Genomic DNA, 72089 nt, shown 5'->3' with positions numbered 1-72089 from the left:
TTCTTGTAACAATGAAACTGCACACTCCAAACTCTGTTCTGGTGTGCAATGGAGCTGCTGCAAGACTCTTTTAGTCCTTTCTAACTAATACTCAGCCGCTGCAGAATCGTCTTCCTTTCTACCATTGAAATCTACAGCTCCATACTTCCTAATTTTTCCTAGAGGTGATTTCTGCTGAGACAGTGGTGGAATAACCCCAGTCATCTGTCGAAAGAATCCAGTCATCTGCTCAAACAAGGCCTGTTGGGGTTGTACAGGCACCTCTTGCACTGGTGGAGCAGGATCTCCCCGATTTCCAATATCACTCCCAGTCGGGATACGACTTACTACTTCTTCTTCTACTTCCCTCTGCGATTCTGAGTCCATACCTTAACCTAAAATAACCAAGAAAATAGATCTGCACTAGTGTCACCTCAACTCATATGAATGCAATGCATGTTATGCACACAATCTTATTCTATCTATCTATGCCTAGGAACGCCTAAACCGTGCTCTGATACCAATAAATGTAACACCCCTCACCCGACTACAGTGTAGCCGAGCAAGGCGTGCTACAATCGATGCCAAAGCACCCTAACTTATATTACTTTATTTTTTTTTTAATAATTTTGAACTCGTTTAATTTAACATTAATTATTTTTTGACGGAGAAACCAGTGGAGTTTCCCCTATTTTATTATCGTTTGGCATATTTCAATATTCACCTGTTTGAAATTCAACAATATTTTAAAATAAAAAAAAATCTCATCCATGCTAATCATAATTATCGCATCAATCATTCTCATAGTTTTCTCATATTTCAAATCTCATCCATACATTTTAATTTCATAATCATTTCCATACTCATATCATCATTTGAAAAAAAAAAATCATTATGTAATTCAAATCTATACTCTTTTGTACAAATTCATTCATGCTCCATTCTTATAGCAAAATTCTCAAATTTGCATTAATTTACATCATTTGCAATAATTAAATAAATCTTTAATTTACATGATATATAAATTAATTACAATTTGCTAATTTATATTACAATATAAGAAATAAATAACATACACAAAATACATGATATGCTTAATGTGAGCCCTATCTACATGCATTGCTGAGGAGGTGACAACCTTGAACGCTCTGCAGATCAGAACTCCAAAATCTCTGTTTAGTATTCGCTGGGCTTTAACTTCAGTACCTGCGCGAGGAAACAATTCCATCGCGCTAAGCATTGCTTCTTAGTGGTGCAATAATATAACAAGGAAATAATACACAAATAAAGATAGAAATAAAACATAATTTAAATAATTAAGATTTATTTATACTTCACATGCGATTCTAAAATTTAATATGTTTTATCGTAATTTAGTCTTCTTTGGAAGTGTTTATTTCACCAATGTACAGTAATAATGTACAAAGAAAAATGATCTAAAAATAATAAATATATGCTTATATTATCATGTAAGTCACATTTGCAATATTTATGTGTGTTATAATTTTCTTTACTAATCTTTTAGCATTTCCTCAATACTTTCTAGGTTGTCTCAGATTATTTCATAATAAGTAAATTTTGATATCGGTCCAGTTCATTTCGATTCTTTCTAATAAATAACTATTCTAATTTATTTTAGGGTATCTTACTCATTTATTTAATTTCTAATATTTTTTTATTTTATTTTTTATTACTAATATTCTTAACTTATTTCAATAAATTTCACTGCACAAGTAACCTATGACAGGCTGACTAAACTGGATAACGCGTCGTTGGCATTGGACACTGAGGTGCCTCGGGCCGCCATATCATGGGACGCAGAACGTCAATCATGTATGCAGTCAGTATGGCTAAAAAGCCATGATATCACATAATCGGGCATAAAAGCCATGAATACGGGCATAAAAGCCATGAATACAGGCATAAAGCCTTTTGCAGTACTGCTAAAACAATACCCTATTGGCATGCCAAACTATCCAATCTAATACACATGTCTAGGCAATACAAGGGCACATAATATCATTAAATATTAATATATTGTGTTTTATGACTTTGTTATTTCATGATAAATTTCATAATTTTTACATTCATCATAATATTCATACATTCCTTACATCATTCATATTGATCACAATTCATAACAATGGTGTTCATATACTATTGTACTCAAAACGTTCTTCCTTTCTCTTATAAAGAAAACTAATGTTCCATTCATATTTTTATGTGATTCATTTATTCATTACAATATTTATATGGATTCATAACTTGTACAAGGTGTTATTATATTATTTGTAATGGAAACATAAATCCTAATGTAAACCTCATCCCATTTATACTCAACAACCCATCTAGGTTAATTTCATTTCATATTCAAGTGGTATCACTCATGTTTTATTAGACCTACTAGTAATGGAAATACAATTCTTAACTATATACTCACATAACTTAAATGTTCATTGAGTCATTTAGGTGAATTACTATTTCTATTCCAAGTAATCCATGAATGTTTTATGGATTCCAAATTTCATACCTTAATTTCCTCCACCAATTTAGTTATTATACTTTGTGTCTTTGTACTACTATTTACATTACTATTCACTCAAATCGTTGAATTTTTAATACATAATAAATTTATTGAACCTAAGTTCTCCAAGATACCAAATTTTGCATTCAAAATTTGTTGGTATTGGTTGCCAATACCATTTCCAAGCTTAATGTTAATTGGGTAGAATTTTCAGTTTCATGCTTTGTTTTTAATGTTCCATTTGTTACTTTTGCAGTGGAAATTTGGAAAAATGTTCAACATGAAAGTTGTTCCTTATTTTGTCTAGTTAAATTTCCTTTTTTGAATCACTCCATTTGGAGTTTTGTATCTCAAGTTATGGCCTAAAAACCATGACTGGCCGGATTGGGCAGAACCCAAAATTCTGGGTAAAATTGTTTCTGCCAGATTTGGTAACTCAAGTTTGGTTGGCAATTTGACTAGGTTATGGTCATACTTTGTGTCAGGTTTCTTCATGAAAGTTGTTGGTCTATATCTCAACTTGTTGCTGGTAAAATTGCAGGTCAATTGGACCTTGCTACATTGAGTTATGGCCAAATGACCAAATACTGTTCATTTGGTCATTTTGCCCAGGCAGATTGCAGGTCACTCGAATTAGGGCAAACTTTTGGTCAAGTTGGTTTGGTTTTCTGGGCATGGTTTCTTCACCAAAGTTGTGTCATTATGTGTCTAGTTTCACCTCCAATTATCCTCATACCAATTGGAGTCACACAACCTCAGTTATAGGTCAAACAATACCCTGGACTCATAGGTCCAAATTTCCTGCATAAGAGAAGCACTCCCAATTTTCAATTTCACCCAACTTCCAAACTTCAATTCATATTTATAACACTTCTAATAGTCAATAATCAACCTCAACATCATCAAATTCAAGTCAAAACACAAAATTCCATATTTGAGCAAACCCTAAATCAACTTGCAATAATTTTAAATTCCAAGAGAATTTCTAGCACTAACCTTATTCCTTAGCTTCACTCAACTTCAATTCAACCTTCTAATCAATCAAAAACTTGAAGCTCCTTTTTGGTCCACCTTGGCTGAAATTCCTCTTGCTCCAAACTCATTTTTTTTTTTTTGGTTTTCTTGAGTGTTTTCTACTAATTAGGCTTTAGTTTGGGGTGGGCTATAATTTTTCCAAGAAAAAATTTAGTTGAGACTTAGGGTTTTAAGCTTTGGATTTTGGGTTTTTAATGGAGAATTTTAGAGAAGAGGAGAAGAAGGCAAGTAACGGGAAGAAGAAGGGAAAAATGCAGATTTTTTTTCAATAATTAACCTATATAATAATTAAATATTTAATGACAATATGGTAAATAAGTAGAATGGCAAATTTGAAATTATTTTGAAGTTTATAATCATTATAATTTGACTTTTCAATAATTATTTTTAATTTTTATAATTTCAATTAATTAAATTAATTTAGCTTCATTAAATTAATAATCATCATTTTTGGTCAATATTGGACCCTCAAATTTAATTGACCAAATTTTGCTTTTACCGAGTTGTCGGTTTATTTTTCTTTCTTCTTTCTTTTACTCATTTTTAATTTAATTTTCATCAATATTTATTCCTATTTTATGTCATAATAATTATTTACTTAATTGGACAAGTTGGTCAAAAATCATCTCCGATGACGAATGACCAAAATGCCCTCCGTTTGGCTTAACAGACTAAAATTGTCTGTACCGATTGAAAAATTTTTCTAAGTATTTTTTTAGAATTCTAATACCATAGGAACCTCAATGACCCTTCTTTGGAATCCCAAAAATTATTTTATGAATTTTCTCCCGGGTCTAGGGCTCCTAGTTGCGAGAATTGCAACTTCCCACTAGGTTACCCATCGCTAGAGCACCGGCTCATTTAACTTGGTTGTATTTTATTTCTAAAATTTTTCCTAAATTTTTCTTATTACTATTTGAGTTATTTATGACTCCTCACTCTGGTCTAATTATTTGTCCAGACACTCTAGCTATCCGGACCGACACCGGTCATCAGAACAGTAGAATGTACGTAATTGCTACAGTGAGGGTGTTACATTCTCATTAATTAAATTCATATTTAAACACTTTAAATATAAATTTAATTTATAATACACATCCAATAATCTAGATTTGGTTTCAAGTCATGCTAGGGACTTTGCAATTTAATTGCAAACCAAACCTATTTAATTAATCAATTAAAATCTTTAATTAATTAATTAAATTATTTTTAAATAGGTGATAACTTGTGTATGTATGTGACTTACTAGGCTCATCACTAATTGGCAATGAGGCATGATATCAACTCTTAATATCATCAGAACTCTTTCTTACCATAAATGATTTCTCTAAATCATTTTATGAACCTCATAGACCATGGTTAACACCTAGCATAGCATGCCATGGCCACCCAATTAGTAAAAAGTTTTACCTTAAGTGAACCTATAATCATATGTTACCATGCACTAGAATCTCTCTGTTACAAAATCCCAACTCAAGCTGGAGTCATGGTTTATGTCAAACTCTATTTGCTATGAATATTATGTTCTCTTTTAATTTCAGTTCTTGATTAAAAAGATTTTCTCATCAGAAACTCTTTTCTGAATAAATCTATTTGTCCTGGCCAAGAACTTGAAACATCAAGAACAATTAAATGAACATAGGATTTTATCTCTATTTACTTAGAGGAACAGATTCCATCTTGATCAACACCTATCTCCATATATAACTAGTAGGAGCCAACACATGCCCATATACCATACACAGTACAAGTATGAAAGTAGTATCAAACTCAAACTACCTATATACAAGATAACTGTATTATCTCAGGTCTAAAGATTATATGCACTTATATGATTTATGACAAAATATTGATAAGAGTAAACTCCATGTGCTTGTCATAAGTGTCACTGGTTCGGCCTACATATCATTTATAAGTGCCTATCATGTTTGTTATATGGCATGAGACTCACCATTCCATCTTATTTATATCTCATATAAATAACTTGGGAACAAACATGAATACAATCTTTCTGGATAAGTCATGTCCGTATTATGAAGTATCCTCGATTGTGAACCTATTTATGATACTTTGTGCTAAAAATATTGTCACTCATATTCTTAACAACTTAAGAATAATATTTCTAACAAAATATCAATGGACCTTTTCTATTACACATAAATATATTATGTAAACGGAAAAGTGGAAAATGCCTTTTATTAATAAAAATATGTACAAGATACATACTAAATGATATGCTCTAGGGCATACTACTAACACAAAACACACAATTAAATCATATAATCAACAATCTAAATGGAAAATATAGTGGCTCTGATACCAATTGAAGGAGTGGAAGGATGAAAACACAAGTTTATATCATTGAATTGAAAAATTTTGACCTAGGGCCACATGCATCATGCATGATTTATTTTTATCTATTTGATTTCAATGATAAACAACATATTAAAACCCTTTTAATATGTTTTTGGATATGTATTTTCTATTTAAGATTTTAAAATTAATCAGATTAATTTTAGAATCCTAGATTAGATCAAAAACAAATACACTAACCTCTTGATGCACTACAACGTATTTGTACCTTTGGGATGTGTCTTCAGGACACCAGACGTTGTCTCTCTAGCATGTCCACACCAAGTTCACCTATGGCAGGCCTTGAACAGCTTCTAAAGCTTTTTCTATTAATTAGAAAATCAAGTTTTGCCTTTTAAGAGATTAAAGATGTAAACAAGATACTAGAACAATTTTTAGTATTTTAAATTCAAGAGATTATTTGCTAATCTCTTGGAATTGATGAGAGATGAAGAAGATGAGAATGAGAGCTTCAAGGGTGGCGGCACAAAGAGGAGGGAGCAGCTTGTGTTATTTTTCTTTTCATAACAACACTTATATAGCTAGGTCACAGCTTAAAACCCTTGCCACATGTCACATTCTGATTGGTTCTAGGTTTAATTGACCCAATCATATTGTGCCAAGTGTCAAACCTATATTTAATGTTAATTTTAATCATCTTACATGATTACAAGACATTTTGCAAGCTTATGTATAATGCCATGTGTCACCATCTCATGGTGCCACATGTCATCCTGTGAAATGACTAAAATGCCCTGTGTCTTAATTTTGAGTTCTCAACCTAAAATAATTATTTCTCTTCTTCTAATCAATTTATATCAAATATAAATCAATTAATTAATCTTTATTAATTAATTTCTCATTAATTAAATTTATATTTAAATACTTTAAATATAAATTAAACTTATATTATACATCCAATAATCAAGATTTGGTTTCAAGTCATGCTAGGGACTTTGCAATCAAATTGTAAACCAAACCTATTTAATTAATCAATTAAACTCTTTAACTAATTAATTAAATCATATTTGATTTGGTGATTACTTGTGTATGTGTGTGACTTACTAGGCTCATCACTAATTGGCAATGAGACATGATATCAACTCTTAATATCATCAGAACTCTTTCTTACCATAAATGATTTCTCTAGATCATTTTACGCACCTTATAGACTATGGTTAACACATAGCATAGCATGCCATGGCTACCCAATCAATAATAAGGTTTACCTTAAATGAACCTGTAATCATATGTTACCATGCACTAGAATCTCTCTGTTACAAAATCCAAATTCAAGTTAGAGTCATGGTTTATGTCAAACCCCATTTACTATGAATATTATATTCTGTTTTAGTTCCAGTTCTTGATTAAAAAGATTTTCTCACCAGAAACTCTTTTCTGATTAAATTTATCTGTCCTAGCCAGGAACTTGAAACATTAAGAATAATTAAATGAACATACGATTTTATCCCTATTTACTTAGAGGAACAAATTCCATCTTGATCAACACCTACCTCCATATAAAACTAGTAGGAGCCAACACATGCCCATATACCCATACATAGTACAAGTATGAAAGCAGTATCAAACTCAAACCACCTATATATATGATAACTGTGCTATCTCAAGTCTAAAGATTATATGCACTGATATGATTTATGACAATACATTGACAAGAGTAAACTCCATGTGCTTGTCATAAGTGTCACTGGCTCGATCTACTTATCATGCATAAGTGCCTATCATGTTTGTTATATGGCATAAGACTCACCATTCCATCTTATTTATATCTCATATAAATAACTTGGGAACAAACATGAATACAATCTTTCTTGATAAGTCATGTCCTTATTATGAAGTATCCTCGATTGTGAACCTATTTATGATACTTTGTGCTTGAGATACTGTCACTCATATTCTTAACAACTTAAGAATAATATTTCTAACAAAATATCAGTGGACATTTTCTATTACACATAAATATATTATGTAAACGGAAAAGTGAAAATGCCTTTTATTAATAAAAGATGTATAAGATACATACTAAATGATATGTTATAGGGCATACTACTAATAAAACCACCTATATACAAGAAACTGTGTTATCTCTGGTCAAAAGATTATATGCGTTGATATGATATATGACAATGCATTGACAAGAGTAAACTCCATGTGCTTGTTATAAGCATAACTGGTTCGGCCTACTTAACATATATAAGTGCCTATCATGTTTGTCATGTGGCATGAGACTCACCACTCCAACTTATTAATATCTCATATTAATACTTTGGAAACAAACATGATTACAATCTTTCTGGATAAGTCATGTCTTTTGTGAAGTATTCTCGATTATGAAGCAATTTATGATACTTTGTGCTAGAAATACTGTCACTCATATTCTTAACAACTTAATAATAGAATTTTTAATAAAATATCAATGGACCTTTTCAATTACATATAAATAGATTATGTAAATAGAAAAGTGTAATTGCTTTTTATTAATAAAATAAGTACAAGATACATACAAAATGATATGCTCTAGGGCATACTACTAACAAAGGACTGAGAGAGTACTATAGTAGTTGCACTGTACACCTAAGCAGCAGCTAGAGTATGCTCTCTTGCTACTACAGGAGGACGCCTACCAGTGGGAGGTTACAGTGTCTCGGTTTGTGCAGCCGGCAGTGATCATATGGGATTTCTTCCTGGCTGAGTTCAAGAAGAAGTATGCTAGCCATGTTTATTTAGAGGCAAGACAAAGAGTGTTCCTAGCCTTGAGGCAGAGACAGCTAACAGTATCAGAATATGAGAGGGAGTTTGTATGACCAAGCAGATATGCCTGGGAGATGATGCCTACAGAGGCTGATAGCTGCTGACGGTTTAAGGATGAGCTGAATAATAACATCAGACTCCTAATTATAGCACACCAGATTACTGATTTCTCTTGGCTTATGGCAGCAGCGCTAAATGTGGAAAGAGTCAGGGTGAGTGAACAGACTAGGAGAAATAGGCAGCATAAGAGAGGATCTGTGCAGGGATAGTTTAGTATGTCAGCTTCTAGTAGCAAGAAGCCCAAGGGTTCACAGGACCAGAAACAGGTGAAAGAATGGAAGCGTGAAAAACACAAGTTTATACCATTTAATTCAAAAATTTTCACCTAGGGTTACATGCATCATGCAAGATTTATTTTTATCTATTTGATTTCAATGATAAACAACATATTAAAACTCTTTTAATATGTTTTTAGATCTGTATTTTCCATTTAAGATTTTAAAATTAATCAGATTAATTTTAGAACCCTAGATTAAATGAAGAACGATTACACAAACCTCTTGATGCACTGCAGCATGTCTGCGCCTTTGAGATTCGTCTTCAGGACCCCAGATGTTGTCCCTCTAGCTTGTCTACACCAAGAACACCTATGGCAGCCCTTAAACAGCTTCTAAAGCTTTTTCTATTATTTAGAAATTCAAGTTCTGCCTTTTAAGAGATTAGAGATGTAAACAGGACACTAGAAACAATTTCTAGCGTTCTTAATTCAAGATATTGATGGCTAATCTCTTTGAATTGATGTGAGATGAAGAAGAATAGATGAAAAGCCTCAAAGTGGCATGACAAAGGAGAGGAGTGGCTGCTGGTTGCTTTTCTTTTTCATAACAACACTTAAATAGCTAGGTTAACACATTAAACCCTTGCCACATGTCACCCTTTGATTAGCTCTAGGTTTAAGTGACCCAATCACATTGTGCCAAGTGTCAAACCTATATGTAATCTTGATTTTAATAATCTTACATGATTAAAAAAAACATTTGGCAAGCTTATGTGTAATCCCATGTGTCACCATCTCATGGTGCCACGTGTCACACTGTGAAATGATAAAAATGCCCCTGTGTCTTAATTTTGAGTTCTTAACCCAAAATAATTATTTTTCTTCTTCTAATTAATTTATATAAAATATAAATTAATTAATTAATCTCTATTAATTAATTTCTCATTAATTAAATTCATATTTAAATACTTTAAATATAAATTTAACTTATATTATACATCCAATAATCTAGATTTGGTTTCAAGTCATGCTAGGGACTTTGCAATTTAATTGCAAACCAAACCTATTTAATTAATCAATTAAACTCTTTAATTAATTAATTAAATCATATTTAAATAGGTGATAACTTGTGTATGTGTGTGACTTACTAGGCTCATCACTAATTGGCAATGAGACATGATTTCAACTCTTAATATCATCAGAACTCTTTCTTACTATAAATGATTACTCTAAATCATTTTATGCACCTCATAGACCATGGTTAACACCTAGCATAGCATGCCATGGCCACCCAATTAGTATGAAGGTTTACCTTAAATGAACCTATAATCATATGCTACCATGCACTAGAATCTCTCTGTTACAAAATCCCAACTCAAGCTGGAGTCATGGTTTATGTCAAACTCCATTTGCTATGAATATTATGTTCTCTTTTAATTCCAGTTCTTGATTAAAAGATTTTCTCATCAGAAACTCTTTTCTGAATAAATCTATCTGTCCTAGCCAGGAACTTGAAACATCAAGAACAATTAAATGAACATAGGATTTTATCTCTATTTACTTAGAGGAACATATTCCATATTGATCAACACCTACCTCCATATATAACTAGTAGGAGCCAACACATGCCCATATACCCATACATAGTACAAGTACGAAAGTAGTATCAAACTCAAACTACCTATATACAAGATAACTGTGCTATCTCAGGTCTAAAGATTATATGCACTGATATGATTTACGACAAAACATTGACAAGAGTAAACTCTATGTGCTTGTCATAAGTGTCACTGGTTCGGCCTACTTATCATTTATAAGTGCCTATCATGTTTGTTATATGGCATGAGACTCACCATTCTATCTTATTTATATCTCATATAAATAACTTGGGAACAAACATGAATACAATCTTTCTGGATAAGTCATGTCCTTATTATGAAGTATCATCGATTGTGAACTTATTTATGATACTTTATGCTAGAAATATTGTCACTCATATTCTTAACAACTTAAGAATAATATTTCTAACAAAATATCAGTGGACCTTTTCTGTTACAGATAAATATATTATGTAAACGGAAAAGTGGAAATGCCTTTTATTAATAAAAATATGTACAAGATACATACTAAATGATATGCTCTAGGGCATACTACTAACAATCTCCCACTAGCACTAGAGCCATTCATTACAATATCTTAGACCTATATTCTCAAGATGTCGGTCTAACTGAGTCAGTGACATAGGCTTAGTGAATGGATCAGCTGGATTTTCAGCTGATGCTATTTTCTGCATGGCTATATCGCCTTGCCCAACTATATCTCTGATAATGTGGTAGTGCCTTTCTATGTGTTTAGATTTTGGGTGAGACCTTAGTTCCTTAGCCTGTATGACTGCTCCATTGTTGTCACAAAGGTAGTGGAACCGCGACTCAATGGAAGGAACTACTGTAAGTTCTCACACGAACTTCTTTATCCAAACGACTTCCTTTGCAAAGATCTCGATGCAAAGAATATACTCAGCCTCTATATTGGAATCTGTAGTCATGCTCTGTTTGGAACTCTTCCAACTGACTGCACCTCCATTACAAATGAACACATATCCAGAGGTAGACTTTCTATCATCGATATCTGATTGGAAATCAGAATCAGTATAACCATCCAATTGCAAGTCTCCACCTCCATAAATCAAGAATAAATCCTTAGTTCTTTTCAAGTACTTAAGGATATTCTTGTGACTATCGATGTTCCAAACCTGGATTGGATTGATACCTGCTAGTCAAACTAACAGCATATGTGATATCCGGCCTAGTACACAACATTGCATACATTAAACTTCCAATAGCCGAAACATATGGAATCCTGGCCATCTTATCTCATTCTTCAGGTGTCTTTAGAGACATCTCTTTAGAAAGGTGGATACCATGTCTCACTGGTAACAATCCTCTCTTGGAATCAAGCATGTTAAACCTCTTTAACACCTTTTCCAAGTATAGACTTTGGGATAAACTAATTATTCTTTTCGCTCTATCTCTATAGATGCGAATCCCAAGAATATAGGTTGCCTCCCCTAAGTCTTTCATGGAGAATGTATTTGACAACCATACCTTTATAGTCGTCAACATACCTGTGTCATTACCCATCAACAGTATGTCATCAATATATAAGACAAGGAAAGTGATAGCATTGTCACTAACCTTCTTATATACACATGGCTCATCCTCATTTTTGATAAAACCAAAGGATTTAATGGCTTCATCAAAACTGATGTTCCAACTCCTCGAAGCTTATTTCAACCCATAAATGGATCGCTTTAGCTTGCATACCTTGGAACCATCTTGGGATTAAAAACCCCTAGGTTGTTCCATGAAAATGTTTTCTTCAATGTATCCGTTGAGAAATGTTGTTTTGACATCCATATGCCAAATCTCATAATCATAGTATGCAGCTATTGCTAATAAAATCCTAATTGATTTAAGCATGGCAACAGGCGAGAAAATCTCCTCATAGTCGATTCCTTGCCTTTGGCGAAACCATTTCGCTATAGCCTTGTGTTATAGGTCTCTACCTTTCCATCAAAACCAATTCTCTTCTTGAAAACCCATTTGTTCCCTATAGGTACAATACCTTCAGGTGGGTCAACAAGATCCCAAACTTGATTCTTATACATGGAATCAATCTCAGATTTCATAGCATCAATCCATTTTGAAGAGTCTATATCTGATATAGCTTCTTCATAAGTAAGTGGATCATCTCCATGATCTACTTCTTCATGAGTAGATAACTCTTGTTCTTCTTCATGAAGAAAACCATATCTCACTGGTGGGTGAGATACCCTGGTTGTTCTATTAGGAACAACTGTAGATGTTTCATCAATGGGTATAGGTTGACTAGATGGATCTATATCCATCTGATCTGTTGGTTGGTCAGAATTCTCCAATTCTAACTCTATTTGCCTTCCTTTGCCTCCTTCTTGAACAAACTATTGTTCAAGAAATGTGGCATCTCTACTTATCACAACATTTTATGAAGTAGGCAAATAAAAATAATATCCAAAACTATCTTTTGGATATCCAACAAATCGACCTTTTTCTGATCTGGTCTCCAATTTATCAGTGTTCAGCTTTTTGATATAAGCTGGACAACCCAAAATCTTAACATGCTTAAGACTTGGTTTTCTTCCATGCCATATCTCATAAGGTGTGGAAGAAACTGATTTTGATGGAATCCTATTTAGAATATACAATGTTGGCATATCAGTATAGCTCATCATACTATATACCATATCCAATAGGGTACGATTTCTCCTTTCAGATACACCATTCAGTTGTGGTGTTCCTGGAGGAGTCAGCTGAGAAACAATGCCATGCTCTCTCAAGTATTCATCAAATTCAGTACTCAAATATTCACCTCCACGATCTGATCGAAGAGCTTTAATACTCTTTCCTGTTTGATTTTCTACTTCAGATTTAAATTCTTTGAACTTTTCAAAAGATTCATGTTTGTATTTCATCAAATACAAATACCCAAACCTTGATTTGTCATCAGTAAAGGTAATAAAATAATGAAAGCCCCCTCTAGCCATTTCTTTAAATGGACCACATACATCACTATGTATTAGCTCCAAAATATTTTCAGCTCTTAGCCCTTGTCCAACAAAGGGTGATCTAGTCATTTTGCCCTGAAGGCAAGATTCACAAGCTGGAGTAGGCTCAGAGCCCAATGAGGATAAAATCCCCATTTTCTCCAATTTTGCAATCCTATCTTCTGCAACATGACATAACCTTAAGTGCCAAATATATTTTGAACTTGAGTTGGTTTTCACCATGGCATTGCATTATTTTAGATCACTTGCATTCAATTTGTGTTTGTCATTATTATCCAAATAATAAAGACCATCATTCATATAACCCGAACCAACATATTTATTTCCAAAATAAATATTGCAAACATCATCTGTGAACTGAAATTCAAGTCATTTCTAGTCAAACTAGAAATAGAAATGATGTTCTTAAAAGCATCAGGTACATATAAAATATTATCCAAACACAAAACATGTCCAAACATGTAAAAAGATTTAGATCATATGGCTAAAGCTTCAACGGTTGAGCCATTGCCAATCCGGACTCTAATATCTTGAGAACGCAAGCTGCTACTGTTTGCTAGTTCCTGCATATCATTAGAAATATGAGAATTGGCACCAATATCTAAAACCCAAGTTGTAGATGAACTATGAGTATCATCAGAATCTAAATAACAAGATATGGACATACCTTCCGAAGGTGTATCTTTCTTGTCTTTCAGAGAAGCAAGATACTCTGGGCAATTCCTTTTCCAGTGCCCATCCTTTTGGCAGTGGAAACACTTTCCTTTGCCTCCATCAGCTTTAGTTTTCCTTTTCTGTTTAGCTATTTTCTTGGAAGGACCAGGAATCTGAGGTTTCTTTTTCTTATTGCCCTTCTTTTTGTTGGACTTTTCAGCAGAAGAAGATGCAACCAAAGCTACCTCTTTTCCTTTATTGCCTGGCATATTCTTTTGGGCAATAACCAGCATGTTGAGTAAACCAGCTAAGGTGCATTCCTGTTTAGTCATATGGAAATTTGTCACAAATTCCCAAAAGACTCAGGAAGGGACTGAAGGATCAAATCCGTTTGTAGTTGGAAATCCATGTTGAAGTCAAGATGTTCCAACTGCTCAATCAGCCGAATCATCTTGTGGACATAATCCCCAACATTCTGTCCCTCAGACATCCTCATATGGAATAGCTGTCTAGATATCTCATACCTAGCATTCCTGCTGTGCTCACCATACAACTCTTGTAGGTGAAGAAGGATCTCACTCGCACTCTGCATGTTCTCATGTTGCTTCTGTAACTCATTACTCATGGAAGCAAGCATGTAACACTTAGCTCTCATATCATGCTCCTTCCACTTGTCCAAAGTTTCATGTTCCTCTTGTGTGGTCTCTGGAGGTAAGGGACCAGGAACATTTGAATCTAGAACATATCCTATATGTTCAAGGTTCAGGACAAGTTTCAAATTTCTTAGCCAATCAGACAGATTAGGTCCTGTCAACCTATTGTGATCAACTATGCTTGCAAGGATATTGGATGGTGGTGGTTGTTTTGTGCTCATTTTTATCAGAAAATTAACTGCAAAAAATAACCAGATTAATTAGTAAATGTATCATGTAATTAACCAAAATGATTATGGTCTTTTAATCAAATTGGTCCTCCCACTAACTTAGCGAATCCTACACTTCCAAAGTAGAAAACGGAAATCCTAGTTGGATAGATTTCTAGTGGGTGATTGAATTCTTATAATTCTATTGATCATCCTCAGGTACATCCATTATTGACTTATCTTGCATTAGTTAAGTTGATTCCATTGAGCCAGTAATTATGCAAATAATTTTAATGTCCTCAGGTACATCCAATATTAGCCACTAAACCATTTACATATTTACAACATCTCATGCTTAATAATTATTCTTAAGAAAATCTCTTAAATTAATTGCATCTTATGCAACTATTTAAAATTTCTTAAAATAATTGCCCTAATGGAGGGCCTATGTTATAATTACTTTAATTATAGCATTTCCAACTTAATCATTTGTTTGGAAGATTTTATGGTCATTCTAATTACTATTAGGGTCTCACTTTGCACATTATCCAATTAGCATGCATATATCATACAATAGCATACATTCCCATACATCTCATGCATTCATGGATAAGCAATAAATGTGGTATGATCATGGACTTTCTAAGGGATTCAATTCTGAGCCACCAAGAATTGAATCACGGCATTCCTAGGTGCATTTCATTCATTCATTCATTTTACAAGAGTTGTTGAAGGAGTACACAATTAACACTTGATCTTGAATTCCTCCCACTGGTCCCACCAATGCTCTTGACCTCATTGAACTTCTTACAATCCAATATTACATAGTAATCCTTAGCATACCAAGGCGAATTTGCAAGAACTTAAATAAATGAAATTACAACCCAAAAATTATTACAAACATAATAATACATGCCCAAAATAAATTAAAATAAATTAATTAATTTACAATCCCAAAGAAACATAAAAGAAATAAATATAATCACATTGGTCTTTTATAGTCCATGATCATCCATCATGCATATCACTATTTAACAATTAAATAAAATATGCATACATAAATTAAATTGAATATCTCATATTCAACTTAAAAATCCAGATTTGAATATGATTCAAATAAATTTAAAAATTTAGATTTGAATCACATTCAAACAACTTTAAAATTCAGATTTGAATCACATTCAAACATTTTTTAAAAAATCAGATTTGAATCACATTCAAACATTTTTTTAAAAAAATCAGATCTGAATTTTATTCAATCAATTTTAAAAAATCAGATTTAAATATGATTCAAACAACTTTAAAAATTCAGATTTGAAACACATTCAAACAATTTTTAAAATTCTGATTTGAATCATAATTTAATTGTGTGATTAAAATTACTAATTAAACACTTTAATTAGTCAAAGAATAGGCCTTAGATCATACAATAATTGCATAATTAAAAGCCAAACCTTGAACCAACCATGGTAGCCAAACCATGCGCACCATTGATGGTGTTTTTTTTTAAGTATGCCGCCACCTTGCTTTGCAACCAGCAATGATCTTTTGATCTCATGATCAAACACACAATTAAATCATATAATCAACAATCTAAATGGAAAATATAGTGCCTTTGATGCCAATTGAAAGAACGGAAGCGTGAAAAACACAAGTTTATACCATTGAATTGAAAAATTTTCACCTAGGGTCACATGCATCATGTAAGATTTATTTTTATCTATTTGATTTCAATGATAAACAACATATTAAAACTCTTTTAATATGTTTTTGGATCTGTGTTTTCCATTTAAGATTTTAAAATTAATCAGATTAATTTTAGAACCCTAGATTAAATCAAGAATGATTACACTAACCTCTTGATGCACTGCAGCGTGTCTGCGCCTTTGAGATTCGTCTTCAGGACCCCAGATGTTGTCCCTCTAGCTTGTCCACACCAAGAACACCTATGGCAGCCCTTGAACAGCTTCTAAAGCTTTTTCTATTAATTAGAAATTCAAGTTCTGCCTTTTAAGAGATTAGAGATGTAAACAGGACATTAGAAACAATTTCTAGCGTTCTTAATTCAAGAGATTGATGGCTAATCTCTTTGAATTGATTAGAGATGAAGAAGAATAGATGAAAAGCCTCAAAGTGGCGTGACAAAGGAGAGGAATGGCTGCTGGTTGCTTTTCTTTTTTCATAACAACACTTAAATAGCTAGGTTAACACATTAAACCCTTGCCATATGTCACCCTTTGATTAGCTCTAGGTTTAAGTGACCCAATCACATTGTGCCAAGTGTCAAACCTATATGTAATCTTGATTTTAATCATCTTCCATGATTAAAAAAAAACGTTTGGCAAGCTTATGTGTAATCCCATGTGTCACCATCTCATGGTGCCACGTGTCACACTGTGAAATGACCAAAATGCCCTTGTGTCTTAATTTTGAGTTCTCAACCCAAAATAATTATTTCTCTTCTTCTAATTAATTTATATCAAATATAAATTAATTAATTAATCTCTATTAATTAATTTCTCATTAATTAAATTCATATTTAAACACTTTAAATATAAATTTAACTTATATTATACATCCAATAATCTAGATTTGGTTTCAAGTCATGCTAGAGACTTTGCAATTTAATTGCAAACCAAACCTATTTAATTAATCAATTAAACTCTTTAATTTATTAATTAAATCATATTTAAATAGGTGATAACTTGTGTATGTGTGTGACTTACTAGGCTCATCACTAATTGGCAATGAGACATGATATCAACTCTTAATATCATCAGAACTCTTTCTTACTATAAATGATTACTCTAAATCATTTTATGCACCTCATAGACCATGGTTAGCACCTAGCATAGCATGCCATGGCCACCGAATTAGTAATAAGGTTTACCTTTAATGAACCTATAATCATATGTTACCATGCACTAGAATCTCTCTGTTACAAAATCCCAACTCAAGCTGGACTCATGGTTTATGTCAAACTCCATTTGCTATGAATATTATGTTCTCTTTTAATTCCAGTTCTTGATTAAAAGATTTTCTCATCAGAAACTCTTTTCTGAATAAATCTATCTGTCCTGGCCAGAAACTTGAAACATCAAGAACAATTAAATGAACATAGGATTTTATCTCTATTTAATTAGAGGAACAGATTCCATCTTGATCAACACCTACCTCCATATATAACTAGTAGGAGCGAACACATGCCCATAAAACCATACATAGTACAAGTATGAAAGCAGTATCAAACTCAAACTGCCTATATACAAGATAACTGTGCTATCTCAGGTCTAAAGATTATATGCACTGATATGATTTATGATAAAACATTGACAAGATTAAACTCCATGTGCTTGTCATAAGTGTCACTGGTTCGGCCTACTTATCATTTATAAGTGCCTATCATGTTTGTTATATGGCATGAGACTCACCATTCCATCTTATTTATATGTCATATAAATAACTTGGGAACAAACTTGAATACAATCTTTCTGGATAAGTCATGTCCTTATTATGAAGTATCCTCGATTGTGAACCTATTTATGATACTTTGTGCTAGAGATACTGTCACTCATATTCTTAACAACTTTAGAATAATATTTCTAACAAAATATCAGTGGACCTTTTCTATTACACATAAATATATTATGTAAACGGAAAAGTGAAAATGCCTTTTATTAATAAAAGATGTACAAGATACATACTAAATGATATGCTCTAGGGCATACTACTAGCAACAGGGCCAGAGAGGCCAATCTGAGGTATCTGTGGCCAGTTCCCCAGGCACAGTAGCATGGGGACCAACCCTAGGGCTAGAATGTACCCACTATGGTAGGAGACCCAGAGGGGAGTGTCGACTGCTGACTGGGAGATGTTTTAAGTGTGGGGCTATGGATCATTATTTAAAGGATTGCCCCTAGAGGAGTGGTTCAACCGCTCCAGTACAAGTTGATAGACCTGCCCTTACAGCTTCAAGGTGTAGGAGACCTGGTAGAGTAGAAGCGGTTGCCAGTTCATAGAAAGCTGCATTGGAAAATGTAGAGAGGCCAGAGGCTAGGGCACTGGCTCGTGCATATGCCATGGAGGCTCGAGAGGAGCCGAATCCAGACACTGAAGAGGCAATACGGGAAAGCGAAGAAACGAGGAGGTAGCAGTTTCCTCGGTTATTTACACTAGGTATATTTCGAGGAAGAAATTTTATTTTGAGGGGAAGATTTAGCGTCCTAAATTTCTGAGCTCTGAATAATACTATTTTTGGTCCATAAATAGTACTATTCAAAGCCAGTTCGAGGACTAAAAATAAGCATAATAAAAATTAAAGTGACCATCAGGTTAAGGACTTAATCGGTATTATTGAAAAAGATAGACTATACCCCGATAAAGGGCATTTTGGTCAATTCACTCTCAGAGTTGATTTTTGACCTAAATGTCAATTAAAATGAGAGAGATTAAAGTATTGAAAATGACTTAAAAATATGAAGTATATATGGAAAAATTAAAAGGGATACAAAGGGCATTATGGAAATTATTAAAATTATAATAATTATAATTAATATTTAATTTATGTATATATGGATAATTATATAAAAAGAGACAAATTTCATTAAATGAAAAAAGCTTCTTCTTCCTTCTCCCCTTCAAGTGGACGAACTACCATGTCCAAGAGCTTCCACCATTTTCAACTCTTCCAAAGCTTGATTCCTTGAAATTTCTTCACATTTTCCATAGGCCCTAACACAAATTCTTTTGATCCCTCCAAGCTTCCCTTTTCACTCCTTTGCTCTGTGACTTCATTAAAACACCTGAAATGATGCTGAAAACATGGAATTAAGATCTTAACAATAGAAATTACAAAAACTAATGAAATCAACTACTATACATGAGATTACTTACCCAAATGCCATGAGATAGTATACAATTGTGCTTAAAAACATCTTTACAATTTAAGTGTATCAGCTACTAGAGGTTAGTATTAAATCTACCTTTTCTACTTCTTTAGTTCTTAATACAAAGTTGAAATGAGTTGAAATTACAAATACAATGAAATAAATAAAGCATGAAGAGGGGTATGAAATTTCGGCAGCTTGAAGGAGTTTGGGGATTTGGTGATTTGATGAATTAGAACATGCCAATTAGTGTTGTTTAATGTGTTTACATGATTTATATGTTGATTTGCATATGGTAGCATGAAATTGTGATTGTGAAGTTAGGGTTCTGAATAAATTTGGGGATTTAATGCTATGATGCTTAGTTGATGTGTTTGAGGTCATTATTGACCAATTGATGTGTGTTGGTTGAGATTTGAAGTTGGTTATTGAGTTGAATTGAAGAATTGGAAGTGTGACCTTTGTGTAGGAATTCTAGACCTCTAAGTCTAGTGGGTTTATGTGGCTATAAGTTGAGTTACATTGCGCCAATTGGTGTGAGACCAATTAGAGATTAAACCTAAAATATAATGCTAGAAATGTCAGGAAGGAAGCTTGCCTAGAAGCTAACCATAAGTTGGCCTATATTAGGCTTGATCTGGAATGACACATTTTGGACCTGTAGAAATGATCATATGAATAGTGTTTGGTAAATTGGGCATATCTTGCTGTAGAAAACTCTAATTGACCTGATTCTTAAACTTATGGAAACTTGAGACATAGGAGAACATTTCATATGAAGAACTTAGAGCCAAATTATGACTCTAAATCAAACAAATTGCTGGACAAATGTGATCCAAAAACCTACCCTAAATTATGGACTACACCTGAAATCTTGACCATCTAGGTACCTGACCAGTTTTTTAAAAATTGTCATAACTTGAGCTACAAAACTGCAAATGCAATGATTCCAAGGCCAAAATGTTCATAACATATAGAACTATAACTTTTGTGTTTTGACCAGAACCTAGATCTTAAGGCAACTTAGGGAAATTATTAGAGTAATTTAAAAGTGGCAATGCTGGAATTCCTGAATTCCAGCAAATGTGCCTTATAACCTCTGAATGGTTTTTTGCCATAACTTTCTCTAGGAAACTCCAAATGAAGTGATTCAAAAAGATTTGAAAGCATAATACAAAGGCCTAAAACTTTGTTTTAGATACCTGAAGCTAATTCTGAGCCTAAGGTGCTTGGATATTAGTTACAAAATTGGGTGAAATTCTAGAAAATAAGGAAAGAGCAGGGTTTAATGCTCTAGAATAGTATTTAGTAATTTAACTATAAATAGAGCTCCAAAACTTCAAATTAAATGATTCAAAAAGGGAATGAAAGTTAAAACATAGGATAACAACTTTCATAAAGAAAGTGAGGCCAAACTGAACCTACATGTTGGCTAAATTGCTAGGGAAGTTAAAGCATCAATTCTGAAATTCATTAAACTTTCACAAAATGACTTGAAATGTGATATGTACTTAACATAAATGGTTTGATGAGCACATATATCATATGAATATATAATTGGGACTTATGTTCCCATCATGAATGGAATGAAAATGCTATGAGCATGAATAACACATGAAATGAATTAATGAGTGCGATATTAAATTGCCCATGTATGCCTAGACATTAGTGTATGGGTTGGATCGATTGACATGCCAATTAAGGACCACAGATGCAGTACTGCCCATGGCTTTCGAACCTACTTCATGGATAGACAATGTATGTCAGATATGGTTATTCTTCTGGCTTTATGCCTACCAGCTTGCTTTATGCCTGACATGTTTTATTGGCTTTATGCTTGTCTGCTGGCTTTATGCCTGATAGATGTATAACCAATAGGCACATGGGGTGTCTAACCAGTATACTCCCATGTATACAGTCTTAACAGTTTGTTATAGGTTGCTTGGGTATTGAAAAGTAATAATAAGATTAGTTGTCAGCTAAATAAATGAAAAAGATCCAAATGATCTAAATGTTCCAAAGATTACAAAAAATGTGTAAACTTGAAGTATACATAGATATGTGAATGAATTACATAAACATATTATTTATGATATTACACATATGACACCTGTAATTTTATTATTTAGTTTATTTTCATTATCTTATTGCACCACTAAGCAATATGCTTAGCGCGTTCGTTTGTCCACGTGTAGGTACTGGAGACAAGGACCAATAGTGATCAGATTTGCAATAGGAGAGTTGTCACCTCAGCAGTGTATTTTTGGTAGGGCCCATGAGCTATAGGAAATCTTTTTTTTGTCATTGTATATTGTATTTAATCATAAAGCTTATAATTAAATTTTGGAGATTGTAATAAATTGATGTAAATTGTGTACATGAACATTATGAATGAAATGAGATGGATTATGCATAAAATGAGTGCACGAATATATGATGATGTGAGACATGATATGAATGGAAATGATATCGATATGATGAGATATTTAAACAGGTTGTTGATTTAAACAGGTCAAATGTTAATAAAATAGGGGAAACTCTAGCAGTTTCGCTATTTAAATATTATGATTTAATTAATAATGAGTTTGAAACTAATAATGAATAAAGCGAGATAAGATAAGGTGCTCCGACACAGTATGTAGCATTCCTTGCTCGGCTGTATTGTAGATCGGGTAAGAGGTGTTACAAGCTTGTCGACATCATTTATGTCATTGCAGGAGCACCAAACAACTACAATGCTAGAGGTAAAAGACTTGTGGAAAGTAGTGGTGAGGGAAAACTCTTGTCTGTTGAAAAGGAGGCTTAATGCTCATATCCAATCACTCTCAAGAAGGATGATTATGAAAAGTTAAGACACCCTCATTCTGACCCTTTAGTGTGACACCCTTTACTTGTCTACAGTGTAGTCGAGCAAGATATGCCACATAGTGTGCCGGAGCACCAATTCATATTTCCATTACAATTTACCTTTTTTAATTCATTTATTTACAATTTTTTATTAATATGAATTTTTCGCAAATTTTATAGAAAATCCGGTAGAGTGCCAGAGATAAAATGGAAAAACAGTTCTTCTGAATCTGTTAAAAACACTTCCAATATAATCATAATTTCAATCTCAGTCAACCACCAACATATTTTCAACAATTTCTCAAATGACTTCAATATCTCAAAATTCAATTCATTTCAAATCATACTCAATTCAATAAGAAGTGCTCAAATTTATTATTGAACATGGTTCATAGATAATTACATCAAAAGCACAATTACATGAGTTTATAATATGCATTACAAAAGTTTACAAAATACAAAAAAATCAAAAGTAGCCTAATGTCCTATAAATGCATTGCAAATGTGAGGTGACTCTGGACTCTATGTGCAGATCTAAAAGTTCACCCGGTCTGAGGTCTGTTGGACTCCTCAGCTATGTCTCCAGCACCTGCACGTGGCAAAAGTGACGCGCTAAGCAATTCTGCTTAGTGGTGACAATATAAAATAAAATAACTAAAATAAAATAAATATTCAGAATGTATGTTTACATTTTATGTAGACTCAATTTGGCATTTATTGCAGTATTATTCGATTAAGATTTGGTAAGATTTATTTGATTGCCTGAGTAACCTATACTAGTCTACTGCACTGGATAAACGGGTAAACTAGCACTAGGTACCAAGTACCTCGGACCATCACACCATCGGTCACATTGTGTCTCCTGGTGTGCAACAGAACAACTAATAAGCCGTAATAATCATCAGGGATAAAACCCAAGTATAACAACTCAATCAACATAGCCAAAGGCTATTATAACACAAAATGGCACATGAGGCCATAAAACACAGAATGGCATGAAGCCATATGCAGTACTGCTAACAGAACCATATGGACATGCCAACATATGCAAACCAATATTGCTAGGTATACTAGGGCATGTTACACTTTTAAATTGTACAATTCTTGAAATTTAAGGTTAGGTGTTACTATTTATTTCATTAGTCAACAAAAATGTTGACTTTTACATAGACAATAGGTACCTATTGTACATTAGTTTTAATACTCCCAACATACCACATTTTGCATTCTAAAATTGTTGGTATTAGTTTCCAATACCATTTCTAAGCTTAATATTAGTTGTTCAAAATTTTCGGATTTCAAGCCTTGTATTTACTGTTCCATTAGTCATTATTGCAATGGGAATTTGGCAAAGTTGTCAACATGAAAGTTGTTCCTTATTGTGTCTAGTTACATTTTTGTTTTTTAATCGCTCCATTTGGAGTTTTGTAGCTCAAGTTATAGCTTAATTACCATGACTGGCCGAATTGCCAACTCTGCAGATTTTCTAGACTGACCAAATCCATAGTGTTTTGTGCAGTGATTGCAGGTCACCCTTTGAACATGTTATGGTCCAAATTTTGGTTAGGTTTCTTCATGAAAGTTGTAGGTCTATGTCTCTGATATTATTTGGTAAAATTTCAGGTCAATTGGACCTTTCTACACTGTGTTATGACCAAATGAATTAACATTGTTCATTTGGTCATTTTGCCTAGCAGAATGCAGGTCACCCGGATTAGGGCAATGTTTAAGTCAACTTGATTTGGTTTTCTGGGCATGGTTCCTTCACCAAAGTTGTGCCATTATGTGTCTTGTTTCATGTCCAATTGGCCTTGCACCAATTGAACCTCTATAACTCCAGTTATTGCTGCCCAAACCTGCAGGACTCATGCCCAGTCCTGTAAGTCACCAAGGGCAACCACACTAACTTCAATTCGCACTAAACAAACCACTTCATTTCTTATTCACACACTGCCAAATGGTCAGTAATTGACCATTAAAACTCTCTTTCACCAAATACAGGAACAAAGTCTCAATTTGGGTCCAAACCCTAGCCCTACCATTTTAGATTTTTGCATTCTCTTACACTTCACTATCCTAATCAATATATTAGTGTTAAGGGTAGCTAGAGTACCACTTCCATTCAAAGAAATCTTCAAAACCCTACCTATCCCAAAGTTGCTGAAATTTTAAGAAAGGCATACATGTGATATTTTTTCAATTTCCTTGTAAATTTGCATTGCACACCACTCCTTCAACATAAATTAAAAGAGAGAGATTAAGTTTGGTCACTAACCTTTAATGGAGCTAATCTCAAGCTTGTAAGAACTCTTCTTTTACACTTCTTTTTGCTCTCAAAAGCTTCACTAAGCTGAAATATCAAGGTTTTATAGTGCTAAGTTAGGGTTTTGTTGAGAGAGGACTAAGGAAAGGAAGCTTTGGTAAACCAAAAATGGAGGAGTGAGGGAGAAAGTATGGGACGTTTTGAAGAAGGGAGAGAGGGCTGCTGGTTTGTTCCAGATTTTCGCCCTCTTTTCTTTATTTTTTATGTATTTTAATTATGGTTCTTTATTTTGATTGGCCATAGGATTTAATTACCTCATGCTTACATAAGCATTAGGTAATAAATCCCATTTATTTTCATTTTCTTTCCTTTCTCTTGCTATTCATTTTTGATAAATTTTTCATCAATATTTGTTCATATTTTATGTCATATAATTCACTTACATAAATGGACAAGTTGGTCAAAAATCATCTCTGAAGACAAAATAACCAAAATGCCCTCCGTTTGGCTTAACAAGCTAAAAATGTGTGTACCAATTGAAAAATTTTTCTAAACATTTTCTTGGCATTCTAATGTCATAGAAACCTCAATGACCCTTGTCTGGAGTCCTGAAAATTATTTTTTGAATTTTCCCTCAGGTCTAGGGCTCCTAGTTGTGAGAACCTCAACTTCCCACTAGGTTACCCATCGCTAGGGCACCGGCTCATTTAACTTGGTTGTATTTTATTTCTAAAATTTTTCTAAATTTTTCTTATTAATATTTGACTTAATTATGGTTCCTTACTTTAGTTTAAATATTTTTTCGAATGTTCTAGCTGTCCGGACCCACACTGGTCATAGAAACAGTAGAATGTACAGAGTTGCTAGAGGGAGGGTGTAACACCCCTATTTGCATAGCCTGGTATAATTCACTATTCTAGTGACCGGTGTCGGTCCGAAAAATTAAGGGGATTAGAACCACACTTAAGACAACTAGATAAGCTATAAACACAAATAATTAGTAATTGCCAATTAGTTAAGTATAAATAAGAAAAACAGAACATAAGAAGTTAAATGAGCAGAGAGTCACAACGATGGGTGACCTTCTCGGGAACGACTACGAAGTCGATTTAAACTCAAATTTCGAACCATAAAATGTGACGTTGTGGTCCTTAGGACCCTTATGAACATAGTAGAAAAGAGAAAATTACGAGAAAGAACTGTTAAGCTAGTCAAATAATTAGGTCAGAAAACCGAAAGAAATATTGAATTATTTGCATACCGGGATGAACCGGCGAGGGGCAATTTAGTCAATTAACCCCGAGAGCTGACTCCTGACCTAACTGTCAAATAAAATCGGAGAAAAGAAAATTTTGGAATCGAGAATTAAATTAAAAAACTAATAGAAAAATAAATGAAAAAAAAAGAGAAAATGAAAAAGTGAAAGAAGATGACATCATGCATGACATCATGCATGATGCCATAAATCCTATAATTAATAAATTTAATTACTTAGATATTTTGGTCTTCCATAAGTTAAAAATTCATAAAAGAAAAGAAAAAAAAAAACATAAAAGCCTTCATCTTCCTCATGTGTGCCGCCCTTACTCTCTCTCTTCCTCACCATGGTTGTCTTCCATTAAAGCTTGCACTCAAGCTTAAATCTCTCCACTAAACCTTAACAGCTTTCATATAAACCTCATTAGAGCTTGTTATCTCAACCTAAGAAGAAGATTGAAAGAGGAAAGAAGAACAAAAGATAGAGATTTGAAGGAAAGAAATTATGCACTAAGGTTAGTAAATTAAATTTGATTTTTTAGTTGAATTAGTTGTGTTTATAGCTTAATTAACTTAGAAATATGTCTAAAATGAAATTAAAACATGAAGGAACGGAAGCGTGAAAAACACAAGTTTATACCATTGAATTCAAAAATTTTCACCTAGGGTCACATGCATCATGCAAGATTTATTTTTATCTATTTGATTTCAATGATAAACAACATATTAAAACTCTTTTAATATGTTTTTGGATCTGTATTTGCCATTTAAGATTTTAAAATTAATCAGATTAATTTTAGAACCCTAGATTAAATCAAGAACGATTACACTAACCTCTTGATGTGCTGCAGCGTGTCTGCGCCTTTGAGATTCATCTTTAGGACACCAGATGTTGTCCCTCTAGCTTGTCCACACCAAGAACACCTATGGAAGCCCTTGAACAGCTTCTTAAGCCTTTTCTATTAATTAGAAATTCAAGTTCTGCCTTTTAAGAGATTAGTGATGTAAACAGGACACTAGAAACAATTTCTAGTGTTCTTAATTCAAGAGATTGATGGCTAATCTCTTTGAATTGATGAGAGATGAAGAAGAATAGCTGGAGAGGCTCAAAGTGGCGTGACAAATGAGAGGAGAGGCTACTGGTTATTTTTTCTTTTCATAACCACACTTAAATAGCTAGGTTAACACATTAAACCCTTGCCACATGTCACCCTTTGATTAGCTCTAGGTTTAAGTGACCCAATCAAATTGTGCCAAGTGTCAAACCTATATTTAATCTTCATTTTAATCATCTTACATGATTAAAAAAAAAACATTTGGCAAGCTTATGTGTTATGCCATGTGTCACCATCTCATGATGCCACGTGTCACACTACAAAATGACCAAAATGCCCCTGTGTCTTAATTTTGAGTTCTCAACCCAAAATAATTATTTTTCTTCTTCTAATTAATTTATATCAAATATAAATTAATTAATTAATCTCTATTAATTAATTTCTCATTAATTAAATTCATATTTAAACACTTTAAATATAAATTTAACTTATATTATACATCCAATAATCTAGATTTGATTTCAAGTCATGCTAGGGACTTTGCAATCTAATTGCAAACCAAACCTATTTAATTAATCAATTAAACTCTTTAATTAATTAATTAAATCATATTTAATTAGGTGATAACTTGTGTATGTGTGTGACTTACTAGGCTCATCACTAATTGGCAATGAGAAATGATATCAACTCTTAATATCATCAGAACTCTTTCTTACCATAAATGATTTCTCTAAATCATTTTATGAACCTCATAGACCATGGTTAACACCTAGCATAGCATGCCATGGCCACCCAATTAGTAATAAGGTTTACCTTAAATGAACCTATAATCATGTGTTGCCATGCACTAGAATCTCTCTGTTACAAAATCCCAACTCAAGCTGAAGTCATGGTTTATGTCAAACTCCATTTGCTATGAATATTATGTTCTCTTTTAATTCCAGTTCTTGATTAAAAAGATTTTCTCATCAGAAACTCTTTTCTGAATAAATCTATCTCTCTTGGCCAGGAACTTGAAACATCAAGAACAATTAAATGAACATAGGATTTTATCTCTAATTACTTAGAAGAACAGATTCCATCTTGATCAACACCTACCTCCATATATAACTAGTAGGAGCCAACACATGCCCATATACCCATACACAGTATAAGTATGAAAGCAGTATCAAACTCAAACTACCTATATACAAGATAAATGTACTATCTCAGGTCTACAGATTATATGCACTGATATGATTTATGACAAAACATTGACAAGAGTAAACTCCATGTGCTTGTCATAAGTGTCACTGGTTTGGCCTACTTATCATTTATAAGTGCCTATCATGTTTGTTATATGGCATGAGACTCACCATTCCATCTTATTTATATCTCATATAAATAACTTGGGAACAAACATGAATACAATCTTTCTGGATAAGTCATGTCCTTATTATGAAGTATCCTCGATTGTGAACCTATTTATGATACTTTGTGCTAGAAATATTGTCACTCATATTCTTAACAACTTAATAATAATATTTCTAACAAAATATCAATGGACCTTTTCTATTACACATAAATATATTATATAAACAGAAAAGTGGAAATGCCATTTATTAATAAAATATGTACAAGATACATACTAAATGATATGCTCTAGGGCAAACTACTAACAATCTCCCACTAGCACTAGAGCCATTCATTACAATATCTTAGACCAATCTTCTCAAGATGTTGGTCTAACTGAGTCTGTGACATAGGCTTAGTGAATGGATCAGCTGGATTTTCAGCTGATGCTATTTTCTGCATGGCTAAATCGCCTTGCCCAACTATATCTCTCATAATGTGGTAGTGCCTTTCTATTTGTTTGGATTTTGGGTGAGACCTTAGTTCCTTAGCCTGTATGACTACTCCATTGTTGTCACAGTGTAATGGAACTGCTGACTCAATGGAAGGAACCACTGTAAGTTCTGTCACGAACTTTTTAATCCAAACAGCTTCCTTTGCGACATCGATGCGACAATATACTCGACCTCTGTAGTGGACTCTGCAGTCGTGCTCTGTTTGGAACTCTTCCAACTGACTGCACCTCCATTACAAATGAACACATATCCAGAGGTAGACTGTCTATCATCGATATCTGATTGGAAATCAGAATCAGTATAACCATCCAATTGCAAGTCTCCACCTCCATAAATCAAGAATAAATCCTTAGTTCTTCTCAAGTACTTAAGAATATTCTTGAAAGCTATCCAGTGTTCCAAACCTGGATTGGATTGATACCTGCTAGTCAAACTAACAGCATATGTGATATCCGGCCTAGTACACAACATTGCATACATTAAACTTCCAATAGCCGAAGCATATGGAATCCTGGCCATCTTATCTCTTTCTTCAGGTGTCTTTGGAGACATCTCTTTAGAAAGATGGATACCATGTCTCACTGGTAACAATCCTCTCTTGGAATCAAGCATGTTAAACCTCTTTAACACCTTTTCCAAGTATAGACTTTGGGATAAACCAATTATTCGTTTCGCTCTATCTCTATAGATGCGAATCCCAAGAATATAGGTTGCCTCCCCTAAGTCTTTCATGGAGAATGTATTTGACAACCATACCTTTATAGTCGTCAACATACCTGTGTCATTACCCATCAACAGTATGTCATCCACATATAAGGCAAGGAAAGTGATAGCACTGTCACTAACCTTCTTATATACACATGGCTCATCCTTATTTTTGATAAAACCAAAGGATTTAATGGCTTCATCAAAACGGATGTTCCAACTCCTCGAAGCTTGTTTCAACCCATTAATGGATCGCTTTAGCTTGCATACCTTGGAACCATCTTGGGATTCAAATCCCCTAGGTTGTTCCATGAAAATGTTTTCTTCAATGTATCCATTGAGAAAAGCTGTTTTGATATCCATCTGCCAAATCTCATAATCATAGTATGCAGCTATTGCTAGTAAAATCCTAATTGATTTAAGCATGGCAACAGGCGAGAAAGTCTCCTCATAGTCGATTCCTTGCCTTTGGTGAAACCCTTTCGCTACTAGCCTTGCCTTATAGGTCTCTACCTTTCCATCAGAACCAATTTTCTTCTTGAAAACCCATTTGTTCCCTATAGGTACAATACCTTCAGGTGGGTCAACAAGATCCCAAACTTGATTCTTATACATGGAATCAATCTCGGATTTCATAGCATCAATCCATTTTGAAGAGTTTATATCTGATATAGCTTCTTCATAGGTAAGTGGATCATCTCCATGATCTACTTCTTCATGAGTAGACAACTCTTGTTCTTCTTCATGAAGAAAACCATATCTCACTGGTGGGTGAGATACCCTGGTTGTTCTACGAGGAACAGCTGTAGATGTTTCATCAACGGGTATTGGTTGACTAGATGGATCTATATCCATCCGATGCATTGGTTGGTCAGAATTCTCCAATTCTAACTCTATTTGCCTTCCTTTGCCTCCTTCTTGGACAAATTGTTGTTCAAGAAATGTGGCATCTCTACTTATCACAACTTTTGTGAAATAGGCAAATAAAATAATATCCAAAACTATCTTTTGGATATCCAACAAATTGACCTTTTTCTGATCTGGTCTCCAATTTATCAGTGTTCAGCTTTTTGATATAAGCTGGACAACCCCAAATCTTAACATGCTTAAGACTTGGTTTTCTTCCATGCCATATCTCATAAAGTGTGGAAGAAACTGATTTTGATGGAATCCTATTCATAATATACAAAGCTGATTCTAATGCAAATCCCCAAAAGAAGATTGGCATATCAGTATAGCTCATCATACTACGTACCATATCCAATAGGGTACGATTTCTCCTTTCAGATACTCCATTCGGTGTGGCGTTCATCGGAGAGTCGGTGAGAAACAATGCCATGCTCTCTCAAGTATTCATCAAATTCAGTACTCAAATATTCACCTCCACGATCTGATCGAAGAACTTTAATATTCTTTCCTGTTTGATTTTCTACTTCATATTTAAATTCTTTGAACTTTTCAAAAGATTCATGTTTGTATTTCATCAAATACAAATACCCAAACCTTGATTTATCATCAGTAAAGGTAATAAAATAATGAAAACCCCCTCTAGCCATTTCTTTAAATGGACCACATACATCACTATGTATTAGCTCTAAAATATTTTCAGCTCTTAGCCCCTGTCCAACAAAGGGTGATCTAGTCATTTTGCCCTGAAGGCAAGATTCATAAGTTGGAGTAGGCTCAGAGCCCAATGAGGATAAAATCCCCATTTTCTCCAGTTTTGCAATCCTATCTTCTGCAACATGACATAACCTTAAGTGCCAAATATATTTTGAACTTGAGTTGGTTTTCACCATGGCATTGCATTCATTTAGATTGCTATACTCTGGCCAGTGGAAACACTTTCTTACTGGTGGAAACACTTTCCTGTTGGCAATGGAAACACTTTCCTGTTGGCAGTGGAAACACTTTCCTTTGCCTTTGTCAGCTTTGGTCTTCCCTTTTTGTTTTGCTATTTTCTTGGAAGGACCAGGAATCTGAAGTTTCTTTTTCTTATTGCCCTTCTTCTTGTTGGACTTTCCAACAGAAGAAGATGCAACCAAAGCTACCTCTTTTCCTTTATTGCCTGGCATATTGTTTTGGGCAATAACCAGCATGTTGAGTAAACCAGCTAAGGTGCATTCCTGTTTAGTCATATGGAAATTTGTCACAAAATTTCCCAAAAAACCCAGGAAGGGACTGAAGGATCAAATCCGTCTGTAGTTGGAAATCCATGTTGAAGTTAAGATGTTCCAACTGCTCAATCAGCCGAATCATCTTGTGGACATGATCCCTAACATTCTGTCCCTCAGACATCCTCATGCGGAACAGGTGCCTAGATATCTCATACCTAGCATTCCTGCTGTGCTCACCATACAACTCTTGTAGGTGAAGGAGGATCTCACTCGCACTCTGCATGTTCTCATATTGCTTATGTAACTCATTACTCATGGAAGCAAGCATGTAACACTTAGCTCTCATATCATGCTCCTTCCACTTATCCAAATTTTCATGTTCCTCTTGTGTGGTCTCTGGAGGTAAGGGACCAGGAACATTTGAATCTAGAACATATCCTATATGTTCAAGGTTCAGGACAAGTTTCAAATTTCTTAGCCAATCAGACAGATTTGGTCTTGTCAACCTATTGTGATCAAGTATGCTTGCAAGGATATTGGATGGTGGTGGTTGTTTTGTGCTCATTTTTATCAGAAAATTAACTGCAGAAAATAACCAGATCAATTAGTAAATGTATCATGTAACTAACCAAAATGATTATGGTCTTTTAATCAAATTGGTCCTCCCACTAACATAGCGAATCCTACACTTCCAAAGTAGAAAACAGAAATCCTAGTTGGATGGATTTCTAGTGGGTGATTAAATTCTTATAATTCTATTGATCATCCTCAGGTACATCCATTATTGGAATTACAATAAACTATAAGTGAGCAACTCCTTGCCCATCACATCTCATGTGAGGTTCAATCCTTTACCTAGCCCCTAATGCTCAAAATCTCAGGTACATCCATTATTGACTTATCTTGCATTAGTTAAGTTGATCCCATTGAGCCAGTAATTATGCAAATAATTTTAATGTCCTCAGGTACATCCAATATGGGCCACCAAACCATTTACATATTTACAACATCTCATGCTTAACAATTATTCTTAAGAAAATCTCTTAAATTAATTGCATCTCATGAAACTATTTAAAATTTCTTAAAACAATTGCCCCAATGGAGGGCTTATGTTATAATTACTTTAATTATACCATTTCCAACTTAATCTTTTGTTTGGAAGATTTTATAGCCATCCTAATTACTATTAAGGTCTCACTTTGCACATTATCCATTTAGCATGCATATATCATATAATTGCATACATCCCATACATCTCATGCATTCATGGATAAGCAATAAATAGGGTATGATCATGGACTTTCTAAGGGATTCAATTCTGAGCCACCAAGAATTGAATAAGGGCATTCCTAGGTGCATTTCATTCATTCATTTTACAAGAGTTGCTGAAGGAGTACATAATCAACACTTGATATTGAATTCCTCCCACTGGTCCCACCAATGCTCTTGACCTCCTTGAACTTCTTGCAATCCAATATTACATAGTAATCCTTGGCATACCAAGGCGAATTTGCAAGAACTTAAATAAATGAAATTACAACCCAAAAAATATTCCAAACTTAATAATACATGCCCAAAATAAATTAAAATAAATTAATTAATTTACAATCCCAAAGAAACATAAAAGAAATAAATCCAATCACATTGGTCTTTTATAGTCCATGATCATCCATCATGCATATCACTATTTAACAATTAAATAAAACATACATACTTAAATTAAATTGAATATCTCATATTCAACTTAAAAATCCAGATTTGAATATGATTCAAATAAATTTAAAAATTCAGATTTGAATCTCATTCAAACAAATTTAAAAATTCATTTTTGAATCACATTCAAACAACTTCAAAAATTCAGATTTGAATCACATTCAAACATTTTTTAAAAAATCAGATTTGAATCACATTCAAACATTTTTTAAAAAATCAGATCTGAATTTTATTCAATCAATTTTAAAAAATCAGATTTAAATATGATTCAAACAACTTTAAAAATTCAGATTTGAATCACATTCAAACAACTTTTAAAATTCAGATTTGAATCACATTCAAACAATTTTTAAAATTCTGATTTGAGTCATAATTTAATTGTGTGATTAAAACTACTAATTAAACACTTTAATTAGTCAAAGAATAGGCCTTAGATCATACAACAATTGCAGAATTAAAAGCCAAACCTTGAACCACCCATGGTAGCCAAACCATGCGCACCATTGATGGTCTTTTTTCAAGTATGCCACCACCTTGCTTTGCAACCAGCAATAATCTTTTGATCTCATGATCAAACACACAATTAAATTATATAATCAACAATTTAAATGGCAAATATAGTGGCTCTGATACCAATTGAAGGAACGGAAGCGTGAAAAACACAAGTTTATACCATTGAATTCAAAAATTTTCACCTAGGGTCACATGCATCATGCAAGATTTTTTTTTATCTATTTGATTTCAATGATAAACAACATATTAAAACTCTTTTAATATGTTTTTGGATCTATATTTTCCATTTAAGATTTTAAAATTAATCAGATTAATTTTAGAACCCTAGATTAAATCAAGAACGATTACATTAACCTCTTGATGTGCTGCAGCGTGTCTGCGCCTTTGAGATTCGTCTTCAGGACACCAGATGTTGTCCCTCTAGCTTGTCCACACCAAGAACACCTATGGCAGCCATTGAACAGCTTCTTAAGCCTTTTCTATTAATTAGAAATTCAAGTTCTGCCTTTTAAGAGATTAGTGATGTAAACAGGACACTAGAAACAATTTCTAGTGTTCTTAATTCAAGAGATTGATGGCTAATCTCTTTGAATTGATGAGAGATGAAGAAGAATAGCTGGAGAGGCTCAAAGTGGTGTGACAAATGAGAGGAGAGGCTGCTGGTTATTTTTTCTTTTCATAACCACACTTAAATAGCTAGGTTAACACATTAAACCCTTGCCACATGTCACCCTTTGATTAGCTCTAGGTTTAAGTGACCCAATCAAATTGTGCCAAGTGTCAAACCTATATTTAATCTTGATTTTAATCATCTTACATGATTAAAAAAAAACATTTGGCAAGCTTATGTGTTATGCCATGTGTCACCATCTCATGATGCCACGTGTCACACTGCAAAATGACCAAAATGCCCCTGTATCTTAATTTTGAGTTCTCAACCTAAAATAATTATTTTTCTTCTTCTAATTAATTTATATCAAATATAAATTAATTAATTAATCTCTATTAATTAATTTCTCATTAATTAAATTCATATTTAAACACTTTAAATATAAATTTAACTTATATTATACATCTAATAATCTAGATTTGATTTCAAGTCATGCTAGGGACTTTGCAATCTAATTGCAAACCAAACCTATTTAATTAATCAATTAAACTCTTTAATTAATTAATTAAATCATATTTAATTAGGTGATAACTTGTGTATGTGTGTGACTTACTAGGCTCATCACTAATTGGCAATGAGAAATGATATCAACTCTTAATATTATCAGAACTCTTTCTTACCATAAATGATTTCTCTAAATCATTTTATGAACCTCATAGACCATGGTTAACACCTAGCATAGCATGCCATGGCCACCCAATTAGTAATAAGGTTTACCTTAAATGAACCTATAATCATATGTTACCATGCACTAGAATCTCTCTGTTACAAAATCCCAACTCAAGCTGAAGTCATGGTTTATGTCAAACTCCATTTGCTATGAATATTATGTTCTCTTTTAATTCCAGTTCTTGATTAAAAAGATTTTCTCATCAGAAACTCTTTTCTAAATAAATCTATCTGTCCTGGCCAGGAACTTGAAACATCAAGAACAATTAAATGAACATAGGATTTTATCTCTAATTACTTAGAAGAACAGATTCCATCTTGATCAACACCTACCTCCATATATAACTAGTAGGAGCCAACACATGCCCATATACCCATACACAGTACAAGTATGAAAGCAGTATCAAACTCAAACTACCTATATACAAGATAAATGTGCTATCTCAGGTCTACAGATTATATGCACTGATATGATTTATGACAAAACATTGACAAGAGTAAACTCCATGTGCTTGTCATAAGTGTCACTGGTTCGGCCTACTTATCATTTATAAGTGCCTATCATGTTTGTTATATGGCATGAGACTCACCATTCCATCTTATTTATATCTCATATAAATAACTTGGGAACAAACATGAATATAATCTTTCTGGATAAGTCATGTCCTTATTATGAAGTATCCTCGATTGTGAACCTATTTATGATACTTTGTGCTAGAAATATTGTCACTCATATTCTTAACAACTTAAGAATAATATTTCTAACAAAATATCAATGGACCTTTTCTATTACACATAAATATATTATATAAACAGAAAAGTGGAAATGCCATTTATTAATAAAATATGTACAAGATACATACTAAATGATATGCTCTAGGGCAAACTACTAACAAAACATTGTTGAGGGACCAAGCTAAATTTTGGCTAGCTAGGGTTACTATGCATGTGTTTGAGTTTTGATTGAATTTCATATGGTAGGCAAGTTTGGATGGATGTGCTAATGAGATTGGTATGCTTAAATGTGATTAAATGCAACAATTAGTGTCAATTAGGGTTTTGGAGATTAGGGTTTAGAGACCAAAAAAGTGAAAAATTAGTAAATTATGTCTTGGACCTAGTTAAAGGAAAGAAATGGTCAATTGTGACCTAATGAGGTGTGTTAGGAGTGTTTGAATCAAAAGCCAATTCGGATTGAGTGTGGTCATGCTGTTGGCGGCATGACCAAGTTACCTTTGAAGGACCAAAAATGAAAATTTACATGTCCAATTGGTATGAGACCAATTGGGAATGAAAATAGACACTAAATGACACAATTTTCATTTAGGGAGCATGCCCAAAAAGTGACCAAAACCTAGTGAACGAATTGACCAAACTTGGAAAATCTCAGTCTTTCCTGTACAAACTGACCAAATAAAGAGTGTTTGTTCATTTGGTCATAACTTGAGCTAGGAAAGTCAAAATGACCTGAAATTTTACCAGTGGATAGTTTAGATGTAGACCTAAAACTTTCATGAAGAACACAAACCTAAATTATTCCATTAACCAAGTCATTTGGCCACCCAAATTTGGTGACCTAAAACTGCCAGAACTAAAATTTGCCCAGAAAATTGGGTTGAGTCTAATCTAGAAGCTATGGTTCAAATGGCTATAACTTGAGCTACAAAACTCCAATTGGAGTGATTCAAAAATAAGAATAAACTTAAGATAATAGGGAACATTTTCTATGCAGAAAGTTTTGCCAAATTCCAACAGTAAGATGACCAATGGAATAGTGCAACCTTAGACACCAAAACTGAAAATTATCAAATTTGCTTAAAAGGCTTAGAATTTGAATAAATAACCAAAACCAACAAATTTAGTGACCAAAATGTGGTATGTGGGTGAAGTTGGAATTCCCATACCTATTAAGCCTTAGAAAGTCAACAATTTGACTTGAATAATGTAGTGAATAGTAACCCTGAAACACAAAATTTCAAGAACGTCGAGTTTAGCAAGTTAGAGCTTAGTAAAAGTGAAGTTAAATTTATTTTTGGATGTATGCTAAGTTATGGTATTGAAACACTGTAAAATTGTGTGTTTCAGTTAAAAAGAATACCGGGAAAAAACCGGAGGAACGAAGTCAAGGCCAAGAGGCGACTCGCTTGAGGTTTGTGCACAACATCACTATGCTTTAAAATTCATTGATAAAGTGAATGAAATATGTATTTTACTTTTGCTTTGAATTGTTGAAAGTTTATTTGTGACATTGTTTATGATGTTTTGATTTAAACTATGAAAGTTATTGTGTATATTTGAAATAATAATGTTTAGCAAATTGTTAAGATAAGTTTTAAAACCACAGTGTCTTGACCATATATTTGAACACCTCACTAGCATGACTAGTGGGGGTAATTAGTTTCGAATTTTGATTCCTTCTCTGGAAAAGTGTTGAGGTGTGCCAGTAGAAGAGGATTTGAATGGATATCCATATATTTGAGCTAGCTAGCCTTGTGATGTGACTTCTCCTTAGCCTCTGGCTATTGAAATTATATTTGTTTCGAATGGCATGATCTAACCGTGGGTTTTATGAAATGTGTTTGATACTTCGAAATGAAATTATTTGGAATAAAATCTCATAATTCATGTTTTATGTTTAACTCGCATGCTCAGTTCAATTTTTGGATAAATGTGATTTAAATTCTGCATAAAGATTATTTTAGTATGTTGTGCACCACTGAGTCCTAGTACTCAGCGATAGCTGTTATTGCTGTCGCAGATTTAGAGATTAGAGGAGCAGTAGACTGAGCTGCTGAGGATTAAGGACCTACTTGCTTGAAGTTATATCGGGTATAATTTATACCCTGACTGTAGATATTTCTTTTGATGTATGTAATGCACATAAATGTACGGACATGTAAAAATGGGTATTGAGCAGCTTGCACAAAATTTGTATAAAATTTGTCATAAATTTTAGTTTGGATTTTCTTAATGTAAATTTTAGTATGATGTATATATAAATTGTTTATCTTCAAAGAAATATGAATGTATGAAATTGATTGACAGTATCTTGAGGACTGTTGAATTTTGAACTTGTGAAATTGATTGAGGTTGCTTGTGAAATTGAAGAAGTGGTTGAAAAATTATTGGAAGTGCCTTTTTTTCAGGTATTGGAAGAACTGTTTTCTCAAAATACAGACAGAACTCTGTCAAAATTTTTATAAAATTTACGGAAAAATATAATGGGCCAAAAATTTCAACTAGCTTCCAACTTAAATTAAATGTTTGATACCATCTAACAAATGCTCACCACTTAACAAAAGTAAGAAAATTGTTTTAAAATCCCTTGTAGGGTACTTAATGAGTTATCGATAGGTGAAGTTCGGTAGTTCATTTTGTATTCTACGAGATCTTATTATGCTTTACAGAGGGGTAAGGTGTGACATGTTTTAGTGGCATCAGAGCAAAATTTTTGAAGTATGTTTTAACTTGAGAATTTGTGTCTTTCATTGTTAAGTACAACTACTCAATGTCCATATTTGTTACATACAGTGCATTACATCATGAATATGAACTAACGAGGGAAATCTCCTTGTGTTACTTGTTCAGGAGATACCCTAACTTCAAATTAAAATGGAAAAAGTAGATCACTCAGTCGAGCAATCTGTTGAAGGTAAGGCACAAAGGGAAGCCCCAGCTATACAGAATGTTAGTGGATTAGTAGCACCAGCCCCACAAATGCCGCAGTTTCCTGCACAGCTCGCACAACAGATGGCTGCGATGTTTCAATAAATGGCTGGGGGTATGCGTGCTCAAGCTCCACCCCAGACACCTGTGGCACAACCACAGCCTCCAGCCAGATAGTATGATGAGTTATTGAAGTATGGGGTTACTGAATTTAAGGGTACAGTGGACCCTTTAGAGGCAGAACAATGGCTTGAAAGGATGGATAGAGTATTTAAGAAGCTGTATTGTCAAGATGAACTGAAGTTTGAATACTCTGTGTCTCTACTGCAAGGGGATGCATATGATTGGTGGAAGACCATCCCCCACAGCCTGGCTGAACCACCAGTACTGACTTGGGATGACTTCATCAGAGAGTTTAGATAGAAATATGTCCCAGACGCATATGTGGATCAGAAGTTACAAGAGTTTCTGAGTCTAAAACAAGGCAACAGAACAGTGGCGGAGTATGAGAGGGAGTTCTCCCGCTTAAGTCACTATGCAGGGAGTCTCCTTACTTTCAGCAAGGCAAGATGCATGAGATTTGAGACTAGTTTGAAGCCTAGTTTGAGAATGCAAGTAGTGGGGTTCAGACACAGCAATTTTTCAAAACTCATGTCTCAAGCCCTTGAGTTAGAAAGGATTGAATCAGAAGTGACCCCAACAAAAGAAAAATCAGAGAAAGCTGAGAAATCAGAAAAAGATAAGGGGGAAAAGTCAGTAGAACCAAGTTCTGGTGGTACCTCTAGAAAAAAGAAGAAATTTAGTAGACCTAGCAGGGGTTGAGGTGGAAGATTTGGTAGGGGCAGATTTTCTGGACAGAGACCCACTAGGTCTGGTTAGCAGTCGAGCAGGGGTTCACATTCTGCCCGCCCCTGTGAGACTTGTGGCAAGATTCATGGGGGAGAATGTTATTGGGCCACTGGAGCCTGCTTTAATTGTGGAGGCAAGGGCCTTATAGCTAAAAACTGCACTAGTGCTCCGAGATATGGTCCAGCTCCTACTACTACCGAGGGATCTATTCAGAGTCCTACTCCTAGAGGTTCACAATCAGTTGGTAGAGGAAGAGGCAGAGGTAGAGGCACTGCTTCAGGCAGTCAGGGTACGGTTGGTCAATCAGCACAAGGAAGTGCTTCAGCCAGAGTCTACACGATGAGACAGCGAGAAGAGGCTAAGACTTCCGATGTGATAGCTGGTACATTCTCTATCTCTGATCAAGAAGTATTTGTATTATTTGATCCGGGTTCAACCCATTCATATGTTAGTGCTAGCATAGTCAGTTCACTTGCTGTTCCATGTGTGCAAATGGGTTTTGAAGTGCTAGTAACTAGTCCATTAGGACAAGAGTTCTGAGTCAACAGAATCTATAGAGACTGTCTTTTGGTGATCCAAGGACATGTTTTCCTGTCAGATTTGATTGAAATGCCCTTCAGAGATTATGATATCATCTTGGGCATGGATTGGTTAGCCAGGCATCATGCCATGATCGATCAGAGATCAAGTCACTTTTGGTCTCCCTTTGTACGGTGATGTGGTAATACATGGGGAGAGGCATTTACTGCCATCAAACATCATTTCGGCTGCACTAGCCAGAAGGATGATCAGAAAGGGGTGCGAAGCATACTTGGCACATGTGATAGACACCCAAGTGGGGAGTCCAGCATTGAGGGACATCCCTACTGTATGTGACTTTCTGGATGTGTTTCCTGATAAATTGCTAGGATTACATCCAGAAAGAGAGGTGCAGTTTGAGATTGATGTTATGCCTGGTGTGGACCCAATCTCCATAACACCATATAGAATGGCACCTGCAGAATTGAAAGAGTTGAAAGTGTAGTTGCAAGAGCTGCTTGACAAGAGCTTTATCTGCCCTAGTGTGTCACCTTGGGGAGCGCCAGTGTTGTTTATAAAGAAGAAAGATGGCACTCTCTACTTATGTATTGATTAGCGATAGTTGAATAAGGTGACAATAAAGAATAGATATCCATTGCCTCGTATTAATGACTTATTTGATCAGTTGAGGGGTGTAGCTGTGTTCTCCAAAATTAACCTGATATCAGGTTATTATCAGCTGAAAGTACAGGAGCAGAGTATTTCTAAAACTGCCTTCAGAACCCGCTATGGCCATTATGAGTTCTTAGTCATGCCATTCGGGTTAACTAATGCTCGGGCTGCTTTTGTGGATCTTATGAACACTACCTTCAGACCATACCTCGACCAGTTTATTGTGGTATTTATAGATGATATATTGGTCTATTCGATAAATGCAGAAGAGCATGATAGACATCTGCAGATTGTACTGCAGACTCTAAGGGAAAAATAGCTATACGCCAAATTGTCGAACGGTGAATTTTGGCAGAAGGAAATATCTTTCTTGGAGCATGAAGTATCCAAGTAAGATTGAAGCTGTCCTTCATCGGAGGCCACCCAGAAATGTCACAGAGATTCACAGTTTTCTGGGTTTAGGTGAATACTACCATAGATTTGTGAAGAGATTCTCCATGTTGGCATCTCAAGTGACTAAGCTGCTTAGAAAAGATGTGAAATTTCAGTTGACGGATAAACGCCAACAGAGTTTTGATAAATTGAAGAAATGTTTGACTGAGGCCCCAGTCCTGACTTTACCTACTCCGGGTAAAGAATACACAGTATAGAGTGATGCTTCTCACAATGGATTAGGCTGTGTATTGATGTAAGATCGAAATGTCATTGCTTATGCACCACGCTAGCTAAAACCGCATGAGAGGAATTATCCGACACATGACTTGGAACTTGGAGCTATTGTGTTTGCTCTTAAGATCTGGAGACACTATACAGATCATAAGAGTTTGAAGTATTTGGGCACTCATGTCACACCTTACCCCTCTGTAAGGCATAACACGATCCCATAGACTACCTAATGAACTACCGAACTTCACCTACCGATAACTCATTAAGTACCCTATAAGGGATTTTAAAATAATTTTCTTACATTTTGAAAGTGGTGAGCATTTTGGTAGGAATTAAAATTATTTATTCAAAGTTTAAATACTAGTAAAAAAATTTTGTCCATTTTAATTTTGTCCACAAATTTTATAAAAATTTTGACAGCGTTCCGTCTATATTTTAAGAAAACAGTTCTTCAAAAACCTGTGAAAAACACTTCCAATAAATTTTCCACAACTCCCAACCTTCAAATAATCTCAAGTCAACTCAATTCAATCCACTTCAAAATAATTCCACAATCCAATCAAGGTTTATCATCTCAAAATAATTCATAACTTCATTCACAGTGCATAAAGTGTGAAATTCACAAATACAAACCTTAATTTACAAAAAGAAGTTCCAAAAATAATATTATTACAATTTATTATACAACTGCTCAACTTTACATTGATACATAAAACATAGCAATATTTACATCAAAATAACTACAAGGGCATAAAACAATACCCGTACAAAAATATCAGTGTAGTCCTCAATATCTGTAGCAGCTCACTCTGCTGCCTTCTCCTTGCTCTTATTGCGACAGCAAAACAAGCTATCACTGAGTATAAAAATACTCAGTGGTGCACAATAAAAATTTAAAATATAATACATAAATCATTCATTGACAAAACACAATTTAAATATTTCTCAATCACATTTCACAAATTATCAAAACTCATAATAACACAATTTGATCAAATAATTTAGTAAACAAAGTGTTGCCAAATCATACACAACTTAAGCAATGACACAAAATTTTCGATTAATGCCGTGTTGTACACCACGACAAAGTAATCTACAACCCCAATAATCGAAATCAATGAGGGAGGTGGCTAGCTAGCTAATGAGTACTCATCCGATCTACAACCTCAACTGGTAAACCAGAGAGGAAGGAAAAATAATCGATCTCACCCCATGAATGGAGGAGTAATAAGGACTGTCATGCTAAGTGTGAATCAAAAATCCATTTCAAACATTTTATTCAAATAATTCATGAGAAATCCGATAAATTTCCAAATTCATAATTTCATTCACAAGGTGGCAACACAATTCATGATTAACATCAATTTTTCATAAATTATACTAAATCAATTTTTCAATGACAAAATGCTTAATTAAGGTTTATTGTGCACAAACCTGACATGAGTCGCCTCTAGGCCTTGACTTAGTCTCTCAGACCTTCCAAGTCTTTTTGAGCTGAAACACACAGTTTCACAGTGTTTCAGTATCATAACTTAGCATAAATCCAAAAATAAATTTAACTTCACTTTTACTTAGCTTATATCTGCTAAACTCGACGTTCTTTAAAATTTGTGTTTCGGTGTTACTATTCACTACACTATTCAAGTCAAATTGTTAACTTTCTAAGGCTTAATAGGTATGGGAATTCCAACTTCACCCACATACCACATTTTGGTCACCAAACTTGTTGGTTTTGGTCATTTTCTCAAAACTTAAGTCCTTTAGGCAAAATTGCAAATTTTCAATTTTGGTGCCTTAGGTTGCACTGTTCCATTGGTCATTTTACTGTTGGAATTTGGCAAAACTTTCTTCATAGAAAATGTTCCCTATTGTCTTAAGTTTATTCTTCTTTTTGAATCACTCTAATTGGAGTTTTGTACCTCAAGTTATATCCAAATTACGGTTACTGTTCATACTTCAGATTTTAGTTCTAGCAGATTATTGATCTAACCAAGAACTCATAATGGCCATAGCGGGTTCTAAAGGCAGTTTTAGAAATACTCTGCTCTTGTACTTTCAGCTGATAATAACCTGATCTCAGGTCAATTTTGGAGAACACAGCTGCACCCCTCAATTGATCAAATAAGTCATCAATGCGGGGCAATGGGTATCTATTCTTTATTGTCAACTTATTCAACTGTTGATAGTCAATGCATAACCGGAGAGTGCCATCCTTCTTCTTTACAAAAAACACCGGCGCTCCCCAAGGTGACACACTAGGGCTGATGAAGCCCTTGTCAAGCAACTCTTGCAACTGTACTTTCAATTCTTTTAGTTCTGCTGGTGCCATTCTATATGGCATTATGGAGATTGGGTCCACACCAGGCATAACATCAATTTCAAACTGCACCTCTCTTTCTGGAGGTAATCCTGGTAATTCATCAGGAAATACATCTGGAAAGTCACATACAGTAGGAATGTCCCTCAATGCTGGACTCCCCACTTAGGTGTCTATCACATGTGCCAAGTACGCTTCACACCCTTTCCTAATCATTTTTCTGGCCAGTGCAGATGAAATGATGTTTGAAGGCAATAACTGCCTCTCCCCATGTATTACCACATCACCATACTGAGGGAGACCAAAAGTGACTGTCTTCAGTCTACAGTCAATCATCGCATGATGCCTGGCTAACCAATCCATGCCCAAGATAACGTCACAATCTCTAAAGGGCATTTCAATTAAATCAGATAGAAAAGTGTGTCCTTGGATCACCAAAGGACAATCCCTATATAATTTATTTACCCTGACCTCCTAGCCTAATGGACTAGTTACTAGCACATCATAATCCATTGGTACACACTGAATAGCAGTAGAACACATCACACTAGCACCAACATATGAATGTGTGGAGCCAAGATCAAATAACACATGTACATCTTGATCAAGGATGGAGAAAAAACCAGCTACTACGTCTGATGTTTCAGCCTCCTCCCTCTGACGCATAGTATACACTCTGACTGGTGCGCCAATGGATACTGGCTGGTTAACAGTGCTTTGACTTTCAGGAGTGTTACCAGGACCCCTACCTCTGCCTCTACCTCTACCAGCTGACTGTGACCCTCTAGGTGCAGAGACTTGGGCCAATCCCTCAGATGTAGCAGAAGGTCCAGACCGGCGCGGACTAGTGCAATCCTTAGCGAAATGTCTGCTCCCTCTACAGTTAAAACATGCACCGGTGGCCTTAAAACAAACCCCACTATGTGTTCTACAACAAGTTTCACACTGCCATATTGATAGAGCTCCTCGGGGTGCTTGCTGGGTCTGCTGATCAGACCGGGGTGGTCTTTGGCCAGAGAATTTGCTTCTGCCAGATCTGTGAGAGCTAGATCCCCCAGACTGTTTCCTCTTCCCAGAACCACTCTCAGGTGCTTGTCCTGTAACACCCTTCCAGTAACAACTCCGTACATTCTACTGTTCCGATGACCGGTGTCGGTCCGGACAGCTAGAACGTCTGGAAAAATATTAAAATTAAAGTCAGGAACCATAATTAACTCAAATATTAATAAGAAAAATTAAGTAAAAATTTTAGAAATAAAATACAACCAAGTCAAACGAGCCGGTGCCCAAGCGATGGGTAACCGGAGGGAAGTTGCGGTTCTCGCAATTAGGAGCCCTAGACCCGGGGGAAAAATTGTAAAATAATTTTTGGGACTCAAGAGAAGGGTTACTGAGGTTCCCATGGCATTAGAATGCCAAGAAAATACCTAGAAAAATTTTTCTATCGGTACAGACAATTTTGACCCGTTAAGCCAAACGGAGGGCATTTTGGTCATTTCGCCTTCAGAGGTGATTTTTGGCCGACTTGTCCAGTTGAGCAAATAATTAATATGACATAAAATATGAAGAAACATTATTAAATATGAAATTGGAAATGAGTAGTGAAAAAAAAGAAAAGAAAAAGCAAAATAATGCAAATAATGACATAGTATGATGTCATTTAAAACTCACTAACCAATCACCATTAAGCCCTCATTTGACTAACTAATAAAGAGACAAATTGAAGACTAAATTCATCAAAAAAAACCAGCAGCTATCCGTCTCTCCTCAAGTGCAGCCGAAATCCATCTTCCTCCCTCCATTGATTTTTTTTCAATCAAGCTCAATTTCTCCTTTGTTTCCACCCCTAAACCCTAAACCCCTTCATTAAAACTTAATGACACCTCTTGGGGAAGTGTTTGGAAGCCTAGAAAGTGAAGGAAAGTGAAGTTTTGAGTGGGGAAAAATCTTCCCTAATCAAGGTTAGTGCATTAGACACTTAAAACTTCTTATTTTCATGAATTGTAACTTGTATTGAGTGAGAATTGCAACTAAAATAAACAAGAATTATGTGTATACATACTATGAATTTTTGGCAGCCCTTGTGAAGGAATTATTTTGATTGTTTTGATGGACTTAAAGTGGGCTATAGATCAAGTTTAAACCATGTGTGTATGTGATTATTGAAAGAGCTAGTAATTAAGGTGTTGTGAAAACCTATAATGGAACTAGGGTTTTGAAGAGTGAAAAATTGGCTTGGCTTGGGAAATTGTTAGAGCACATTTTAATGGTCAATGAGTGACCATTTTAGGTAAGTTGACCATAATTAGAACTGAAAAATAGTATGGTAAACTGAAGGTGTAATCTGCCCTAGGGATAGCAGCAATGGACTGAGATTTCAGTCCAATTACACAGCCATAACTTTGGATGTGTTAGTCCAATTGGTGTTTGGCCAATTGGAAATGAAACTAGGCTTATAATGGCACATTTTTACTGAAGAAACCATGCCCAAAAGACCAAAGCAAGAGGACCAAAACTTGGCCCCAATCCGGATACCCTGCAACTGATTCTGCAGAATTGACCAAATGAATAGTAACTGTTCATTTGGCCATAACTCACTGTAGATTTGGTCAATCGACCTGAAATTTTTACAGCAACAAGTTAAGACATAGACAAACAACTTTCATGATGGAATCTACCCCAAATTATGGCTAGAACCTAACCCAAATGGCAGTGGAAGTCACTGTTCATGTTACTGTAGATATGGTAATTTATGCAGAATGCAAATCCGGCCAGCTGTGGTTTTTGGACCATATCTGGAGCTACAAAACTCCAAATGGAGTGATTCAAAAAAGGAAATTCAACTAGACAAAATAAGGAACAACTTTCATGTTTGTCATTTCTTCAAATTCTCACAGCAACAGTGTCCAATGGAACAGTGACTTTGACTCACAAAAACTGAAAATTCTGCTTGTGTTGGTTTAAACTTTAAAATGGCATAAATGCTTAATGCCAACAAGTTTGGAATGCCAAATGTGGTATGTTGGCAGTGCCAAAGTCAATGTACATATTTTTATTCTAAAAGTCAACATTTTTGTTAACCAATAAGATGAATAGTGACACTAAAAATTTGAAATTCACAAATTGAAGAATTTAAACGTTTCAAATGCCCTAGTATACCTAACAAGATTGGTTTGGATAGTTTGGCATGCCAATAGGGTTCAGTTAGCAGTACTGCACATGGTAATATGCCATTCCATGATTTTATGGCTTTTAGCCATTTTGATATTATATTGAGACCTGGCCTCATGCCTAATATTATTTACAGCTTGTTAGCTGTTCTGTTGCACACCGGGAGATGCATATGTGACCGATGGTGTGACGGCCCGAGGTACTAGGTACCCAGTGCGGTTACCGTTATCCATCCGATCGTCTAGTGTAGGTTACTTGGGGCAACAAAATGAATAAAAGTGAACAAAGTTAATGAAATAATGAATATACCAACACCAAACAAAGAAAGCATACATATTCTATACACATTTATTTTCTTGCTATTTTCTTTTATTATATTATTGCACCACTAAGCATTATTGCTTAGCGCATTGCTTTTGCCTCGCATAGATACTGGAGATCCCGATCGTGAGCCCAGTAGACCACAGACTGGGTGAGTCCATCCTGCAGTTCTGCACAGTGTCCGTGTCACCTCAACTTCTGCAGTGCATTGGTAAGACATTAGGTGTCATTTTGACATTTTGTAACTTAACTTTGTTTTCTCATATGTAATTAAACTTGTGTAATGTATATTGATGTTTATGTAAATTATGAAAATTGTACTTGTGAATGGAAATGTAAATGTTTACTTGTGATTTATATGTGATCATCACATGTGATGGATGATTGAGAACTGGAATTGAAATGTTGTTAAGATCTTAATATTGAGAATTTGTTGATAAATTGAAGTTGGGATTGTTTCGAAATTATTTGGAAGTGTTTTTAAACAGGTTCCGAAGAACTGTTTTCTGCATTTTTAGCCGGTACTCCGCCGGATTTTCTTTAAAATTTTCGGAACCCCAAATAAATAATAATTTTGATAAATGGCTTAAATAAATCATATTTCATAAATTAGCTTCAAAAGCATGACATAAATTAAGTAAGGTATATTAGAGTGTGCCAGTACACCGTGTGGCTTTACTTACTCGGGTATACTGTACACGGGTAAGGGGTGTCACATTTAGTGGTATCAGAGCCAGGTTTAGGCGTTTCTGGGCCTAGATTGAGTCCATACCATGCATTGCATTTGTAAGAGTCGAGGTGACACTAACGCAGATCTGTTTATCTTTCTTATTTTGAATAGGATATGGACCCTTCATCTCAGAGAGCCGTTGAGGAGGAAGTGGAGAGTCATGCTCCACCTGCAGCAGCTGAGACTGGTGGCATGAGAGAATCTGCTCCGCCAGCTCAAGCGAGCACCTTTCGGCCTCCACAGGCCATGTTTCAGCAAATGGCCGACTTCTTTAGACAAATGGCTGGGGTAATGCCAGCACCACCACCACCACCACCAGCTCCACAGCTGAAATCACACCTGGAAAGACTAAGAAAGTTTGGAGCTGTGGACTTCTATGGCAAGAGAGAAGATGACTCTGTCGCAGCCGAGAATTGGTTGAACAGAACAGGCAGAGTCCTAAAACAACTCCACTGCACTTCAGAGCAAAACCTGGAAGCTGCCATATCTTTGCTGCAAGACGATGCATATGAGTGGTGGGACACTGTGTCCAGTGAAGTACAGCCAGAAGCTGTAACTTGGGACTTCTTTCTTTCAGAATTTAAGAAGAAATATGTGGGTACTGTATATCTGGAAGAGAGAAGAAGAGAGTTTATTAACCTGAGGCAGAGACAGCTGTCAGTGGCCGAATATGAGAAGGAGTTTGTTCGATTAAGCCGCTACGGAAGGAAGATAGTCCCTAATGAAGCTGAAAGATGTAAGAGATTTGAAGAGGGACTAAATGACAACATCAAGATCCAGCTCACTGCCTTGGGAATCACAGAATTTAGCAAGTTAGTGGAAGTGCAATAAAGGTGGAAAAAGTAAGAATCAGTGAAGCGGACCGAGAAGGGATGAAGGCGAGAAGAGGGGACCGGGTCAGTCTAGTTCAGCCCCTGCATTTGGGAAGAAGTTCAAGGGTCCTTTTGCACAGAGTTCGGGTCAACCACAGGGTCGTGGTCGATCTCGGGGCCCAGGCCACAGTTCACCCCTAGGAGAGGTCAGTCCACACCATCAGTGGGCAGCTCTCCAGGGATGGGGTTCAGGGGACCAGCCCCAACATCTTCTGCATGTTCGCATTGCCTGAAATGGCACAAGGGGGAATGTTGGAGAGTAATTGGTGCCTGCTTGAGGTGTGGGTCAATAGAGCATCAGTTGAAGAACTGTCCACGCAGAACTACTATAGCTGCTCCAACACAAGCAGACAGACCTGCTCCTGCACCACCAAGGGGTAGAAGGTCCGTAAATCAAGGCGTGGGACAATCTCGAGGCTCGCATCGAGCGGCCAGAAGGCGGATAATGGACCACCTGCCGAGAAATTATGCCTTGAGAGCTCGGGAGGAGCAAGATGCCGGGCGTCATCGAGTGCGTTCTCCTCTACACTACACCTGTGCATGCATTGGTGGATCCAGGATCCACTCATTCTTACATTTGCATTAACCTACCCGTAAAAAGGGGGATACTAGTAGGGGAGAGTGACCAAGACATTCTGGTCACTAATCCATTAGGCCACAGTGTAGTAGTGAACAAAGTATACAAGGGTTGCCCGTTAAGGATTCAGGGGTATGAATTCTTGGCCGACCTGATTGAGTTACCCTTCCATGAGTTTGACGTGATTTTGGGAATGGGTGGTTGTCACGTCATCGTGCAATAGTTGATTGCAAATTGAAGAGAATTTCTCTAAAAACTTCCGAGGGTAATGAGATCACGATTGTGGGGAAAGGATGATTTCTTGTCCAATGTCATCTCAGCCACAGTTGCAAGAAGAATGATGAGAAAAGGCTGTGAAGCCTACCTAGCACATGTGGTGGATACTAGGTAGGCTAAGCCAAACCTGAGTGACATACCCACAGTGAGAGACTTCCCAGAGGTATTTCCTGAAGAATTGCCTGGTTTGCCACCAGAAAGGGAAGTTGAATTTGCTATTGAGACCTTTGCCGATCTGACACCTATTTCCATTGCTCCTTATAGGATGGCACCCATCGAATTGAGGAGTTGAAAACTTCGATTGCAAGAGTTGCTAGATAAGGGGTTCATACGCCCCAGTGTGTCACCATGGGGAGCTCCAGTGCTGTTTGTGAAAAAGAAGGATGGGACTTTGAGGCTATGCATTGATTACCGGCAGTTGAATAAAGTGACTGTGAAGGATAAATATCCGTTGCCTAGAATTGATGATCTGTTTGATCAGTTGAAGGGAGCAGGAGTATTTTTTAAGATTGATCTCAGATCAGGGTATCATCAGTTGAGGGTGAAGGATGCAGATGTGCCCAAGACTGCATTCAGGACCCGATACGGACATTATGAGTTCCTAGTGATGCCCTTTGGCCTAACAAATGCACCAGCGGCATTCATGGACCTTATGAACCGTATCTTCCATCCATACCTAGATCGGTTTATAGTGGTCTTTATTGATGATATTTTGGTGTATTCCAAGACCAGGGAAGAACATGATGAGCATTTGAGGATTGTTCTGCAAACCCTGAAAGAAAAGAAGTTGTATGTTAAGTTGTCCAAGTGTGACTTTTGGATGAATGAGATTGCATTCCTTGGACACATAGTGTCAGCTGATGGGATTAGGGTGGATCCCAAGAAAATAGAAGCAGTGATGGAATGGAAGCCTCCCAGGAATACAAGCGAGTCGAGAAGTTTCTTGGGGCTAGTGGGTATTACAGAGATTTGTGAAGGATTTTCCTAATAGCTCCAATGACCAAGTTGTTACACAAGAATGTCAAATTTGACTGGAATGACAAGTGTCAGACCAGTTTTGAGAAGTTGAAGGCTATGTTGACAGAGGCACCAGTGTTAACACAGCCAGTGTCAGGAAAGGACTTCGTGGTCTACAGTGATGCCTCACATAATGAGTTAGGGTGTGTATTGATGCAAGAGGGGAAAGTGATCGCCTATGCTTCCAGGCAGCTAAGGCCACATGAACAGAATTACCCTACCCATGATCTAGAGCTCGCGGCAATTATCTTCGCATTGAAGATATGGAGGCATTACTTGTATGGTGAAAAGTGCTACATTTACACAGACCACAAGAGTCTAAAATATTTGCCAACTCAGAGGGAGCTCAACCTTAAACAGAGGGGATGGATTGAGTTCCTGAAGGACTATGATTGTGTGATTGACTATCATCCTGGGAAGGCAAATGTAGTTGCTGATGCTTTGAGCAGAAAGTCCATCACAGCTTTGAGATCATTGAATGCCCGTCTAACTTTGATTCGAGATGGAACTATTTTGGCTGAGTTGCAAGTGAGGCCAAACTCACAGCAGATTTTAGATGGGCAAAAGGCAGATGGAAAGTTAACGGCCATTATGAGCAAAATCCCAGAAGGAAAAGCAACTGACTATGAAGTGAAAGCAGATGGGTGTCTGTATTACAAAGGAAGACTGTGTGTACCAGATGATGGGGAATTGAAGGCCAGTATTCTAAAAGAGGCACACACCAGTGTATATGCTATGCACCCAGGAAGTACAAAGATGTATCATGATCTGAAGCTTCAGTATTGGTGGCCTGGTATGAAGAAAGACATAGCTGACTATGTGACTAAATGCTTGACATGTCAGCAAGTCAAGGCAGAACATCAAGTTCCATCGGGTTTGCTACAGCCTATACGCATACCTGAATGGAAATGGGATCGGGTCACCATGGATTTTGTAAGTGGTCTACCTCTCACCCGGAAGAAACATGATGCAGCATGGGTGATAGTTGATAGATTGACAAAGTCAGCACACTTTCTGCCAGTTAGGACTGACTACTCACTAGAGAGGTTAGCAGAATTGTATATCAGTGAGATAGTTAGACTGCATGGAATCCCACTTTCCATCATATCTGATCGAGACCCAAGGTTTACATCGAGATTTTGGAAGAAGTTGCATGAATCCTTGGGTACACAACTCCATTTCAAAGATGTGACTTTCCATCCTCAGACGGATGGGCAATCAGAAAGAGTAATCCAGGTAAACAATTGAAACCAATGAAATTGATATAAATATTGAATTGAAATGATAGTAATGACATGAAAAATTTGTCAGGTCCTTGAGGATATGCTGAGGAGTTTTGTCATTGAGTTTGAGGGAAGTTGGGATAGATACCTCCCACTGGCGGAATTTGCATACAACAATAGCTACCAAGCTAGTATTCAAATGGCCCCATATGAAGCACTGTATGGGAGAAAATGTAGAACTCAGCAGTCCGGACTGAATTGGGCGAAGACAAATCGGTAGGGCTGCACAGTGAAACAGTGAAGAGAAGGTAAAATCAATCAAAGCCAACTTAAAGGTTGCCTCGCATGCATGTAAATCTTATCTCGACCAAGAGAAAAGAAATAGAATATGTGGTTGGCGACAAAGTGTTCCTCAAGGTGTCACCATGGAAGAAAGTGTTGAGGTTTGGAAGAAAAGGTAAGTTGAGCCCTAGGTTCATTGGCCCATATGAAGTCATTGAACGTGTGGATCCAGTGGCCTATAGGCTAGCTTTACCACTAGAGCTGGACAAAATCCACAATGTGTTCCACGTGTCTATGCTCAGAAGATACCGCTCAGATCCTTCACATGTCATCTCCAGAGAAGAAATTGAAATACAGCCGGATTTGACATACGAAGAAGAACCTCTACGGATCTTGGCTCGGGAAGTGAAAGAGTTGAGAAATAAGCAAATTCCATTGGTGAAAGTGCTTTGGAGGCACCACAACACCGAGGAAGCAACTTGGGAAAGTGAAGAGACGATGAGGCAACAGTTCCCTCAACTGTTTGCATCAGGTAAATTTCGAGGACGAAATTTAAATTAGAGGGGAAGAGTTGTAACACCCTCCCAGTAACAACTCCGTACATTCTACTGTTCCGGTGACCGGTGTCAGTCCGGACAGCTAGAACGTCCAGAAAAATATTTAAATTAAAGTCAGGAACCATAATTAACTCAAATATTAATAAGAAAAATGTAGTAAAAATTTTAGAAATAAAATACAACCAAGTCAAACGAGCCGGTGCCCAAGCGATGGGTAACCGGAGGGAAGTTGCGGTTCTCGCAACTAGGAGCCCTGGACCCGGGGGAAAAATTGTAAAATAATTTTTGGGACTCAAGAGAAGGGTTACTGAGGTTCCCATGGCATTAGAATGCCAAGAAAATACCTAGAAAAAATTTTTCTATCGGTACAAACAATTTTGACCCGTTAAGCCAAATAGAGGGCATTTTGGTCATTTCGCCTTCAGAGGTGATTTTTGGCCGACTTTTCCATTTGAGTAAATAATTAATATGACATAAAATATGAAGAAACGTTATTAAAAATGAAATTGGAAATGAGTAGTGAAAGAAAAGAAAAGAAAATGCAAAATAATGCAAATAATGACATAGTATGATGTCATTTAAAACTCACTAACCAATCACCATTAAGCCCTCATTTGACTAACTAATAAAGAGACAAATTGAAGACTAAATTCACCAAAAAAAACCAGCAGCTATCCTTCTCTCCTCAAGTGCAGCCGAAATCCATCTTCCTCCCTCCATTGATTTTTTTTCAATCAAGCTCAATTTCTCCTTTGTTTCCACCACTAAACCCTAAACCCCTTCATTAAAACTTAACCACACCTCTTGGGGAAGTGTTTGGCAGCCTAGAAAGTGAAGGAAAGTGAAGTTTTGAGTGGGGAAAAATCTGCCCTAATCAAGGTTAGTGCATTAGACACTTAAAACTTCTTATTTTCATGAATTGTAACTTGTATTGAGTGAGAATTGCAACTAAAATGAACAAGAATTATGTGTATACATACTATGAATTTTTGGCAGCCCTTGTGAAGGAATTATTTTGATTGTTTTGATGGACTTAAAGTGGGCTATAGATCAAGTTTAAACCATGTGTGTATGTGATTATTGAAAGAGCTAGTAATTAAGGTGTTGTGAAAACCTATAATGGAACTAGGGTTTTGAAGAGTGAAAAATTGGCTTGGCTTGGGAAATTGTTAGAGCACATTTTAATGGTCAATTAGTGACCATTTTAGTTAAGTTGACCATAATTAGAACTGAAAAATAGTATGGTAAAGTGAAGGTGTAATCTGCCCTAGGGACAGCAGCAATGGACTGAGATTTCAGTCCATTTACACAGCCATAACTTTGGCTGTGTTAGTCCAATTGGTTTTTGGCCAATTGGACATGAAACTAGGCTTATAATGGCACATTTTTGCTGAAGAAACCATGCCCAAAAGACCAAAGTAAGAGGACCAAAACTTGGCCCCAATCCGGATACCCTGCAACTGATTCTGCAGAATTGACCAAATGAATAGTAATTGTTTATTTGGCCATAACTCACTGTAGATTTGGTCAATTGACCTGAAATTTTTACAGCAACAAGCTAAGACATAGACAAACAACTTTCATGAAGGAACTTACCCCAAATTATGGCCAGAACCTAACCCAAATGGCAGTGGAATTCACTGTTCATGTTACTGTAGATATGGTAATTTCTGCAGAATGCAAATCCGGCCAGCTGTGGTTTTTGGAACATATCTGGAGCTACAAAACTCCAAATGGAGTGATTCAAAAAAGGAAATTCAACTAGATAAAATAAGGAACAACTTTCATGTTTGTCATTTCTTCAAATTCCCACAGCAACAGTGTCCAATGGAACAGTGAAATTGACTCACAAAAACTGAAAATTCTGCTTGTGTTGGTTTAAACTTTAAAATGGCATAAATGCTTAATGCCAACAAGTTTGGAATGCCAAATGTGGTATGTTGGCAGTGCCAAAGTCAATGTACAGATTTTTATTCTAAAAGTCAACATTTTTGTTGACCAATAAGATGAATAGTGACACTAAAAATTTAAAATTCACAAATTGAAGAATTTAAACGTTTCAAATGCCCTAGTATGCCTAACAAGATTGGTTTGGATAGTTTGGCATGCCAATAGGGTTCAGTTAGTAGTACTGCACATGGCAATATACCATTCCGTGATTTTATGGCTTTTAGCCATTTTGATATTATATTGAGACTTGGCCTCGTGCCTAATATTATTTACAGCTTGTTAGCTGTTCTGTTGCACACCGGGAGATGCATATGTGACCGATGGTGTGACGGCCCGAGGTACTAGGTACCCAGTGCCAGTTTACCCGTTATCCAGTCCAGTCGTCTAGTGTAGGTTACTTGGGGCAACGAAATGAATAAAAGTGAACAAAGTTAATGAAATAATGAATATACCAACACCAAACAAAGAAAGCATACATATTCTATACACATTTATTTTCTTGCTATTTTCTTTTATTATATTATTGCACCACTAAGCATTATTGCTTAGCGTGTTGCTTTTGCCACGCGTAGGTACTGGAGATCCCGATCGTGAGCCTAGTAGACCACAGACTGGGTGAGTCCATCCTGCAGTTCTGCACAGTGTCCGTGTCACCTCAACTTCTGCAGTGCATTGGTAGGACATTAGGTGTCATTTTGACATTTTGTAACTTAACTTTGTTTTCTCATATGTAATTAAACTTGTGTAATGTATATTGATGTTTATGTAAATTATGAAAATTGTACTTGTGAATGGAAATGTAAATGTTTACTTGTGATTTATATGTGATCATCACATGTGATGGATGATTGAGAACTGGAATTGAAATGTTGTTGAGATCTTAATATTGAGAATTTGTTGATAAATTGAAGTTGGGATTGTTTGGAAATTATTTGGAAGTGTTTTTAAACAGGTTCCGAAGAACTGTTTTCTCCATTTTTAGCCGGTACTCCGCCGGATTTTCTTTAAAATTTTTGGAACCCCAAATAAATAATAATTTTGATAAATGGCTTAAATAAATCATATTTCATAAATTAGCTTCAAAAGCATGACACAAATTAAGTAAGGTATATTAGAGTGTGCCAGTACACCGTGTGGCATTACTTACTCGGGTATACTGTACACGGGTAAGGGGTGTCCCATGTCGAGTAGTCTTTTCAGTCTTTTCTTTCTCTTGTGTACCCTTCTTCACTGCCCCTTCTGATTCTATCCTTTCTAGTTCCAAGGCCTGTGAGATCAACTCAGAGAAATTCTGATGTCAGAAACCCACAACTTGCATTCTCAGATTTGGCCTTAACCCGAACTCAAATCTCTTACATCTGTCTCTGGGGGTGGAGACTAAGCTTCCAGCGTAGTGGCTCAGTTGAGAGAAGTCTCTCTCATATTCTGCTATAGTTCTGTCCCCTTGTTTCAAACTCAGGAATTCATGTAACTTCATATCCACATATGCATTGGGGACCCACTTCTGTCGAAACTCTCTGAAAAAGTCTGACCAGGTCAACACAGGTGGCTCGATTAGGCTATGGGGGATGGTCTTCCACCATTCATATGCATCCCCTTGGAGAAGAGATACTGAATATTCAAATTTTAATTCTTCAATACACTACAGCTTTCTGAAAACCCATTCCATTCTTTCCAACCACTGCTCTGCCTCCAGTGGATCCACAGTGCTCTTAAACTCGATGGCCCCAAATTTCATCAATTTTTCATATTGCCGAGCTGAGGGCTGTGGTTATGCTGTAGGTGCTTGCACCTGAGCTTGGGGTGGTACATTTCCCGCCATTTACTGGAAAAATGCAGCCATCTACTATGCAAACTGAGTAGGAAACTGCGGTACTGGAGTAGGAGCTGGAGTGGCTGACCCACTCACATTCTGGAGTGCTGGGGCTTCCCCTTGAACCTCAGCCTCCACAGATTGTTCTACGGAATGATCTCCTTCTTCTATTCCGTTTTCCCAAAATTTCTACTTCCTGAGATCAAACACAAGGAGGTTGACCTCCGTTAGTGCATATTCATGATGTAAATATGTTATATGTATCAATTAAAGATACTTGAGCAGTTGTACTTATCAAAGAAATATTCATACACATAGTCAAAATTTATTGAAAAACCATGCTCTGATATCACTAAAATATGTCACACCTTACCCCTCTATAAGACATAACATGATCCCGTAGACTACCTAGTGAACTACCAAACTTCACCTACCGATAACTCATTAAGTACCCTACAAGGGACTTTAAAACAATTTTCTTACATTTTGGAAGTGGTGAGCATTTGGTAGGAATTAAAATCACTTATTCAAAGTTTAAATACTAGTAAAAAATTTTTGTCCATTTTAATTTTGTCCACAAATTTTATAAAAATTTTGATAGAGTTCCGTCTATATTTTGAGAAAACAGTTCTTCAAAAACCTGTGAAAAACACTTCCAATAAATTTTCCATAACTCCCAACCTTCAAATAATCTCAAGTCAACTCAATTCAATCCACTTCAAAATAATTCCATAATCTAATCAAGGTTTATCATCTCAAAATAATTCATAACTTCATTCACAGTGCATAAAGTGTGAAATTCACAAATACAAACCTTAATTTACAAAAAGAAGTTCTAAAAATAATATTATTACAATTTATTATACAACTGCTCAACTTTACATTGATACATAAAACATAGCAATATTTACATCAAAATAACTACAAGGGTATAAAACAATACTCGTACAAAAATATCAGTGTAGTCCTCAATATCAGTAGCAGCTCACTCTGCTGCCTTCTCCTTGCTCTTATTGCGACAGCAAAACAAGCTATCACTGAGTATAAAAATACTCAGTTGTGCACAATAAAAATTTAAAATATAATACATAAATCATTCATTGACAAAACACAATTTAAATATTTCTCAATCACATTTCACAAATTATCAAAACTCAAAATAACACAATTTGATCAAATAATTTAGTAAACAAAGTGTTGCCAAATCATACACAACTTAAGCAATGACACAAAATTTTTGATCAATGCCGTGTTGTACACCATGACAAAGCAATCTACAACCCCACTAATCGAAATCAATGAGGGAGGTGGCTAGCTAGCTAATGAGTACTCATCCAATCTACAACCTCAACTGGTAAACCAGAGAGGGAGGAAAAATAATCGATCTCACCCATGAATGGAGGAGTAATAAGGCACTATCATGCTAAGTGTGAATCAAAAATCCATTTCAAACAATTTATTCAAATAATTCATGAGAAATCTGATAAATTTCCAAAGTCATAATTTCATTCACAAGGTGGCAACACAATTCATGATTAACATCAATTTTTCATATATTATACCAAATCAAATTTTCAATGACAAAATGCTTAATTAAGGTTTATTATGCACGAACCTGACATGAGTCGCCTCTAGGCCTTGACTCAATCTCTCAGACCTTCCAAGTCTTTTTCAGCTGAAACACATAGTTTCACAGTGTTTCAGTACCATAACTTAGCATAAACCCAAAAATAAATTTAACTTCACTTTTACCTAGCTTATATCTGCTAAACTCGACGTTCTTTCAAATTTGTGTTTCGGTGCTACTATTCACTATACTATTCAAGTCAAATTGATAACTTTCTAAGGCTTAATAGGTATGGGAATTCCAACTTCACCCACATGCCACATTTTGGTCACCAAACTTGTTGGTTTTGGTCATTTTCTCAAAACTTAAGTCCTTTAGGCAAAATTGCAAATTTTCAGTTTTGGTGCCTTAGGTTGCACTATTCCATTAGTCATTTTACTATTGGAATTTGGCAAAACTTTCTTCATAGAAAATGTTCTCTATTGTCTTAAGTTTATTCTCCTTTTTGAATCACTCCAATTGGAGTTTTTTAGCTCAAGTTATATCCAAATTACGGTTACTATTCATGCTGCTGATTTTACTGTATTTTGACATCATGATGATGTCATCCAATGAGGTAAGCATGAGTTAATAAACTTTTTTCAATTTTCTTTTTTCTTTTATATTTATTTTTTTCATTAGTTCTTTAATTTAATTCTCGACTCCAAAATTTTTCTTTCTCCGATTTTATTTGACAGCTAGGTCCAGAGTCAACTCTTGGGGTTAATTGACCAAAATTGCCCGTCGCCGGTTCATCCTGGTTTGCAAATAATTCAATATTTCTTCTGGCTCCCTAACCTAATTATTTGACTGACTTAACAATTCTTTTTCGTGATTTTCTCTTTTCCACTGTGTTCATAATGGTCCTAAGGACCGCAGCGTCACATTTTACAATTCGAAATTTGAGTTTAAAATGGCTTTGCAGTCGTTCCCGAGATGGTCACCCATCGCTGTGACTCTCAGCTCGTTTAACTTCTTATGTTCTATTTTTCTTATTTATACTTAACTATTGGCAATTACTAATTATTTGTATTTATGGCTTCTCTAGTTGTCTTAAGTATGGTTCTAATCCCCTTAATTGTCCGGACCGATACCGGTCACCTGAACAGTAAAATATACCTGGCTATACAAATAGGGGTGTTACAACTCAGAAGGAGTTGAATTTGAGACAATGGAGATGGTTAGAGTTAATAAAAGATTATGATTGTTTGATAGACTATCAGCTAGGGAAAGCTAATGTTGTGGCTAACACCTTAAGTCACAAGACTATGGCAAGTCTACGGGTTACTTCTTTGTCTATGGTACATGAGTTAAGATCACTGCATGCCAGCTTAGAGATTAATGATGATGGGCAGACAGTAGTTGCATGGCATGTACAGCCAGTGTTGATTGATCAGATCAAAATGGCTGCTCATAATGATGAAAGGTATCAGAAGCTGTTGGAAGAAGTCCGGCAGGGCAAGAAACCAGAATTCTCAATTAGAGATGATGGTCTACTGCTACACCAGGGCATAATGTGTGTTCCTAATGATGTTGATTTGAGGCTAATCATTTTGAAGGAAGCACATGAGTCTCCTTTTGCCATGCACCCTGGTGGCACGAAAATGTATAGAGGGCTAAAGGAGCATTACTGGTGGATGGGTATGAAAAGAGATGTGGCAAAGTTTGTTTCCAAATGCCTAACTCGTCAGCAAGTGAAGGCAAAGCATCAAGTACCCGCTAGGTTGTTACATCCACTACCAGTACCTGAATGGAAATGGGAAAGAATAACGATGGATTTTGTGATGGGACTTCCGAGGACACAGAAGAGTCATGATGCAGTATGGGTCATTGTTGACAGACTAACCAAGTCTGCTCTTTTTCTGCCAGTCCGGATGGACTACAGTTTAGAAAGATTGGTCAATTTGTACATTGATGAGATTGTGAGACTGCATGGAGTGCCAATGTCCATCGTATCAGACAGAGATCCTAGGTTCACTTCTAGATTCTAGGGTAGTCTTCAGAGAGCCCTAGGAACTAGATTGAACTTCAGTACTGTATTCCACCTACAGACAGATGGCCAGTCTAAGAGGGTAATTCAGATCTTGGAGGACATGCTACGGGCTTGTGTGATTGAATTTGAGGGCAGTTGGGATACACACTTGCCCTTGATTGAGTTTGCTTACAACAACAGCTACCAATCAAGCATTGGGATGCCTCCATATGAAGCGTTGTATGGCAGAAAATGTAGAACCCCGTTGTGTTGGGATGACGTGGGTAAAAGAAAGATGATTGGACCCAAAATAGTTTAGCAAACTGAAGAGAAGATCAGGGTGATCAAAGATCGACTTAAGACTACATCAGACAGTCAAAAGTCCTACATTGATCTGAAAAGAAGGGATATTAAGTATGCAGTGGGTGAGAAAGTATTCCTCAAAGTTTCTCCTTAGAAGAGAATTATGAGATTCGACAGAAAGGGGAAACTGAGTCCTCATTTTATTGGGCCATATGAGGTTCTTGAAAGAGTGTGTCCTTTGGCATATCGTTTGGCACTACCTCCAGAGTTGGAGAAGATACATAATGTCTTACATGTGTCTATGTTGAGGAGATATCGATTAGACCCATCCCATGTACTACCAGTAGAGGAAATTGAAGTGAATCTAGACCTTACATATGAGGAAGAACCCATAGTGATTCTGGCTTATAAGGTGAAGCAGCTACGGAACAAGCAGATACCGTTGGTAAAAGTGCTGTGGAACCATCATTCGAGCCAGGAGGCTACTTGGGAACGAGAGGAAGACATGAGGAGACAGCACCCACAGCTGTTCAGAGATTGATACCAGGTAAAATTTCGAGATGAAATTTATTTAAGGGGGAGAGAATTGTAACACCCCTATTTGCATAGCCTGGTATATTTTACTGTTTCGGTGATCGATGTCGGTCCGGATAATTAAGGCGATTAGAACCACACTTAAGACAACTAGATAACCTATAAACACAAATAATTAGTAATTGCCAATTAGTTAAGTGTAAATAAGAAAAACAGAACATAAGAAGTTAAACAAGCAGAAAGTCATAGCGATGGGTGACCTTCTCGGGAATGACTGCGAAGTCGATTTAAACTCAAATTTTGAACCGTAAAATGTGACGCCGCAGTCCTTAGGACCCTTACAAACATAGTGGAAAAGAGAAAATTATGAAAAAGAACTGTTAAGCCAGTCAAATAATTAGGTCAGGGAGCCAAAAGAAATATTAAATTATTTGCAAACCGGGATGAACTGGTGAGGGGCAATTTGGTCAATTGACCCCGAGAGCTGACTCTTGACCTAACTATCAAATAAAATCGGAGAAAAGAAAATTTCATAATCGAGAATTAAATTAAAAAACTAATAGAAAAATAAATGAAAAAAAATGAAAATGAAAAAGTGAAGGAAGATGACATCATGCATGATGCCATAAATCCTGTAATTAATAAATTTAATTATTTAGATATTTTGGTCTTCCATAAGTTAAAAATTCATAAAAGAAAAGAAAAGAAAAAAAAAAACATAAAAGCCTTCATCTTCCTCATGTGTGCCGCCTTCACTCTCTCTCTCCCTCACCATGGTTGTCTTCCGTTAAAGCTTGCACTCAAGCTTAAATCTCTTCACTAAACCTTAATAGCTTCCATAAAAACCGCATTAGAGCTTGTTATCTCAAACTAAGAAGAAGATTGAAAGAGGAAAGAAGAACAAAAGATAGAGATTTGAAGCAAAGAAATTCTGCACAAAGGTTAGTAAATTAAATTTGATTTTTTAGTTAAATTAGTTGTGTTTGTAGCTTAATTAACTTAGAAATATGCCTAAAATGAAATAAAAACATTGTTGAGGGACTAAGCTGAATTTTGGCCAGCTAGGGTTACTATGCATGTTTTGAGTTTTGATTGAATTTAATATGGTAGGCAAGTTTGTATGGATGTGCTAATGAGATTGGTATGCTTAAATGTGGTTAAATGCAACAATTAGTGTGAATTAGGGTTTTGGACTTTAGGGTTTAGAGACCAAAAAAGTGAAAAATTGGTAAATGATGTCTTGGACCTAGTTTAAGGAAAGAAATGGTCAATTGTGACCTAATGAGTTGTGTTAGGAGTGCTTGAATCTAAAGCCAATTCGGATTGAGTGTGGTCATGCTGCTAGCAGCATGACCAAGTTACCTTTGAAGGACCAAAAATGAAAATTTACAAGTCCAATTGGTATGAGACCAATTGGGAATGAAAATAGACACTAAATGAACAATTTTCATTTAGGAAGCATGCCCAAAAAGTGACCAAAACCTAGTGAACAAATTGACCAAACGTGGAAAATCTCAGTCTGCCCTGTACAAACTGACCAAATGAATAGTGGTCATAACTTGAGCTAGGCAGGTCAAAATGACCTGAAATTTTACCAGTGGATAGTTTAGATATAGACCTAAAACTTTCATGAAGAACACAAACCTAAATTATTCCATTAACCAAGTCATTTGGCCACCCAAATTTGGTGACCTAAAACTGCCAGAACTAAAATTTGCCCAGAAAACTGGGTTGAGTCTAATCCGTAAGCTATGGTTCAAATGGCTATAAATTGAGCTACAAAGCTCCAATTGGAGTGATTCAAAAATAAGAATAAACTTAAGATAATAGGGAACATTTTCTATGAAGAAAGTTTTGCCAAATTCCAATAGTAAGATGACCAATGGAACAGTGCAACCTTAGACACCAAAACTGAAAATTATCAAATTTGCTTAAAAGACTTAGAATTTGAATAAACAACCAAAACCAACAAATTTAGTGACCAAAATGTGGTATGTGGGTGAAGTTGGAATTGCCATACCTATTAAGCCTTAGAAAGTCAACAATTTGACTTGAATAGTGTAGTGAATAGTAACCCCAAAACACAAAATTTCAAGAACGTCGAATTTAGCACGTTAGAGCTTGGTAAAAGTGAAGTTAAATTTATTTTTAGATTTATGCTAAGTTATGGTACTGAAACACTGTAAAATTGTGTGTTTCAATTAAAAAGAATATCGAAAAAGAACCCGAGGAACCGAGTCAAGGCCAAGAGGCGATTCGCTTGAGGTTTGTGCACAACATCACTATGCTTTAAAATTCATTGATAAAGTGAATGAAATATGTATTTTACTTTTGCTTTGAATTGTTGAAAGTTTATTTGTGGCATTATTTATGATGTTTTGATTTAAACTGTGAAAGTTATTGTGTATATTTGAAATAGCAATGTTTAGCAAATTGTTAAGATAAGTTTTGAAACCACAGTGTCATGACCATAGATTTGAACACCTCACTAGCATGACTAGTGGGGGTAATTAGTTTCGAATTTTGATTCCTTCTCTGCAGAAGTGTTGAGGTGCACTAGTAGAAGAGGATTTGAATGGATATCCATATATTTGAGCTAGCTAGCCTTGTGATGTGACTTCTCCTTTGCCTCTGGCTATTGAGATTATATTTGTTTCGAATGGCATGATCTAACTGTGGGTTTTATGAAACGTGTTTGATACTTCGAAATGAAATTGTTTGGAATAAAATCTCATAATTCATGTTATATGTTTAACTCGTATGCTTAGTTCAATTTTTGAATAAATGTGATTTAAATTCTGCATAAGGATTATTTTAGTATGTTGTGCACTATTGAGTCCTAGTACTCAGCGATAGCTATTATTGCTGTCGCTGATTTAGAGACTAGAGGAGCAGCAGACTGAGCTGCTGAGGATTGAGGACCTACTTGCTTGAAGTTATATCGGGTATAATTTATATCCTGACTGTAGATATTTCTTTTGATGTATGTAATGCACATAAATGTACGGACATGTAAAAATGGGTCTTGAGCAACTTGTATAAAATTTGTAATAAATTTTAGTTTGGATTTTCTTAATGTAAATTTTAGTATGATGTATATATAAATTGCTTATCTTCAAAGAAATATGAATGTATGAAATTGATTGATAGTATCTTGAGGTTTGTTGAATTTTGAACTTGTGAAATTGATTGAGTTTAATTGTGAAATTGAAGTAGTGGTTGAAAAATAGTTGGAAGTGCCTTTTTTTCAGGTTTTGGAAGAACTGTTTTCTCAAAATACAGACAAAACTCTATCAAAATTTTTATAAAATTTGCAAGAAAATAAAATGGGCCAAAAATTTCAACTAGCTTCCAACTTAAATTAAATGTTTCATACCAACTAACAAATGCTCACCACTTAATAAAAGTAAGAAAATTGTTTTAAAATCCCTTGTAGGGTACTTAATGAGTTATCGGTAGGTGAAGTTTGGTAGTTCATTAGGTATTCTATGGGATCATATTATGCCTTACAGAGGGGTAAGGTGTGACAGAGGGTGTTACAACTCTTCCCCTCTAATTTAAATTTCGTCCTCAAAATTTACCTGATGCAAACAGTTGAGGGAACTGTTGCCTCCTCGGTGTTGTGGTGCCTCCAAAGCACTTTCACCAGTGGAATCTGCTTATTCCTCAACTCTTTCACTTCCTGAGCCAGGATCCGTATGGGTTCTTCTTCATATATCAAATCCGATTGTACTTCAATTTCTTCCATGGAGATGACATGTGAAGGATCTGAGCGGTATCTTCTTAGCATAGACATGTGGAACACATTATGAATCTTGTCCTGCTCTAGTGGTAGAGCTAGCCTGTAGGCTACTAGTCCCACATGTTCAATGACTTCATATGGGCCAATGAACCTAGGGCTTAACTTATCTTTTTTTTCAAACCTCAATACCTTCTTCCACGGTGACACCTTGAGGAACACTTTGTCGCCAACTGCATATTCTATTTCTTTTCTCTACAGTGCTTCATACGGGGTCATTTGAATGCTAGCTTGGTAGCTATTATTATATGCAAATTCTGCTAGTGGAAGATATCTATCCCAACTCCCCTCAAACTTAATGACATAACTCCTCAGCATATCCTCCAGGATTTATCACATAATTCACATTGTTACTATCATTTCAATTTATTATTTGTAAAAATTCAATTAGTTTTTAGTTTTACCTGGATTACTCATTCCGACTGTCCATCCGTATGAGGATGAAAAACCATGCTAAAGCAGAGTTATGTGCCCAAGGCTTCTTGCAACTTTTTCCAAAATCTCGATGTAAACCTTAGGTCTCGATCATATATGATGGAAAGTGGGATTCTAAGCAGTCTAACTATCTCACTGATATACAATTCTGCTAGCTTCTCCAGTGAGTAGTCAGTCCTAACTGGCAGAAAATGTAACACCCCTATGTTTAGTAGTGCATTCTATTATTCTGGTAACCAGTATTGTCCGGACAGCTAGGATGCCTAGAACTACACTTAGATATGGGTGAGGAGGCATAAAATAATGAAATACAAGAAAAACAAAGAAAAAATAATAGCGATGAAATGTAACCAAGTTAAACGAGTCGAAAATCATAGCGATGGGTGACCACAACGGGAAGTTGCGGCGTGGACCGTTGACTAGCCCTGGACCACGGGGAACCCTGAAAAATATTTTTGAGACTTAAATAAATATATATTGAAGTATAAATGTCATTAGAAATATCAAAGAAAAAAATTAATTAATTAGTACAAAGAAAAACGAGAAATCGAGAAAACGACAAAACTCGGTGTTACCGAAAAATTGGGAATGCAACTCGAATATGGGCATTGTGGTCAATTGACATCCTGAGTTTCCTTTTAACCTAAATGTCCATTAAAAATAAATGATATTACACTTTAGAATGTCATGAAAAATTAAAATTGTGGTACATAATGTAAATAGTAAAAGATAGGAGGAAAATGTGAGAAATTGGAAAATTTGATTAAACAAACCTTATAATTGATTTTAGTGCTCCACTAACATCTTCAAAGTGGACCTTTAATCAGCATATGGGCAGAAGATTCTATCTTCTTCAACCTTGGGAAAATCCAGCTGAAACACCTTGGGAGAAAACCTCCGTAGCCGTCCATGGTGAGAGCTCCATGCAAGCATGTCCTAGCCACTTTTTCCACTAGGTTCCTTCATTAACTTTGCTCCTTGCCTTGCAAAGAAGAGTTTGATAGCAATTTTAAGAAGTTTGGTGAGGTTTTGATCAAGCTTCAAAAGTGGTAAGTGAGTGTTTTTAATTCTTGTTTCATTAAAAGTGTAACCAAGGTTGTGGGTAGTTGATTTATAGAAAAATTTTTGATGTTGATGATTGAATGGTGATACACCATTTTGGCAGCCATGGAAACTCACTATTGTAGCTTGTTTTTACTTGTTTATGATTGTTTAAGATGTTAGTATAAGTGTTTATGTATATAGAAATAATTTGGATAATGTATACTAAGCGTATGGGTGACAGTGCACTTGATTTTGGAAGCTTTGAAGCTAATTAAAGAGGAAGTGCAAATTGGCAACTTTAAAGTGTAGTTTAAAATGTGTTGTTTTATGGTTTGGGTTATTGAATTATATTGTTATTGATGACAGCATGTATATGTGCATAATTGTTTGGAATTGGGTATGTAAATGGGGTATGTTCATGTGGTTAAATGGTGTAAATGGACTTTGGAAAATTCTGTGTTATAGTGCGCATATTAAGAATGGTTCTAAGCTGTCCAAAATGACCAAAATGTGTTGTTAAATGTGTTAATAGTAAGGTACAAACCAGAATTGGCATGAAGGAAGTAATTTGGTAAGTGTTGAATATGTAATTGGTAAGTGATGAGGAGTGTGTAGCAGGGCAGTGTATGTTTTAGCTTAGAACCTTAAGTGTGTGACTCCAATTGGTATGAGACCAATTGGAGGTGAAACTAGGCACAAAAAGTGCCAACTTTCATGAAAGAAGCTTACCTAAATTCTGCCTAGAAGGTGACTTGAAAAATAACCAAATTTGGATTAGTGACTGAAAGCCAGAAAATTGACCATTTGGACAGTAGTTAGTGTTTTGACCATTACTTATTCAAAACAGGTCCAATTGACCTAAAATTTTTACCATGAATAGTTTAGACATATATCTACAATTCTTATGAAGATTGGTTTCAATTGAAATAAATTATGACTATTTATCTGTTATTATTTAAATTGTGAAAATTGGTTTGAATGATATTTGATGGATACTTATTGCTTGAAAAACATTGTAAATGGTTTGAAACCACAGCTATCATGTATATTGATTGAATTCCTCACTAGCTTGTCTAGTGGGACGAATTGACTTTGAATTCCCTCTCTAGCTGAACTGTTGAGGTGTGTGCCTGTTGAGGACGAATAGAATGAGTACTCATATTATTGCTAGCTAGCTATGTTATTCCTCACTAGCCATCAGCTTTTAGGATGAATTGGATTTTGGACATTATTAAGCTGTGTATATGATTTATTGATATTTATTATGATATTGTGAAATGGAGTTTAAATTCTTATTGACATTTACTGTATTTGAATTTAACTATGGTTTTAAGTATCCACTATTTATACGACTTGTGATTTATGATTTAAAGTTGCATTTTGTTAATGTTGTGCACCACTGAGACATTGGCTCAGCGATAGCTTTTCATTGCTGTCGTAGGTAGACAGACTGACAGGGCAACAGACTAAGCTGCTAGTGCTGCATTGAGGGTTCATCGGGCATGTTGAGTATACCATATTTTGCATTTTGTATTGTAATGTATGTTCATGTTAGTAGTATGCCCTAGAGCATATGATTTAGTATGTATCTTGTATATGTTTTATTGATAAAAGGCATTTCCACTTTTCCGTTTATATAATATATTTATGTATAATAGAAAAGGTCCATTGACATTTTGTTAGAAATTCTATTCTTAAGTTATTAAGAATATGAGTGATAGTATATCTAGTACAAAGTATCATAAATATGTTCACAATCGAGGATACTTCATAATAAGGACATGACTTATCCAGAGAGATTGAATTCATGTTTGTTCCTAAGTTATTTATATGAGATATAAATAAGATGGAATGGTGAGTCTCATGTCATATGACAAACATGATAGGCACTTATAAATGATAAGTAGGCCGAACTAGTGACACTTATGACAAGCACATGGAATTTACTCTTGTCAATGTTTTGTCATAAATCATATCAGTGCATATAATCTTTAGACTTGAGATAGCATAGTTATCTTGTATATGGGTAGTTTGAGCTTGATACTGCTTTCATACTTGTACTGTGTATGGGTATATGGGCATGTGTTAGCTCCTACTAGTTATATATGGATGTAGGAGTTGATCAAGATGGAATCTGTTCCTCTAAGTAAATAGTGATAAAATTCTATGTTCATTTAATTGTTCTTGATGTTTCAAGTTCCTAGCTAGGACAGATAGAATTAATCAGAAAAGAGTTTCTGATGAGAAAATCTTTTTAATCAAGAACTGGAATTAAAAGAGAACATAATATTCATAGCAAATGAAGTTTAACATAAACCATGACTCCAGCTTGAGTTGGGATTTTGTAACAGAGAGATTTTAGTGCATGGTAAAATATGATTATAGGTTCATTTAAGGTAAACCTTATTACTAATTAGGTGGCCATGGCATGCTATGCTAGGTGTTAACCATGGTCTATGAGGTGCATAAAATGATTTAGAGAAATCATTTATGGTAAGAAAGAGTTCTGATGATATTAAGAGTTGATATCATGTTTCATTGCCAATTAGTGATAAGCCTAGTAAGTAACACATATACATAAGTTATCACCTAATTAAGTATGATTTAATTAATTAATTAAGGAGCTTAATTGATTAATTAAATAGGTTTAGTTTGCAATTAGATCGTAAAGTCCCTAGCATGACTTGAAACCAAATATAGGTTAATGGATTTACAGTAGAAGTTAAATTTATATTTAAAGTGTTTAAATACGAATTTAATTAATGAGAAATTAATTAATAAAGATTAATTAATTGATTTATATTTGATATAAATTGATTAGAAGAAGAGAAATAATTATTTTGGGTTGAGAACTCAAAATTAAGACATAGGGGCATTTTGGTCATTTCGCAGGGTGACATGTGATGCCATGAGATGGTGACATATGAAATTACACATAAGCTTGCCAAATGTCTTTTAATCATGTAATATGATTAAAATCAAGATTAAATATGGGTTTGACACTTGACACAATGTGATTGGGTCAATTAAACCTAGAACCAATCAAAGGGTGACATGTGGCAAGGGTTTAATGTGTTAGCATAGCTATATAAGTGTTGTTATGAAAAAGAAAAATAACAAGCTGCTGCCTTCCATTGTGTGCCGCCACCCTTGAGACTCACATTCTCTATTTTTCTTCATCTCTCATCAATTCAAAGAGATTAGCCATCAATCTCTTGAATTAAAAAATACTAGAAATTGTTTCTAGTGTCCTGTTTATATCTTTAATCTCTTAAAAGGCAGAACTTGATTTTCTAAATAATAGAAAAAGCTTTAGAAGCTATTCAAGGGCTGCCATAGGTGTTCTTGGTATGGACAAGCGAGAGGGACAACATTTAGTGTCCTGAAGACGAATCTCAAAGGCGCAAATACACTACAGTGCATCAAGAGGTTAGTGTGTTCGTTCTTGATTTAATCTGGGGTTCTAAAATTAAGTGATTAATGTTAAAATCTCAAATGGAAAATACAGATCCAAAAATATATTAAAAGAGTTTTAATATGTTGTTTATCATTGAAATCAAATAGATAAAAATAAATTTTGCATGATGCATGTGATCCTAGGTGAAAAATTTTTAATTCAATGGTATAAACTTGTGTTTTTCACGCTTCTGCTCCTTTAATTGATATTAGAGCCACTATATTTGCCATTTAGATTATTGATTATATAATTTATTTGTGTGTTTTGATCATGAGATGATTGATCCATTGCTGGTTGGATTAAAAGGTATGGCGGCATGCTTGATCTTCCATCTTTGGTGCGCACTCTTTGGGTATTCCATGGTGCGCATGGTTTGATTCTTGATTTTGCAATTGTTGTATGATCTAAAAAAATCATCCTATGTCTAATTAAAATGTTTAAATAGAATTTTAATCACACAATTAAATTTTGATTCAAATCAGAATTTTAAAAATTGTTTGAATGTGATTCAAATATGAATTTTAAAAGTTGTTTGAATATGATTCAAATCTGAATTTTTAAAGTTGTTTGAATGATATTTAAATCTGATTTTTTAAAATTGTTTGAATAATATTCAGATCTGAATTTTTAAAAATTGTTTGAATGTGATTCAAATATGATTTTTTATAAATTGTTTGAATGTGATTAAAATCTGAATTTTTAAGGTTGTTTGAATGTGATTCAAATCTGAATTTTTAAATTTGTTTGAAAGAGATTCAAATCTGAATTTTTAAATTTATTTAAATCATATTCAAATCTGGATTTTTAAGTTGAATATGAGATATTCAATTTTATTTAAGTATGTTTGTATTATTTAATTGTTAAATAGTGATATGCATGATGGATGATCATAGACTATAAAAGACCAATGTGATTAGATTTATTCTTTTATGTTTCTTTGGGATTGTAAATTAATTAAGTTATTTTAATTTATTTTGGGCATGTATTATTAAGTTTGTAATAATTTTTGGTTTGTAATTTCATTTATTTATGTTCTTGTAAATTCGCCTTGGTATGCCAAGGATTACTATGTAATTGGATTGTAAGAAGTTTAAGGAGGTCAAGAGCATTGGTGGGACCAATGGGAGAAATTCAAGATCAAGTGTTGATTATGCACTCCTTTAGCAACTCTTGTAAAATGAATGAATGAAATGCACCTAGGAATGCTCTAATTCAATTCTTGGTGGCTCAGAATTGAATCCCTTAGAAAGTCCATGATCATACCATATTTACTGCTTATCCATGAATGTATGAGATGTCAGTAGTATGCCCTAGAGCATATCATTTAGTATGTACCTTACACATATTTTTATTAATAAAAGGCATTTCCACTTTTCTGTTTACATAATATATTTATGTGTTGTAACATCCTCATTTTCGTAGTCTGTACATTCTACTATTCCGACAGCTAATGTCTGCCCCAAAAAGTCGGAATGTCTAAAACTACACTTCGGTGATAATGAACAGACATATAATGATGAAATAAATAAGAAGAAAATGCAAGAAAAATATAAGACAAATGAAAGAGAGAAAATGAAGCTAAGTTAAACGAGCTGACACCGCAACGATAGGTGACCGCACTAAGAAGGCCGTTGCCGAACCCAGGACCGCGGGGAACCCTCAGAATTTAATTATGGGATGTAAGTAAAGGTCTATTGAAATATAATTGACACTAGAATTATTAAAGAAAAATTAATAAATTAGTACAAAGAAAAATAAAAAATCGAGAAATAGATAAAAATCGGTATTACCGAAAAATCGGGAATATAACCCGAAGTGGGGCATTTTTGTCATTTGACACCTAGAGTTGCCTTTTGACCTC

Source organism: Hevea brasiliensis, chromosome 6 (genome assembly GCF_030052815.1).
Source record: "Hevea brasiliensis isolate MT/VB/25A 57/8 chromosome 6, ASM3005281v1, whole genome shotgun sequence".
Classification (NCBI taxonomy): Eukaryota; Viridiplantae; Streptophyta; class Magnoliopsida; order Malpighiales; family Euphorbiaceae; genus Hevea; species Hevea brasiliensis.
Note: the sequence above shows the minus strand (reverse complement) of the source record.